Here is a 72,089-nt window from a genome sequence, read left to right on the forward strand (position 1 = left end):
CAACATGCCCCCTTGGTTAAACGTACCTCGTTCCTAAGCTACCAGATACCTAGAGTTTTATTAAAACTGTAATTGTAAAAAGATAACAGGTTAAACATTCTTCCCTCTATGGGGAGGCAATACACTTTTAACGTTACAAACTTCACAGAGTTTATTTAAGAATCACTGGGAATGCTACCGGTTGTAGTGGTAGCTGACAGCTCAGCCTACTCTGCTGCAGCTCCTTCCTGTGACAGTCCATTCCCATTGTGCCTTTTTCCCTTCAACCCACCACCCAAAAAACCTGAACCCTGGTGCCACCGCTAGCCATGGTGTCACACTACCCCGAGTTCCTTGCTGTGTCCTTGCTGACGGGGACTGAACCCCCAGTGGGTCAAGGGATGACTCTGGTAGGCACACGAGGTGCAACTATATACATATAGCACAAATTTGTGCTGGCTGCTGCCAGTCCTGCAGTCTTGGTCCATATTTAACTTTATATTCATCAGAAAATTAGGTGACTTTCTCGGTTAATTTATACTTTGCAACATTTCTAATTATTCAGATTTCAACATTTAAAAGAACATAACAGATAACATTTTTAATGAAATAGCTGGATTTCGCTACCATTCCTCTCTAAGGTAGTCGGGGCAGATGCAGGAGCTGGTATCACTCTTTCACCCTCCTTGACGTGCCTTCTCACCTCCAGGGTGTACCAGCCCCACTCCCCACAATGCCGGCAATAGGAGACCATGTCCCCGGCTTCAGGTTTCGATCGGGGTGTCCCTTTGGGAGGTGTTCTGCGACATCCCTCATGGAGACAAAAACCCCGTCAGCAAGGCCCGTGTCTGCTATGAACCCCCAACCTTTAACGGGGTCGAACCGCTCCACAAGGCCCCGATACCGTGGCCATCTGACCCGGAAGGTAGCCTTTCTCAGATGCTCCTTTTCTTTGTGCGTGCGGGCAGCAACCTCTGCCCGATGCCGCTCCCAAGTAGCCATTTCTGTGAGCAGCTGCTGGTGTTGCCTATCCCAGTAGGGGGCACTGACCTCGGCTTCCGCCTCCAGGGGAACCGTGTGTAGACGGAGTCCCGCGGCCCCAGCAGCTACCGGGAGGCCACGCTGCAGTGGAACCGGCATGTCGATGGGTTCCTCCTTTGCAGCTGCAACAAAAGATGCCGGTGGTTCCACAACTGGGGTTGCGTCAGCCGGTGGTGAGGCTGGAGGCGTTGCAGCCTAGTCTGGTCTTGCCGGTGGTGAGGCCAGGGGCACTGCGGCCTGGTCTGGACTGACCGACAGAGAGGCCGGAGGCATTGCGGTCTGCTCTTCTTCCGCAGGGGTTGGAGTTTCCACTGCCGGTATCGGGGTTAGTGGCTTGGCTGCAGCCACAGCCGAGGGTGTAGGAGGTGGCATGGCTATTGCAGTGGCCGGGGGCAGACCGGATTCCGCAGTCCTGTAGGCTGGATCAACCGGAACTGGGTTACTGCTTACCCACTCCACACGCAGGTCATCCGCTTCATGGGCCCGCACCGCCACGGCCACGCTCCTCATCTTGACTCTCCAGTCGTCCAGCATGAACAGGAACATCCGCATTTGCCTGCAGAGTTGCTCCGTTTCCTTCTCGATCCAGTGAGCCATCCCAGGAACAGCACTCTCAGGTGACCAGTCTCGTTGTTCCGACATCTTCTTGCTTCTCCTTCCAAGAGCTTTAATGCAGAGTCCTGGTGTCGCTGCGCCAAACTCTGCCTTCACATCCTGTTACACCCCCCCCCCTTGGTTCTCATCACCAATCTCTCTGGATGAGGGGCAGGGCTTCGTCTTTGTGCTCTTTTACTGGGCATGATGGCGCAGTTGTTGTTTTTGGAGCCAAAATATGGCGGGCAAGATGGCGGCAATGCAATTTTACAGTTACTTTTTAGATTTTGACAGTTCTGTAAGGCGCACATCACCCGGGTCAGCGGGCCTAGTTCTGTTTGTGATGCCAGAAATTTGAAGGTGTGTCGCCCCAGCAGCAGTTGAACTGCCCGGATACAGGGTTGCTGTGTCTCGAGGATCTCTGGACCGGGAGGCTTACGGCCACTTCAAATGTAAGGGGATATTTACAGGGGTTGAATGTTCATGACGCCACCTACGGGTTGCGGTAAAGGGGAGTACCGCCGCTGCCGATGGGAGTACCGGGGCAGATGGTGTGGGGCAGCCAGGTGTCAGTCCCTCCGCAGGTGGAGAAGGCCCCGGATAGAGGGGATTTGGTAAACGGTTAGCTTGCTTGGCCTTGGGAAGCAGGGTGCAGGGGTCAGATTACTCACCGCGGTAGTCGGGGTGTTGGATCAGGTGGATTAAGCAGACAGTCACACAGCTGGTAAACCAAAGTCTCCAGGCACCGCAGTCTCTATGGGGGGAGCCCGTCCAGGTCCCTCCCCCACCAGTGTCACTTGGTAAGTCCGGAGCCCTGCCTCCGTGCACAAATTGTTTTACTGTTGTGGCCCCTTGACTTGAAGCTTTTGAGGCCCCACTACCCGTGTGTATGGCAGCTGTGCTCTTGGTGGCTGGCACTTGGAATTTCAGTGGGTTGTGTATTTTGGAGAACCCTATCCTCCGCGTTGTGCTGATGCCTCCAATCTCTGAGCTCTTGGGGAAAGTTCATAAAGAGACTATCCTCCACAGGTTAATTATCAGGTTGCTTGAAGCCACTCTCCGATCTAGGGTCCTGTACCCTGCCGTGCTCGGTACCGGTAAGGTGGCTGGGCTTTCTGGTGCCAACAGTCCTCCTAGACTGCGTCTGTTCTGTTACACTCCTGTCCAGTGTGTTATGATCCGGAACCATGGAAGACCACCACAAATCATTGGCAAAAGGTGACAAGAGCATTGGCAACTAATCTGGCCGCCATCCCCTTACTAACCATCACAACTAGAAGTAGCCAAGGGGTGAACTAACATCCTGTGCACCGCGAACCCAGCTGGAGAACTAACTATCCTAAAGGTAGGAAAGATGAATAACTCTCTGCCTCAGAAAATAGACAAGAATAGCTAGCCCCCCACATTCAAAGACTGCGGTGATATAGGAAAAACACAATACACAGGTAGATGACAGGATTAGCAAAAGGTGAGGCCCCCGCTGACTAAAATAGGAAAGGACAGGAAAGGGACTGATGGTGGCCAGAGAAAAACCCTGCAAAATACCAACTTCCTGATAGTACAAAAAGGCCCTCAGATCGCACGATCTGAACTCCGTCCTATACCAGGTGCCCTTGTCATACCAATGAACAGAAGACAAGAATCATAACAAAGTCAACAAGCCACAAACACATGGACCCAAAGGAGCTATACTCCACACAGAACTGCAGGGAGTTCCTCAACAATCCACTAAGGGGGAAAATCCCTGCAAGCAAATAAACTGAAACCAACCACAGCAAATGACAAACCCAGATAAACAAAAGAACCAGACAATAAATAAAGAGCAAGCACTTATCTGGGGAAGATGTAGTGTAAAGCAGGATTAAGCAGGCTGGAGATACAAAGAACAACTGACATCTGGCAACAGCCTGCAATCAGACCAGGATTTAAATAAGCAGAGAGTTAGCAAAGGAAACACCCACTGCACAACACACCTGGTCCAAGTCCAAACCATTCCTGGCCACCAGAGGAAGCCTCCCAGCAGCCAAAACATAACTAACATTCACAACACCAGTGTTCCTAATACTGGTCCCCGACTCCTATGGTCCCGGACCAACGTTTTCAACCCAACCAGTCGCCTCTCGGGGAGCTCCAACTCCCTTGCTCCTCACTCTCTGAGGGCTACTACTTCACTAACTCTAAGCTGACTTCCTCCCACCAATCTGCCTGACCCTTAGGTGGGCGGCCATGCTCCAACTTGACCAACCCACTGGTATGTCTTTCCAGCCTTGGTGTGAGGTTTCGTTGGGATCTGTAGTGCGGATGTCAGTGACACTGTTGATGGGAACCTGGAACCACGGGGGGTAGGCCCTGCACCCTGGAGTACAGGATGCAGTTCTCTGTAGCACACTGATGCAGTCAAGGGCACTACACATGTAGTACAGGGGAAGAGGCAGTGGTGTCACCCTCAGACACCAATTGTGTACCCAGGCATCTTATCCACCTATTCAGGTGCTTTGATGACGTGCCTGAGCATGCTGGTGGTGGTCATGCTGATAGTGTTGAGTCCCCTGCTGATCTTTGTAAAACAGAGGTTGTAAAAGACCGTTCTTTTATTGGCCACATTTGAAAAAATGCAACATACTGGGGAACACCTAACCCTTGGCATCAAAACTTGCCTCGTGTGGATGCTCTTGGGAACAGTTGCCCACCTGCTTCCTCTAGCTACCTCACTGCCTCTGATGACCTTCTCAAAATTCTGAGAGGAATGACTGCTGGCCCTTTAAAAATTGATTGAGGGCCAGCTGCTGGCCCTCTAAAAATTGAGAGAGAGACACCTGCTGGCCCTCTAAAACTTGAGTAAGATATGTCTGCTGGCTCTTAGAAATTTATGAGTGAGGGCTGGTTGATGGCTCTCTAAAACTTAAAAGTGAAGGCCAGCTGCTGACCCTCTAAAAATCATAAGTGAGGACAGGCTGTTCATTATCACACCATCGGAGCTCCCAGCCAATGTCACCCCCCGCTCACCAGTCTGGTCCCCGGTCCCCATGCCTCCTCATTCCTGCTGGCAAGCTTGCTGACCCCTGCGCTGAAGTGCCGTCGGTCTGCCTGGCCACCTCCACCTCCATGCTTCCTGGTCTGACATCTGGTTCCCAAGGTCCTCACATGTGCACTAGGGTGCAGCCGCACTCGCTCCCCTATTCTTAAATGGCCAGCACTACCTGATGTCCCTCCTATGACCTTTGCAGGTACTGGGTAATTAAGGCATTCTCACCTATTAGAAGGTGCCTGTTCAACATGTCCCCTTAGCTAGTCTTCCCGTACTAGGTGTCAGGTCCCTGTGCTGTTATCTGAATACTGTACTGTCTTCATTCCGCCTAGTAGTGTCCGAGTAACTATCTATGAACATCCTGTACTCTCCAAACTCTGCAAGCTTCCTCCGCCTGCTTGTGACCTTCAGTATCAGCCTGTCCTAGACCACTCCAGTTTCGGTTTCCTCCACCCTGCCTCCTGGTCTCCATTTCATGGTGCCAGCTGTCGAGGTATTGGGAACCCCGAGGCTGCCTCCGTGGTGGTCACTTACCCATGTGTGTTCCTGCTTCCACCTTTGATGGTAGTAGTGAAGGCTTGGTGGCTGCTCAGGTCTGCTCCTCTGGATCGGTGAACCCACTTGCTACCCGTCCGGTACCCGGACGTGGCACTCATCCTCTAAAAATTATGAGTGAGGGCAGGCAGTGGACCTTCTAAAATTATGAGTGAGGGCTGCCTGCTGGTCCTCTAAAAATTATGAATGAGGTGCAGCTGTTGGCCCACTAAAAATTGAGTGTGGGCTGACTGCTATCAGCTATAAAATTATGAGTAAGGGCTGACTCTTGGCTTTCCAAAAATTATATGTGAGGGTCGGCTACTGGTCCTAAAATAACTGAGTGAGGTCCAACTGCTGGCCGACTAAAAATGAGTGAGTGCCGACTGCGAGCCCTTTAAAATTGAGTGGTAGCTGGATGAAGGCCCTATAAAAGTTATGAGTGAGGGCTGGCTCCAGGCTCTATAAAAAATTATGAGTGAGGGCTGGCTGCTGACCCACTAAAAATGAGTGAGTGCTTGCTGCGGGCCCTCTTAAAAGTTTGAGTGGGGGCCAGCTCCTAGCCCTCTAAAAATTGAGTAAGAGCAGGCTGCTGGCTCTTTAACAATTATGAGTGAGGGCCAGTTGCTTTCCCTCTAAAAATTGACTGAGGGCCGCCTACCGGTCTTCAAAGATTTATGAGTGAGTGTTAGCTGATGTCCCTCTAAAGATTATGAATGAGGGTGGATTACGGTCCCTCTAAAACTTGTCAGTGAAGGATGGCTGTTGGCCCTCTAAAAATTGAGTAAAATCTGGCTGCTGGCCCTCTAAAAATTATGAGTGAGGGCTGTCTGTTGATCCTATAAAGATAATGAATGAGGGTCAGTTGCTGACCTTCTAAAAATTATGAGTGAGGGTTAGAGCTGGATCCTGGCCCTCTAAAATTTATAAGTGAGGGCAAGCTGATGGCCCTCTAAAAATTGAATAAGGGCTGTTTGCTGGCCAAGTAAAAATTATGAGTGAGGGCTGGCTGCTGGCACTCTACAAATCATGATTGAGGGCTGGCTGGCTGCTGACCCTCTAAAAATTATCAGTGAGGGCCGGCTGCTGGACCTCTAAGAATTATAAGTGATGCAGGATGCTGGCCCCCTAAATATTATGAGTGAGTGCCGGCTGCTGGCCCTCTAAAAGTTATGAGTGGCGGCTGGCTGCTGGCATCATCTTCTGTGTCCTTTTTTATGGGTTGACATTTGTGGCACCCCTGAGGGTCCAGTCACCAAAGAGGTACTGCACCTCAGCCAGATGGGTGGTACTCCATTTCCTGGTAAGGAGGAGGGTACAGGACATTGCACACACACAATCTTAGTACAAACACACCATTTCGGGCCAGGGTTAGGACAAGATTGATCCTAAGGGAGAGAACAGTCCCAGAGCCAATTTGGAGGTGGGGTTAGTTAGTGAGTGGCACTAGTTAGAACTGAGTGAAGAACGAAGTAGGACACGGAGGAGAGAGGTCCTGAGGACTGGATCCAGAGGAGCTCATCCTAGGACCAGATGGAAGATCAGAAAAAAAAGGAAGAAGGGGTCTTAGAGCCACTGGGAGTGGGAAATCTACCTGTGGGCTCGCATCCACATCCAGCGCACCGGAGTGGAGGGACTAGGCCGCAAAGGGGAATCGGCTCCTAGACTAGTGGAGAACAACCAGGCTCAGCTAGCAAACCGGAGGCTGAGGTATCTTCATGTGCCGAAGCCATAACCACATGTGAATCCGCTGAAAAGGTGACCATAGAGGGTTAGGGGATAGGGCAGAAGATCCTCCAAGCAAGTCCCAGGGACACCAGCTCAGGACACTGTGTGTGAGGCTCAGGGCAGGAGGGCAAACCCAGCGCAGGAAGATGACCAGGAAAGGGATACAGAAAGGGACACTGGTTATGTGCCTCCGAATTACCTGAGGATTGGCTGGATCCCATCACCGCAGGACTCAGCACTCCAAGAGCAGCATTTGACCTACCAGCCGTGATAATCTGGAACTGACAACTGTAAGTAAAGAGCTAATGACTGCATCAAGCTGTGTCCTAGGTTCATTATCTGCGCCGCCAGCCCCGCCCTATCCAAAACACCTAAACTACTAAAAACTGCACATTCTGCCCTGGGGCCCAGCTCCACCTGTGGGGAGCTGTACCATCATTCCTGCATCACCATCTGCCCCAGCGGTCCCATCCAGCAGCATCAGCGATACATTGCCGAATACCACAGGTGGGGTCATGACTCATTATCCCCTGTAAATATTACCCCCTCGTCATTTACATTGACACCACCAGGGTCAAGGAGTCGGGCCCTGCCGCTGTGACCTCCCAGACAGAAACAGCCCGGTTCCGAGTGTCCCACCGTACGGCCCTGGTGGGCGTGTCAATTTCATTATACTATGTATAGTGTGAGCTTTACTCAGTGTTTTTGATGTCTCCATAAACCTTTTAAATGAACTTATCTGTTTTGCACTAGGCATTTTATGCAGAGTATTCATCCCCTGTATATCTATCTTATCTGCCTTTTTACATTATTGTCCTTGACCATGTGTACTAACACATGATAAAAAGGATTGATTGATTGATTGATTGATTATTTGATTGATTATATTAGGATAGTGATTGTGCTCATGACTTATACAATTTGCTATACATTTTGAATTTATTTTTCAGTATTTGATGATTATTGATATTTTACTGTAAGGTTTTCTCTACCATTTTTCATTGCAACGTTTCATCCCCAATTTTTGAATGTAATATTTTACTGTTATAATGTGAATGCATAAACTTTGGTTTTTAATAGTTGTGTTTATATTTTGTTCAGTAGGTCTTGTTTCCGCTTTGTTTCTTTCAGTGATTTCTACAGCTTAAAGAATGACAAAAAAATTTGGAAATTAGAGGCAGCAGGACAAAGTCGAAGCACTTCTATCTTGAGTATATCACTGATTAATCACACACAGTCCGCTGTTGTTGTCACCTCTCCTATTCAAAGACTACTGCTCACATATTCTATTTACAGTGCTGCAGTTGTACACCACACTCTCGAGTGCTTGTCTAACCTTTTCTCTCCCTATCTAAAATGTTGAGTTATGCACTCTGAGGTCCTCTCTGTAGTCTGTAACACCTTAAAATTGGCGCTATCTCCCTGACAGAGCTTTTACACTGCCTCTGATAGTCCCTCCTGATGATATATGATAGCTGCAATACATTATTGGTAAGCCCATGCGCCTGTGTTCAGTCGAGTTCTTTTGACTGATGTAAGCATTGGCAATGTATAAAATGGTGTAGGGCATTATTTGGGTGATTTGCGCACAACTAATAATTTGGATTTGCGGCACCTTTAAATTTAATTTCATTTAACAAGAAGTCGATTTGCATCTAATAATTTGCTAATCTCTGATATTAATATGGTTTCAATTTTAATATGTTGGCACAATGGAAACAAGGATTTTTTTTTTTAAAAAAAAAGTAAATTTTTGGTCCTTGAAATTCAAGGTTCATAATGTTTTCAATTCTACATCAAAGTAGCAGAATGATGGATTGTTTGTTGTTGGATGAGATAGATTTTATTGGTTTCTATTTGGGGAATGTAAAATAAACTGATTACAGGGATGTTCTTTTTCTATAAACCTTTGCTCATATGATTAGTTACATGAAAAAAAACAGACTGAGCATTACTTACCCTCCCTTGTCTGCCTTTCAGTCAATGTTCTGATCTCTGTTGTGTGACTGCAGCCAATCACTAAGCTCAGCAGCTTGTAATTTCAATATCAAGAAAGCTGCTGAGTTCAGTTGATTGGCTAGAGTGCTGCCGAACTGATGTGATGTCATGTCTATAGCGGATCAACAGAAATGGGAGCATTGGTTGGAGACAGCCCATGGACACATTTTGTTGAAAGACAAAAATCCATTTAACTTTCGGACATTTTTTCAATAGAAATGCCCAAACTCATCAATTCACATTATACAGTTAGGTCCAGAAATATTTGGACAGTGACACAATTTTCGTGAGTTGGGCTCTGCATGCCACCACATTGGATTTGAAATGAAACCTCTACAACAGAATTCAAGTGCAGATTGTAACGTTTAATTTGAAGGTTTGAACAAAAATATCTGATAGAAATTGTAGGAATTGTACACATTTCTTTACAAACACTCCACATTTTAGAAGGTCAAAAGTAATTGGACAAATAAACCAAACCCAAAAAAAATATTTTTATTTTCAATATTTTGTTGCAAATCCTTTGGAGGCAATCACTGCCTTAAGTCTGGAACCCATGGACATCACCAAACGCTGGGTTTCCTCCTTCTTAATGCTTTGCCAGGCCTTTACAGCCGCAGCCTTCAGGTCTTGCTTGTTTGTGGGTCTTTCCGTCTTAAGTCTGGATTTGAGCAAGTGAAATGCATGCTCAATTGGGTTAAGATCTGGTGATTGACTTGGCCATTGCAGAATGTTCCACTTTTTTGCACTCATGAACTCCTGGGTAGCTTTGGCTGTATGCTTGGGGTCATTGTCCATCTGTACTATGAAGCGCTGTCCGATCAACTTTGCGGCATTTGGCTGAATCTGGGCTGAAAGTATATCCCGGTACACTTCAGAATTCATCCGGCTACTCTTGTCTGCTGTTATGTCATCAATAAACACAAGTGACCCAGTGCCATTGAAAGCCATGCATGCCCATGCCATCACGTTGCCTCCACCATGTTTTACAGAGGATGTGGTGTGCCTTGGATCATGTGCCATTCCCTTTCTTCTCCAAACTTTTTTCTTCCCATCATTCTGGTACAGGTTGATCTTTGTCTCATCTGTCCATAGAATACTTTTCCAGAACTGAGCTGGCTTCATGAGGTGTTTTTCAGCAAATTTAACTCTGGCCTGTCTATTTTTGGAATTGATGAATGGTTTGCATCTAGATGTGAACCCTTTGTATTTACTTTCATGGAGTCTTCTCTTTACTGTTGACTTAGAGACAGATACACCTACTTCACTGAGAGTGTTCTGGACTTCAGTTGATGTTGTGAACGGGTTCTTCTTCACCAAAGAAAGTATGCGGCGATCATCCACCACTGTTGTCATCCGTGGACGCCCATGCCTTTTTGAGTTCCCAAGCTCACCAGTCAATTTCTTTTTTCTCAGAATGTACCCGACTGTTGATTTTGCTACTCCAAGCATGTCTGCTATCTCTCTGATGGATTTTTTCTTTTTTTTCAGCCTCAGGATGTTCTGCTTCACCTCAATTGAGAGTTCCTTAGACCGCATGTTGTCTGGTCACAGCAACAGCTTCCAAATGCAAAACCACACACCTGTAATCAACCCCAGACCTTTTAACTACTTCATTGATTACAGGTTAACGAGGGAGACGCCTTCAGAGTTAATTGCAGCCCTTAGAGTCCCTTGTCCAATTACTTTTGGTCCCTTGAAAAAGAGGAGGCTATGCATTACAGAGCTATGATTCCTAAACCCTTTCTCCGATTTGGATGTGAAAACTCTCATATTGCAGCTGGGAGTGTGCACTTTCAGCCCATATTATATATATAATTGTATTTCTGAACATGTTTTTGTAAACAGCTAAAATAACAAAACTTGTGTCACTGTCCAAATATTTCTGGACCTAACTGTATTTCTGGCCCTGACTGTATATACTACATTTTACATTCCCACTCCCACCTCCTAGAAATTAAACCAGCGATCAACTGATCAATTTTATAATGTTCAAGAATGAATAACATTCTAAAGCATTACAACCTGTTACTACATGTACTTGATGATTGTATAAAAATACCCACATGTGTGTATATAAATAGTTTAAGCACTCATTATACTGTACAGTGGTACAAGTGCATCCCAATAAATTTGAATATCCTCAAAAAGTTCATTTATTTCAGATCATTATGGCTTACTGCCAATGAAAACCCAAAAGTCATTATCTCAGAAAATTAGAATAATTATGACAAAACACCTGCAAATGCTTCCTAAGCATTTAAAATGGACCCTTAGCCTGGTTCAGTAGACTACACAATCATGGGGAAGACTGCTGACTTGACAAAAGTCCAGAAGGCAGTCATTGACACACTCCAAAAGGAGGGTAAGCCACAAAAGGTCATTGCTAAAGAACCTGACTTTTCACAGAGTGCTTTATCCAAGCATATTAATGGATAGTTGAGTGGAAGGAAAAAGTGTGGTAGAAAAAAGGTGCACAAGAAACCACAGCCTTGATATGATTGATAATAAAAGGCCATTGAAAAATTTGGGGGAGATTCACAAGCAGTGGATTGCTGCTGGAGTCAGTGCTTCAAGATCCACCACACACAGACATATCCAGGACATGGGCTGCAACTGTTGCATTCCTTGTGACAAGCAACTCATGACCAATAGACAACGCCAGAAGCATCCTGGGCCAAGGAGAAAAAGAACTGGGCTGTTGCTCATTGGTCCAAGGTGTTGTTTTCAGATGAAAGTAAATTTTTGCATTTCCTTTGTAAATCAAGGTCCTAGAGTCTGAAGGAAGAGTGGAGAGCAGTGGTGTACCGTCAATAGAGGCAGACCATGCCACTGCTATGGGGCCCGTGAGCTGGAGGGGCCCGGTGCCGGCTGTCCGCAGTGTGTGCATTTTTACTTTCACTTTCATGCCCCCAGGCGGTCACCAAGCAGCTGATTAAGGCCGCTGGGTGCCGACACTGATTGTATAGCTGCAAGCTGTCCGTAACACATAGATGCAGTCTCACCCACACTCATTGCACACTGTGCAGGCCTGTGCTGAAGTGGAGGGAGTGGCCAGGCATCTTCCTCTTTCAGTGAGAGAGCTGTGAGAGATGCCTGGAGAAGAACAGCCAATCAGGAGAGGGGGTGGAGCTTGTTCAGTACAGCACGGGAGAAACAAAGATGAACAGGAAAACAGAGTGGAGCAGAAGTAGAGACTATAGAAAAGAGAGAAAAGCAAACAGAGCAGAAAAAACAGTGAGAAGCAGAGAACAGAAGGAATTGAAAGAAAAAGTGGAGAAGAGGGGGAGACGCCAGGAGGACTGACAGGAAGTGCAGCAGTGAGGGCAGAGCCCTTGATGATCTCTCACATCACAGGAGCAAGTGAGTATTATAATGTACAAATGTCTGCCTGTAACACTACAGAAACTACCCCGTGCTGTGCCATCAAGGTGTGTATGTTTCCCCTGTGCTGTGCCATCACTGTGTGTGTTCATGTGTGTGTATGTGTGTGTGTGTGTGAGAGAGAGAGAGAGTGTGTGTGTGTGTGTGTGTGTGTTGCTCCTGGGCTGTGCCATCACTGTGTGTGTGTGTGTGTGTGTGTGTGTGTGTGTTTGTGTGTGTGTGCGTGTGTCTGTGTGTGTTGCACCTGTGCTGTACCATCACTGTTTGAGTGAGTGTGTGTGTGTGTGTGTGTATGTATGTGTTGCTCCTGGGCTGTGCCATCACTGTGTGTGTGTGGTGCTCCTGGGCTGTCCTATCACTGTGTGCGTGTGTGTGTGTTGTTCCTGGACTGTGCCATCATTGTGTGTGTATGTGTTGCTCCTGGACTGTGCCATGCCATCACTGTGTGTGTGTGTGTGTGTTGCCGCTGTGCTGTGCTATCACTGTGTGTGTGTGTGTGTGTGTGTGTGTGTGTCTGTTCGTGTGTTGCTCCTGGGCTGTGCCATAACTGTGTCTGTGTGCCGCCCCTGTGCTGTGCCATCACTGTGTGTGTGTGTGTGTGTATGTGTGTGTGTGTTGCTCTTGGGCGATGCCATAACTGTGTTGTGTGTGTGTTGCTCCTGTGCTGTGCCATAACTGTGTGTGTGCGTGTGTGTGTGGCCAAGTTCACATATTGCAGATTTCTTGGGGATTTGAGGTGCGAACCTACTGGTCTTGGTGTAGACATTAATGGCTGTGTGTTGAATTATTTAGTCGTCACACCAAATATACACTGTTATACAAGCTGTACACTGACTACTTTACATTGTATCAAAGTGTCATATCATCAGTGTTGTCCCATGAAAAGATATAATAAAATATTTACAAATATGTGAGGGGTGTACTTACTTTTGTGGTATACTCTAAATCTAAGTGACTTACAGGGTAAGGTCATAATACAACATAATATCCACCCAAGATGTCATGCAACGTCAATATTTAACTTTCATGTCCCTGTTGATGGTGGAAAATACCCACCACTGTGCTCCAAAAATCCAGGGGACCTTTCCTGTAAAGCCCGCTTTACACGCTACAATATATCTTACGGTGTGTCGGAGGGGTCACGTCGTAAGTGACGCACATCTGGCATCGTAAGGTACATTGTAGTGTGTGACAGGTACGTGCGATTGCAATTGAATGTTAAAACGTTCATCGCATACACGTCGTTGAATCCTGACGAATTGCACGTCAGGTTGTTCAATGTTCCCGAGGTAGCACACATCGTAGTGTGTGACACCCCGGGAACATTGAACAGATCTTACCTGCCTCCCACGGCTCCAGCCAGCAATGCGGAAGGAAGGAGGTGGGCGGGATGTTTACGTCCCACTCATCTCCGCCCCTCCGCTTCTATTGGCCGGCTGCCGCGTGATGTTGATGGGACGCCGAACGTCCCTCCTACTCCAGGAAGTGGACGTTCGCCACCCACATCGAGGTCGTATTTACGGGTAAGTACGTGTGACGGGGGTTAATCGTTTGTGCGGCACGTTCAACAAATTGAACGTGCCGCACATACGATGGGGGCGTTGCAAATCGCATACGATATCGTATGCGAAATTGCAACGTCTAAAGCAGGCTTAAGGCTGTTATAGCAGCAAATAAGATGACTCCATCACATGTCTTTGTTTTTGGAATGCAGCTTGTTACATGTCAGCATACTAATTACAATTACTATATTTTCTTGTGACACTTCGACTCACATCATTTACTTATTAGTCTCTCCTATTAGTGACCTTGTTAGACATTCTAAAACTATATTATTCATTCTATTTTTCTTTTTATTCCACCAAACCCAGTAAATATATACAATAAATACAAGTATTCAAAATGAAACACCCTTGCATGGTTGCTTGTGAATATTTGCACATTTTATGCAAGAACAACATAACCTTAGGCAATGCAAAACACATTAATATACACAACTGTCAGAGCTGTAGCAACATAAGGGAAAGTTCACACATGTAATTTGTAGTATAGGTCACAAACAATTTGCACTACAGAATCTTATGAATCATTGTGCTTCATGTCAAATGCAAATTGCTAAACATAATCTATATTTTTCATTGCGCATGTTAGCATTACAAATCCATGCCGGTCCTATCCAACATGTAAATTTATTACAGTATTAATTCTGTGATAGAATAAAATAATATGTGAATCAGATCAGACGTGTTAAGAGTTGCACTGATTTCATGGGCACATTATCTGCAACTCCCACTGTGCTGGGGACATTTGCTCTACACTGGTATGGAGTCGATCTATTAGATTTTTAATAATGTGATTATTATGACATATCTGGCTGTCGATGAATGTAGGTATGTAGTAACTAACCAAAAAACAATGCAAAAATGGCAAAGATCTGTCAAGAGATTGCACTACTTCACAACCATACCATTTAGAAAATTAAAGTAGGTAAATGCTAGGTTATGGGATGGATTTATAGCAATATTTGCCACTTACTGACTGATTCAACTTAAAGCCCCCATACACATTAGACTCATGTCACCTGAACCTGCTGAGTTTTATGGATTCGTCCAACAATGAGGAGCCCGAGACAATTTATTGTAGGAAGATTTAGCGATCCGGCATGTCCGATTTTGGACTGTTAATTGTATTGTCTCCCAGAGATAAGTCACTGACATGTTTGGCAGCAGTTTTTCTCTGTAACGTCCGGGTGGTGGAACCTCTGGGCCGTACACCGGTTTCCCTTGAGGAGGCAGCCAGGCAGGTCACCCCGCCAGAGGGTCTGGGTGCACGGTAGCCGAAGCACTGGTGGTAGTCAGACAGTCCGTAGGGGAGCAGGAAAGGTGGATGGAGTTCTGGACGGTGGTCCGGGTGACGAGGCTCAGAGTCCGAGGCTAGGTGGTAAGGTCAGGCGGGATCCGAGACTTGCTGAGCAAAGGAACAGGTCACCAAGCGGAGCCAGGGACTGGAGACTGGCGGAGCTGCAGAGGTGGTGGCACATCCGCCGAAGTCACCGTCAGGGTACGGGAATGAGCGTGGTTCGGAGCGGCTGGCGTGGCAGGACAGGCTCTACGAGACAGGACAGGGTTAATGCAGGCAAGGTACAAGACAAAGCAATAGGGGACCTGAACACTAGCTTACTAAACACGTAGAACAGGCCCCGCCCACCAGGAAAGTGATTCTTAATATACCCTGTACCTGTCTATGTAATTTCCTGTTTCTCGGTGCTGGCCCTTTAAGAGAGGGTCAATGACCGCGCGCGCGCCCTAATGCGCATGCGCGAGGCCCGGGTGCCAGAAGCCAGAGGAGGGAGCGGTGAGGAGGAAGCAGGAGAGCCGGGCTGAGGCAGAGATGCCGACGGGCGCCGGGAGCGGGGACCGGGCTGCCTGGGGACCGCAGGCGATGGGACAGGAAGGCTATGGAGCGGGGGACCGGGAAGCCTGGCACGGGAGTGGGTAAGCAAGGCAGAGGGACCGGGGAGCATGGCAGGAGAGCCGGGGAGCCTAGCAGGGGAGCCGGGGAGCGTGACAGTACCCCCTCCCCCACGCCCCCCTCCCCGCAAGCGGGACAGGAAGGCACGAATCAGAGGAGTGCCCACATTCTCCCGGGGCTCCCAGGACCTATCCTCGGGACCATACCCCGCCCAGTCCACCAGGAAATACTGCCGACCTCGTACGGTCTTCATGGCCACGATATCCCTTACCGCATAGATGTCATCGTCAGCGATGGGAGGAGGAGCAGTACCGGCATCAGCGGAGAAGGGACCAAGGACAACAGGCTTGAGCAAGGAGACATGGAAAGAGTTGGGTATCCGCATCGTGGCCGGGAGCTGCAGCTTGTAGGAGACTGCATTGATCTTGCTGATGACTTTAAACGGCCCGATGTAACGAGGACCCAACTTGTAGGATGGCAACTTCAATCTGACATACTTGGATGCAAGCCAGACCAGATCACAAGAAGAGAAACACGGGGGATCCAGGCGCCTTTTGTCCGCATGTCTCTTCATCCGCAAAGAAGCACGCTCAAGGGAGGTCTTGACAGAGCTCCATATGGCTGAGAAGTCCTGGACCAGAGCATCTGCTGCGGGGACATCGGAAGCCGAGGATACTGGCAATGGAACAGAAGGCTGAAGTCCGTAAACGACTCGGAATGGAGAGCTGGAGGTGGACTCGCTGATGTGATGGTTGTGGGAGAACTCAGCCCAAGGAAGAAGCGTGGACCAGTCATCGTGATGGGCATTAACGTAGTGGCGCAGGAAGGAGGTCAGGATTTGATTGACCCGCTCCACTTGCCCATTCGACTGAGGATGGTAGGCCGAAGAAAAGTCCAGAGATACTTCCAGATGTTTGCAGAGGGCCCTCCAGAAGCGCGAGGTAAACTGAGTTCCTCTGTCGGACACAATGTGTGCGGGAAAGCCATGCAATCGGAATATATGTTGGATGAAGAAGTCAGCTAGCTCCTGGGCAGAGGGCAGCCCGGCCATGGGAATGAAGTGAGCCATTTTGGAGAAACGGTCCACCACAACCCATATGACTGTGTGTCCAGAGGATAAAGGTAAGTCCGTAATGAAGTCCATTGCGATATGTTGCCACGGAACGGAAGGAATGGGCAGAGGCAGGAGACGTCCATATGGTAGGTGCTTGGGTGTCTTGTTCCGGGCACAGGACGGACAGGCCGAGACGAAGGTTGAGACGTCTTTACGGAGGGACGGCCACCAGTAGTGACGGACAATCGTGCTCCAAGTCTTCTTCTGACCAGCATGACCGGCGATCTTCGAGGCATGGCCCCAGTGCAGGACTCTCTGTCTGTCAGTATCTGGGACATAGGTTTTCCCAGGGGGTATCTGAGTTACCGTGACAGGATTCACCGGCATGATGTTGCTGGGGTTGATTATGGGCTGGAACGTCTCCTCCTCCAACTCCACGGGCACTAAGGACCTGGACAAAGCGTCTGCCCGCACGTTTTTGTCCGCAGGCCAAAAATGGAGTTGGAAATCAAATCGGGCAAAAAACAAGGACCAGCGGGCTTGTCGTGGGTTCAGTCTTTGGGCTGACGGCAGGTACTCCAGATTCTTGTGGTCTGTGTATATGATTACAGGGTATACTGCGCCCTCCAAGAGGTAGCGCCATTCCTCCAAGGCAAGCTTCACGGCCAGTAGCTCCCGATCCCCGATGGTGTAATTGCGTTCGGGTGCTGAGAAGCTCTTGGAGAAGAATCCACAAGTGACCAGCTTGCCGGAGGGGGAGTTCTGCATCAACACTGCTCCGGCTCCTGAGGAGGAGGCATCCACCTCCAAGGTGAACTGTCTGTTCAATTCAGGGCGATGGAGAACCGGGGAGGAAGCAAACGCCTGTTTCAAGGAGCAGAACGCGGCATCGGCCGCCGGGGGCCAGTCCTTAGGATTAGCTCCTTTCTTAGTCAAGGCAGAGAGAGGCGCAGTCAAGGCGGAGAAATGCGGGATGAATTGCCGATAATAGTTCGCAAAGCCGAGAAAGCGTTGGATAGCCTTCAGTCCGGAAGGAGGAGGCCAGTTGATGATGGCAGACACCTTCTCTGGGTCCATCTGCAGGCCAGTGTCCGAGATTAGATAACCCAGGAAGGGAAGAGATGACTTTTCAAAGAGGCATTTCTCGTACTTGGCGTACAGACGGTTTTCTCTAAGCCTCTGGAGAACTAGCTGCACGTTTTCTCTGTGGGTCTGTAGATCCAGAGAGAAGACCAGGATGTCATCCAGATATACCACGACACAGACATAGAGGAGATCTCTGAACACGTCGTTCACCAGTTCTTGGAAGACTGCCGGAGCATTACACAGACCAAAGGGCATGACACAATACTCATAGTGCCCATCCCGAGTGTTGAAGGCGGTTTTCCATTCGTCTCCAGAGCGAATGCGAACCAGGTTATAGGCCCCACGAAGGTCCAACTTGGTGAAGACCCGGGCTCCTCGGAGCCGATCGAATAGTTCGGGGATAAGCGGCAGAGGGTATTTGTTCTTTACGGTGATCTGGTTTAAACCCCGGTAGTCGATGCAAGGGCGCAGATCACCCTCCTTTTTCTTGACGAAGAAAAACCCTGCTCCGGCAGGGGATGAGGACCTCCGAATGAACCCCTTTGCCAGGCTCTCGGTAATATAGGCAGACATAGCTCGTGTCTCCGCAGGGGACAAGGGGTATATTCTTCCTCTAGGAGGCGTGGTTCCTGGCAGTAAATCGATGGCGCAGTCGTAGGGACGATGAGGCGGTAGTACCTCTGACTCCTTTTTATCAAAAACGTCCGAGAAGGACCAGTAGGCAGAAGGCAGTCCTGGTAGAGACTCTGGAACCGGAGGGCGTCGAACGGGCTGGATGGTTTTCAGACATCTCTCGTGGCACGAGGAGCCCCATCGGGTGATTTCACCTGTACTCCAGCTGACCGACGGTTCGTGTGTCCGTAACCATGGGAGTCCCAGCAGGATCTGATGAGACATACGCGGGAGGACGTAGAAGGTGATCTTCTCGGTGTGCAGAGCACCGATCCGTACTTCCACAGGCTTTGTGATCAGTGAGACGGTGTCAGAGAGGGGTCTCCCATCTACAGAGGCGATCACCAGCGGTTTTTCTAGTGGGAGGACAGGCACCTGGTAATTATCCACCGTGGCCTGCTGGATGAAGTTGCCTGCTGCTCCGGAGTCAAGATATGCCTCTGCCGTGAACCGGGTCTCTTCTGTGGTGACTTGAATAGTCCAGGTAACGGAGTCTGAGAGTGTCCCAGCACCTAGGGTGGCCTCTCCTACCAGGCCTAGGCTTTGGAGTTTCCCGGCTTCTCGGGACAAGAGCGTAGCAGGTGTGTGCCAGCTCCGCAGTAGAAGCAGAGACCTTTTGCTAGTCGTTCTGCTCTGCGTTGCTCAGACTGCCTCAGGCGGTCAATCTGCATGGGCTCGTAGGTAGAAGCGCCAGGTGACACCGACTGGGGAGCGATGGGCTTCAGTGGTGGGGAGTCGTGCCGCATCGGACGCCTCTCGCGGGACACCTCTTTGGATCGTTCCTGGAAACGAAGATCCACTCGAGTCGCTAGAGCAATCAGGGCATCCAAGGAGGACGGCATGTCCCGACCCGCCAGCTCATCTTTAATCCGACCCGAGAGTCCCTCCCAGAAGGCGGCGGTTAGGGCCTCATTGTTCCAGCCGAGTTCCAAGGCCAAGGTGCGAAACCGAATGGCGTATTGGCCCACCGTCAGAGTCCCCTGACGTAGCCGGAGGAGGGATGAGGCAGACGCGGAGGCGCGTCCGGGCTCGTCAAAGGTGGTACGAAATGCCTGCAGGAACTCCTGGATGTTGGTAGTTACCGGATCCTCCTTCTTCCACAAGGGGTTCATCCAGGCCAGTGCCTCTCCTTCCAGATGGGACATCATGAAGGCGACCTTGGCTTGGTCAGATGCAAAAAGGTGCGGCAGCTGCGTGAAATGGAGGGAGCACAGATTAATGAATCCCCTGCAGGTCTTGGGATCACCGACGTACCGGGGTGGTGAGGCCAAACGGAGTTTGGAAGCATCCGAGGAGACTGCCACGGGAGCTGCGGTCGTGGGTTGTGCAGTGGGAACCCGAGATGCCACAGGCGTGACCGCTGCTTGTAGCGCGTTCAGACGGGCATCCACAGAAGTCATGAAGTTCAGCATGCGGGTCTGGGTCTCGCGCTGTCGTGTGAGTTCCTGCTGCAGGGCCGCTAGTGCTTCGGCGGGATCCATGGCCTGTTCTAGCTGTAACGTCCGGGTGGTGGAACCTCTGGGCCGTACACCGGTTTCCCTTGAGGAGGCAGCCAGGCAGGTCACCCCGCCAGAGGGTCTGGGTGCATGGTAGCCGAAGCACTGGTGGTAGTCAGACAGTCCGTAGGGGAGCAGGAAAGGTGGATGGAGTTCTGGACGGTGGTCCGGGTGACGAGGCTCAGAGTCCGAGGCCAGGTGGTAAGGTCAGGCGGGATCCGAGACTTGCTGAGCGAAGGAACGGGTCACCAAGCGGAGCCAGGGACTGGAGACTGGCGGAGCTGCAGAGGTGGTGGCACATCCGCCGAAGTCACCGTCAGGGTACGGGAATGAGCGTGGTTCGGAGCGGCTGGCGTGGCAGGACAGGCTCTACGAGACAGGACAGGGTTAATGCAGGCAAGGTACAAGACAAAGCAATAGGGGACCTGAACACTAGCTTACTAAACACGTAGAACAGGCCCCACCCACCAGGAAAGTGATTCTTAATATACCCTGTACCTGTCTATGTAATTTCCTGTTTCTCGGTGCTGGCCCTTTAAGAGAGGGTCAATGACCGCGCGCGCCCTAATGCGCATGCGCGAGGCCCGGGTGCCAGAAGCCAGAGGAGGGAGCGGTGAGGAGGAAGCAGGAGAGCCGGGCTGAGGCAGAGATGCCGACGGGCGCCGGGAGCGGGGACCGGGCTGCCTGGGGACCGCAGGCGATGGGACAGGAAGGCTATGGAGCGGGGGACCGGGAAGCCTGGCACGGGAGCGGGTAAGCAAGGCAGAGGGACCGGGGAGCATGGCAGGAGAGCCAGGGAGCCTAGCAGGGGAGCCGGGGAGCGTGATATTCTCATAGAGAACACAGGAGGGCTCGGCCAAGATGGATGCTAGCTGAACACTCATCAGCAATCCAATGTATTTGGAGGACTTAAAGGGGTATTCTCATCTCCAATATCCTATCCCAATATGTAATAGCAAATACCTCCTAGAAATGTAGTAAAATTCTCCTGATTAGCTATGTCACTTACCTCATATGCAGGGCATTACAGGACCTTAGGAATCCATGGCTATGACCACTAGCAACTAACTAACTGTGATTATATGCATGTGTAGCGCCTCTGAATACATCAGAGTGATACAGGGAACTGCATCCTTTTCCCAGGCTGCAGGACCTACCCCCCATGGTTTCAAGTTCCCAGAGACCGGTGTCACCTGCATCAGCACCACAAATCCCAACCAACATCTCACATCATGACCTGTCAGACACACTAGTGGGTTGGTCTAGCTGGAACAGGGCCACCCACCTAGGGGTCAGGCAGACTGGTAGGAGGGGCGTAGTGAGTCGAGAGAGAGCCTTCAAAGTGAGAGGAGCTAGAGTGTTGGCTCCCAGGGAGCTAGAAAGACTGAGGTTGGGTCGCAGACAATGGTCCGAGACCAGAGGAGTCGGGTACCGGTAGCAGTGACATTGGACAAGGGTGTGACGGACATAGTCTTGGAGGACTGGCGGTACCAGAAAACTCAAAAGAACTGACCGGTACCGAGCACGATGGGGTTCAACGTCCTAACAATTGACCTTCAGAGGAATGGCACCTTTAGGGATCTTCCCAGAGAGCTCAGAGGCTGAGGGCATCAGCACACCGTGGGGGACAGGGTTTTCCAGATAAAGAAATCCACTGAAGTCCCAAGTGCTAGCCCTTAGGAGCAAGACTTCACTTAAAAACTGAAGAACGGAACCTTACAGCTTCAAGCTATAGGGACCCACACAGACACGAAGCAGGCTCTGGATTACTATGGGACACCGATGGGACCGGGTACTTGGATCTGCTCCCCGCAGTGGCAGCGGCACACAGAGACTTTGGTTTACCTACAGCGTGTGAGTCTCCTTTATAAACCTCATCCAGCACCACGACTACCCACAGTGAGTCCCCTGGTCCCTTGCAGCCTGCTCGTCCAAATAACTACCAACACCCTGAGCCTGGGGCCTTCCTAACTCCATCTGCCCCGGTACACCGTACAGAAGCGGCGGTACTCCCATTACCACAACCCACAGGTGGTGACACGAACTTATCCACTGTAAATACCAATCAAAGTGTCCGCCAAACCGGGTCCGGACGACCCCCTTGAGCTACGATCCCGGATCCGACCAACCCGACTAACACTGGGGCGGCGCACATGGTCATAACCACGGAGGCCTAAGATCCTGCAATGCCCTGCACATGAGGTAAGAGACATAGTAGATCAGAAGAACTATACTACATTTGTAATTGGAGGTATTTGCTAATATCATTATTATTACACCTACTACATATTAGGATAGGTTCTTGGAAATGGGAATAACCCGTTAACTATCCAGTATGGGAAGCACTATATCAATAAAAGATAAGAATGCTTTAGTATTTTAAAGCAGTTTAAAATGGTTGATTAAATTGTTTCTTAATTTATCATAAAAATGTTCTTTTATTATCTTTGACTGGCTCTCTGTAAATATGAATGACTTTGGACTGCCCATTGACTATATACACTCTAGGCAGTCCACACATTACTCTGCCCTACCATCAAAAACATCAATCCAGAACAAGCAACTTGAACAAGATCATGAGTGAAGCTGATTGGGTGGGGAGCAAGCTGTGAGACACAGCAAGACTCCCTACAGAGAAGATAAATGTGAATTATTCCCATTTTTACATTTTCCTTTTATTTATACACATCTTTGGTGTATACAGATTAGAGAGCACTGACAGTGCTTCCTCCTCTGGACCCAGAAGTCATGTGCTCACCAGGTGTAGGAAAGGAGCAGGGGTTGCTGAGTCCAAGGAGATCCAGTCAGTTCTGCTATTTAGGCATAGGGCTGTAATTCCCATGTAACTGGGTCTTATATACCAGCAATTTAAAAAAAAAAATGCCCACACTCACCACACAGGTCTTTTAAGGCCTTTTCGTAGGCAAAGTGTGTAGAATAAATGAACAAAATACATTAACTCCTTCACGACTGGGCCAATTTTTGTATTTGTGTTTTCGCTTTACCTACCCTTTTTCCCAGAGCTAAAACTTTTTTTATTTTTATGCCCACATAGACATACAAGGTGTCATGGTTTTGCCTCCCCTGCCACCAGGTTAGAGGGTGGAGCTTTCTCCTAGGTCTCATTTCCGGAGCCTGGACGTTTTAAATGGGGTCATCTCTGGTGAACCGACGCTGGCTATAAGCTAAGCTCTGTTCTGCTGTGATTGCTGGTCCCTGTGTTTGATCTTGATCCATCTCCCTTGTGCTCTCGCCCTTTGACTGGGTTCCATCCCTTTGTTCTCTGTCTGCTTCCCCGGATATTCCTTCAGTCCTTCTCTGCCCTCTTCTTGTCCTCTCCCTCTCCTACCTCCCCTCCTCGGTTTGCTTCCCCCCAGTACTGACCTCGGCCTGACCCCGACCATTCTCCTGCTTGTCCCTCCGGTCTTCATCTGCTCCTCACGGCATCTGACCCGGCCTGTATTACCATCATCCGCACACCTCCTGGCATCTGCTACCCCTGCTTGTGCTGTAAGGTATTGCACCAGCACACTCTGTGCTCCTCGGCTGGTTCCGCACAGTACAGTCACTATCCATCAGGACTCCAGCTCCCTCTGCTGGTGTCTTGACACAAGGGCTTGTTTTTTTGCACCATTCATTTTACAATATGAGTGGGAGAATGAAAAATAAAATCCACGCTGCCGCAGAAGAACCACTGATCCATGGATGGTGAATTGGTGATTTTTTTTTTTATTTGTCAACATATTTCTGAGAATCAATTTCCTTCATTAGGACAAATATAAATCACAAAAAAACACAATTCTGACAGTTTTTTTGGGAATTGTTTCTACAGTGTACATTTTGTGAAAAAATGACAATGCAGTGTGATTCTCCTCATCAGGACAATTACAGTGATACCAAACATGTCTGTTTTTTTATTAGTTTAGTGGTAAAAAAAAATTGTGGACTTGTGTCACCATTTTTCAAGACCTATGGCGTTTCCATTTTTTGGTCAATGAAGGTGTTGATTGGCATATTTTTTGCAGGGTAAAACAACGTACTTATTGATACTATTTAGAAACAGATCGGATAGTTTGATCACTTGTTACAGTATTTTTTGTGCTGTTGCCGCAACCAAAAAAACGTAATTTGGACGTTCTTGAATTTGTTTTGTTTACAGTGTTTATCGATTGTCTTAATGATTTTCTGAACAGGTTGATACCACATGTATATTTTTTAGCCTTTTATTTTATTTTTAATTGGGCAAAAGAGGGTTGATTTGAACTTAGGGTTGTAACTACAGCCGGGGCACTGCCCCGGGGCCCCAACCACCCAAGGGGCCCCAAACTGATGGTAAAAAGTTGTATTTTAATACTTTAATTTCTCATAAAATACCCAGCTCCTATATTATTCGAGTTTAAAGTTAATAAAAATAACGAAAAGATCCATGAAAGTGCAAGCATAAATGTTTTTTGTTCGTTTACTTTAAATGGGGAAACGCTATTTCGCTTAGTAACAGGAGCTCTAAGGCAGACAGTAGGCTGTTAGCTGATCGCGTGGTGTCGCGCCAGGCAGTGACTAAGCCAATAGTTCAGGCAGCGGTCGCCACGCGACGTGCACTGACACTGAGGTCTTGTTTTGAGACAGACAGTCTCAGCAGACACAAATATCTCTGTGACAAACTGTGAGAAGCCCCTGCCCCTCTCCAGTCTACAGGTCTATACTGCTGCGAGGGGGGGGCGAGAGGGGAAGTCTCCATAATCACACATTCCTCCCAGCTCCGGGTCATGCAGTATGTATCTTCTCAGTCATCTGCCTCTTGTTTTCAATAATCAGAACTGTGTACAACCCCCACTCTCCTCACAACCGGGAGGGAGCAATAGTGACTGCTGCTGTACCTATGGTCGGGGGTTGTATTTGATGTCTGGTACCTGCAGGGGGAGGCAGAAATGTCAGCTCCAGTCTCTCTCCTCCTGGAGAGAGCGGCTGGACACAGTGCACATATCCTGGGCAGCCGCACTGTCTCATTGCCAGGAGGTGGCATGTATGGTGTATGCTTAAGTAATGTTATGTTTAAGTGAACAAAGTTTAATTATATACTGTTTAAAAATACTTAATATTTAATAAACATATACAGTTATTTGAAAATTGTGCAATATTTGGAATTATTCACCTTATTAATTTTCCAAACATATTCACTGAATATTTAACTTTTAAAACTTGCATCATAAACAAAATCTATTAAAGGTCTTGCAGAACGTGGTGAAGCCTGTGTGTTGTATACAACAGTGCATAGCAGGCTTCACCACAACCTCTAATAATTGAAATGTTGAGGGGCTCCACTATGAAGTTTTGCCCCGAGATCCCGAAGCTTATAGTTACGGCACTGTTTGAACTTTTATTTTTTTTACTTTTTTCATATTTTTTAAACCTTTATTTTATTTTCCACTGTTCTTATAATTTACTTAGTGGACTATAACTTGTGATCGTCTGATCGCTTGTGCTGTATAAAACATTGCTGCGTTTAGCGAAAATCACAGTCTCCTTTGAATCCCAGCCACAGGTTTCAAAGGAGCGCTTCTATGACAAGCCAGGAAAGTCTACAGCAGGACCTTTGCTATAATAGCAAACCATTGGCAGCCCATGATCTCGTCATGGGTATGCCGATGGGAGCTTAAAATGGAGCACTCCCATGCAAGTGAGTGTTCAATCTCACAGTCAAGAGTTTGACAGCAGGATTTAACAGTTTAACATTTGCTAGCATTAGGTTCTGGCTGCAACACACAGCCATTAGCTGCCGGATATAGACCGAGCTCACCCTGTGAGTCCACTCTATACACCAGCTTCCAACATGTGCAGTTCATGTACAGTGGATGTCATGAAGGGGTTAAAAAGGTGTTAATAAACAAAGTAAATAAAAAAAGACAGTGCCAGTCTGAATCACTGATTTTATCCCTACTACCACTGCAAAAAACATCTGTCATATATAGAAAAAGAAAATTCTACGAAAAGTACAAACAAATTTAAAATGTTGTTAGTGATCCTTTGTGAATTTTAAAATAAAGAAAAGGGAAAAATAGACTTGTATTTCCTTTTATTCTTTAGAAATTTCCTTCGATGACAGCAACAAAAATAGGAATATAAAAATGAAGTCATATATATTGTGAAAAAAGCGGCACATAATTATCTGAATATCCAAATGAGACATTTTTTTACAGTAGTTAAAAAGTGCATGTATAAGAAAACCTGCAAATGTGCCCGGTGACAAAGGAGGGGAGAATAACCTAGCCCTGTACTGGATACAAAGAAAAGCTTCACAGACTTGCTCCCAAATTTAATTAATAACTCACAGTCTCCGATGGTGCCACTGATTCATCTTTACACTTCTGGATTTGATGTATGACTTAAGGCTGCTTCACACGCAACCACATCGCTAACGAGATATCGTTGGGGTCATGGAATTCGTCTCATCTGGCCTCGTTTTGCGACGTTGTTGCGTGTAACACCTACGAGCATCTGCTAACGATCAAAAATACTCACCTAATCGTTGATCGTTCATTTCCCAAATATCATTGCTGGTGCTGGACGCAGGTTGTTCGTCGTTCCTGAGGCAGCACACATCGCTACATGTGACACGCCGGGAATGACGAACAACAACGTACCTGAGTCCTGCCAGCAACGAGGTGGGCGTGTTGTTCATGTGGCTGGTCTCTGCCCATCTGCTTTTATTGGCAGGCCGCTGTGTGACGTCGCTGTGATGGTGCACGAAGCTCCCCCTCAAAAAAGAGGTTGTTCGCCACCCACAGCGACGTCACTAGGAAGGTTAGTATGTGTGACGCGTCCTATCGATATTGTTTGCCACGGGCAGCAATTTGCCCATGACGCACAAACGATGGGGGCGGGTGCTTTCGCTAGTGACATCGCTAGCAATGTCACTGCGTGTAAAGCGCCCTTTAGTCTCTCGACGTACAATGAAGAACTTCAAGTCCCAGAATCGTTCTGCCCACTTTATTCTGCCTCTGGGCCAAGTTGCTTGATCTTCTAAGCTGATTACGTGACTGTGAGGGGCTGTCATTAATGCTCTGTTCTGCCCCCTGAAGGGACATGAATGCTGAAGATATGACCCAAGTCATGTCATCAATATAGGAATTTATACTCATAAGCTTTCTCGACGTCTGAGTTGCCAACCCTCCAGAAATTCCAGGACCGTCTGTAAAAATAGGGCCCTTTTTTGCTTTGTTTATAAACATAAATTAAGGCAGCTGTGATTTTTTTGAAGCTGTAGGAACTTACAAAGATTGTTTTGACTGTAATTATCATTTTACAGTTTACAGTAAATGCAGCCTATCAAAACTATGGTTGTAGACAGGTATCACTTATAACCATAAGAATTATTTGGTTTTCCAATGCGTCCTTAAAAAATATTGTCAGTCCATGATTTTTTGATGAGCTGTCCAGAAAAAGTAAAAAAAGAAGTTAGAAACCGTGTGTGTCACATGAATCTGAACTGTAGTGGTGCAAAGAGGCAGATTAGGTCGGTCATTACACAAAAAACCCATAGCCTAATATGATACAGTGGCAACATTCAATCCTTCAGATGTTCAGACACCTTAATGTTCAAAAAAAATCTTATTTGACTGTCAGCTATCTCTTCTGACTACTCCATACCCAAGCATGCTCAGTTTCAGCGTTCATGTTTTCAATACTTATCTCCAAGGAAACCAATTGATCAGGCCTTATAATTTAATATGCCTGATCCTTTATTCTCCTGAGTCCTGACATCATCTCTTGGCCAAGAGATCAAAGAGTGCCATACGCATAAAGGCCCTGTCACACACAGAGATAAATCTGCGGCAGATCTGTGGTTGCAGTGAAATTGTGGACAATCAGTGCCAGGTTTGTGGCTGTGTACAAATGGAACAATATATCCATGATTTCACTGCAACCACAGATCTGCCAAAGATTTATCTCTGTGTGTGATGGGGCCTTTAGGCTGAGTTCACATGTCCTGTAATCATCCGTTAGGACAGATCCTGCAGAGATCCGTTAGCAAAATGATTTCTGCCGGATCGGGGTTTTTTAACATTGGAATCTATGGAGAACTGACCGGTAACAGATTGCTATTTATCTTTCATTTGAAACAGATCCGTTACAAATGCAAGAACAATTTATAATTAAATAGTAATCTGTTAACGGATCCGTTCTCCATAGACTCAAATGTTTAAAAAAAAACGGATCTGGCATAAATCAGTTATTTAACTACAGACAAAAAAGTTGTGTCTGCAGAACTTTTTCCCAATGGATCTCTGCAGGATCCGTTCGAACGGATGATTACAGGACATGTGAACTCAGCCTTAGCGTATAGGTGTTCCCCTTGGACTACCTATAAACATGTACCCCTTCTTTCCTCAGGCATGGAAGCTTCTAGCAGCAGTTTATTTCCCAAGTCATGAGCTCCAGGAACCCCCTTACATGTTGCATATGGCAGCACCATACAACAAATGAATGTTCATAGGCAGATTGAGATATGTTCCCTTTGACTTACCTATAAACATGTACCCCTTCTTTGATCAGGCATGGAAACTCCAAGTAGCAATTTGGCTTCCAAATCTTGACCTTGAGGAGCCCCCTTACATGTTGCATATGGCAGCATCATACAACAAATGAATGTTCATAGGCAGATTGAGGCATGTTCCCCTTGACCTACCTATAAACATGTACCCCTTCTTTGCTCAGGCATGGAAGCATCTGGCAGCAGTTTGGCTTCCAAATCTTGACCTGAAGGAGCCCCCTTACATGTTGCATATGGAAGCACCATACAACAAATTAATGTTCATAAGCAGATTGAGGAATGTTCCCCTTGGCCTACCTATAAACATGTACCCCTTCTTTGCTCAGGCATGGAAGCATCTAGCAGCAGTTCGGCTTCCAAATCTTGACCTCCAGGAGCCCCCTTACATGTTGCATATGGAAGCATCATACTATAATTAATATTCATGAGCAGATTTAGGTATGTTATTCGACAAACGTCCGATGCCAAGCTAGGCTTAACCACGAGCATTTTTAGAAAACTAAACCTTAGTTTTACCCAATTATAATGACTATCCTTTAAGTAAATGATAATGGCAATATTATTGTATGAAACAAAGAAATGTGCAATAGGTATGAAAACACACTATAGTCAGAAACTCCTTTGGGAAAATGAAAGGAACAAAAAAAAAACCTGTCTATGACACTTAATGTAGATTGTTCCAATATAATGAAGCGTGATTGGAATAATAATATTCAGAGAACACTTTTTTCATCAATCCGGAAAATATCTCAGTACTTTTAAAGAAAGTATAATTAATGGAATAAACCTGTTATAATAATAACTCCTTCTTCTTGTACAGTGGGTATGTGTTTAATAGATTTGCAGTATATTAGCATAATGTGGTGCTTTTACTTTCTGCAGCTAATCTTTAAGAAACACACATTAATATACTGTACTGTATTCTTCCTGAGATAATATTACTTATACTCAGTTGATGTTAATAAGATTTAGGTTGCTAACACTTTCATGCCGAGATGCAAATAAGGCTTTTTCTTTACTGATTATAAAAACAGCAGAACAGCATACAATTATTATGGTTTTCTGTCTCGTCAAAGTGCTCTTTTCTGTTTCTGCCTATCAAGAATGCCAGCTCGGGATGTCTTTTTGTTATATTTTTTGTTGATTTTTTTCCTGTATGTTTGTTTCTGTTGTTTGTGTCCTTTTTTTGGGTGGGGGGGAGGAGGGGAGGACATTTAATAGCTGGCACATTTCAGAACTGACACATTCAGATATGTCCAGTACATGGGCAGGAAGAGTATGGAATTGATGAAATTCCTTTTTCATCTTATAAAAGACCTTTGAAAGTTCTTTATTGTTTGAGACAGAGGCATTTCTTTGTAAATAGAATTCCTTAGAGCTTTGTATGGGTGGTGTGCAGTATCTTTGGACCACATGCCCAAACTACATCCAAGCCTGGTAAAGAATTGAAAACAATCCCTTGTTGATGTCAAATTACATTAGTTTGTTTGGAAGTGCACTTTAATATTATATTCTGACTGACTAATGGGCTTAAAAATATAATCAATGTAAGGCTCGATTCACACTACGCTGGATACTTACATTCACCGTATGTAACTTTTTGCCTTTAGAGGTGCAAACGTCTCCTATTGAGTGCTATTAAAAATAAAAGAAAATGTAAAAAAAAGCATATTATATAGTATATGTTTCATATTACAGCTACAGAATATTGTTTACTGGCCAAATAAATAAATTAATACATGTTTTTCATATTATGAATCCATCAAAGTCTATTGGCGTATTGCGGCACAGTCTGTCAAGAAGTTTCTAAGGGGTACTTTGCACACTACGACATCGCAGGTGCGATGTCGGTGGGGTCAAATCGAACGTGACACACATCTGGCGTCGTTGTCGACATCGGAGTATGTGAATCCTTTTTACTACGATTAATGAGCGCAAAAGTGTCGAAATTGTATGATCGGTGTAATGTCGGGCATTTCCATAATGTCGCTGCAGTGACAGGTACGATGTTGTTCCTCGTTCCTGCGGCAGCACACATCACTGTGTATGAAGCCGCAGGAGCGAGGAACATCTCCTTACCTGCGTCCCAGCTGCAATGAGGAAGGAAGGAGGTGGGCGGGATGTTTACGTCCTGCTCATCTCCGCCCCTCTGCTTCTATTGGCCGCCTGCCGTGTGATGTCGCTGTGACGCCGCACGACCCGCCCCCTTAGAAAGGAGGCGGTTCGCCGGCCAGAGCGACGTCACAGGGCAGGTAAGTGCATGTGACGCTGCCGTAGCGATAATTTTCGCTACGGCAGCTATCACAAGATATCGCATGTGCAACGAGGGAGGGGACTATCGCGCTCGGCATCTCTACAATCGGCATGCGATGTTGTAGTGTGCAAAGTACCTCTTAGTATATAATCTCGCCATGCACCACATAGTGTGAACTTACTCTTAGGCTACATTCACACATTCATTTCTATTGATCATCTCTTTTGCCTACTTTTTGCATCCGTGTCCAAGGGTCGATTAAGGGTAGCTGGGTTTGTGGGCCCCCAGCACCCAATGTATCATATGGCATCTCACATGATATATTTGGAAGGTCATGTAACAGAACAGGTGATGAACCGCTGTTGGCGGCACGTGCACATTGCTATTGTGACGTTGTCTTCATTAAAATGGCGCATGCATGTACTGCAATCTCTTGCTTCAATTTACTAAGGACACTGTGGAGATGACTAGGAGTAATGGTGGTGCATGCACTGATGAAAAAAATTCAATCTGGGCATGCGCAGCTGCCACTTTTATTCGACTCCCCAGTGTCTTCAATAAAATGGCACCGGAGATAGCGATATGTACATGAGCCGATTCCAGCAGTAATTTATTGCTAGACAATGTTACAATTGCAATGCGCACCTGCCGCCAACAGAAGTAATAGCGGAGGCACAAAATGTAAATGAAGAAAAGGAAGCAAGGCAGAAGGAGGAATGATAACAGATGATCTGACACGCAAAGTCCCGCCCCAGTGCTCAAGCCTGTAAACAAATTGCGTCATTTTGGAAACTTTGGATGAAGATTGCTCTGAAATAAAGCATCAGATTTCTTATCTAAAGGTATCATTTTAATCACCATCACCATTATGGTACTGCCTCTAGTTTCTAGGGCAAAAACCTGGTGGATGGTTCCCTTTAATTACATATCCTCCCCCAATTCAATATAATTAAATGTCGTCTCCCCAATTCATTCTAATTAGATGTTGTCTCTAAATTCATTATAATTACATACCCTCAATTCATTATGCATTGTTCTCTTCCCTTACCCCACTCCTAAATCATTATAATGTAATGTCTTCTTTCTTAATCCCACCTCACTTTATTATGCAATGTCCTCTTTAACACCCCCCACACCCAATTCATTACAATATACTGTGCTCTCTACCACCCCCCACAAACAATTAATTCAAATTAAAGAACAAAAGAAAGACTATTTAACCTTTCCTGAAGATCATCTGCAGTTCTGCTTCCTTCCTCTTCTTGCCGGCCCATACATACTAAACGACGCAGCCGATGTGATGATGTCATTGTTCTGGCTGATTCATTGAGAAGGCAACAGGCTGCTACTAAACTCTGTCTCTTTATTGCTGTCAGTGGAGTAAAAGAAACGCTCCCTGTTGGCGATACGTGCTGTTGATGGTGACAGAAAATATTATGATGAAGGCAATCTGGCCATGGGCCCCTGCAGCCTTAGGGGCACTTTGCACGCTGCAACATCACAAGCCGATGCTGCGATGCCGAGCGCGATAGTCCCTGCCCCCGTCGCAGCGGCGATATCCTTGTGATAACTGCTGTAGCGAACATTATCGCTACGGCAGCTTCACATGGACTCACCTGTCCTGCGACCGTCACTCTGGCCGGCGACCCGCCTCCTTATTAAGGGGGTGGGTCGTATGGCGTCACTGCGACGTCACACGGCAGGCGACCAATAGGAGCGGAGGGGCGGAGATGAGCGGGATGTAAACATCCCGCCCACCTCCTTCCTTCCGCATATCCTACGGAAGCCGCAGTGACGCCGGTAGGAGATGTTCCTCGCTCCTGTGGCTGCAGGAACGAGGAACAACATCGGACCGTCGCGTCAGCGTAATCATGGATTACGCCGACGCTGCACCGATGATACGATTATGACGCTTTTGCGCTCGTTAATCGTATCATCGAGCCTTTACACACTACAATGTCGCATGCGATGCCGGAAGTACGTCATTTTCAATTTGACCCCACCGACATCGCACCTGCGATGTCGTGGTGTGCAAAGCCCGCCTTAGTCTCCGGTTAGTAGGCCAGATTGCCCTCATTATCATCTGCCTGTGTTTTTGTCGCATTGGTTTTTATCTCATTCTTTTTTAAAAACCTATGGAAGTAAAGTGTCTCAGCGTTTAACAATGGATCATGAAAAATAGATGAATTACGGATGGAACACTGAAGCAAAAAGTATATCTTCATTCTTTCATCCGTATTTATTGAATTCCTATAGACTTTAATAGCCAAGTCTGCTATGCAAAATTAATGAGAACAGGACATGTTCTGAATCTCATGGCTCAGACAATGGATGTCTGTATGGATCAATAAAACTTTATTGATCAGTTTTCTGTATGATAAAAAAAAACATGCAGCACACAAAGCGGTACAATGGATGTGTGAATGTCGCCTTACTATAATGGAAATATATTCACAATTACTTTCTGAAGTTGAGATCCAAGACCCAACATGAATATATGCATAAACAGACCTGATGTGAAGCCATTTTCCCCAGAAGATGTTAACGCAGAGTATTCCAAGTTAAAAATGCTCCAGAAATATGCCGTTGGTGGTTTTCTGAAGCTTCTTTTGAGTCATTTTTGCCATGACTCCGCTGCCGGCATTTTTGCTCTATACTTTCAACAATTTAGAGAGAGCAGCTTCCAAACATAGTTGGCAAAAAAATAATTTTAAGGTTTCTGATCCCTGAAGAGGATAAAAGAAGTAACGTAACAGGGAACATGTGCACAACAATGTCGTTTTGACATTGCTGTGGATTAAGTTTTTTGTTTTGTTTTGTTTTTTACAGTGCCCTTATATATTTTTAGGTGGATTCCAATTGTTTTTTTTAATTATTTATTTATTTATTTTACTGCACAGTATAGACACGCCCACCGGCTGCTGTGATTGGGTGCAGTGAGACACCTGTCACTCAGCGTGGGGGGCGTGTCTGACTGCAACCAATCACAGGCGTCTGTGGGTGGGGAAAGCAGGGAATACGAGATTGATTAATGAGCGGCCGGCATATTCAAAGTAATTGTTGCCGCGTATTCTCTGCACAGCTGTTCCTCGCCGCGCTGGTGATCGGGGAGCGGTATGAGCCAGGGGAAGAAAAAAACCGAGCGCCAATGTAAGTATGACTGAGAACAGCAGAAAAAAGGTAAGTATACTGAATTTTATTTAAAAAAATAATAAAATAAGATCACTAGTGTAAAAACACACACGCACGAAACGTGCTGAACACGGACATACTCCGTGTGCGGTCCGTGCAGGCATGGACCCATAGACTTTAGCGGGTCCGTGCCTGCGTGCTGCCGTCCAGAAACGGACATGTCGTCCGTGCAGAAAAGCGCACACACGTACTTATCACACGGACACGTTCCGTGTGATTTTACGTGTGTGTGCCATCTACCATTGAATAACATGGGTCTCCGTGTGTACATGTCTCCAGTACGTGCAAATACGTACCGCACACGTACAAAAAAAACGGATGTGTGTTGCGGGTCTAAGACTGGTTTCCACTACTGCTCTAGTCTCTGTGCATTGGCCGCAGTGGTGACATCATGACTACAAAACATATTACCATTGCAGCCAATGACTAAGCTGAGTGGCTCTTGTTGTCTATATTAGTGCTCAGTGATTGACTGCAGCAGTGATGTGCTTTGTAGTCATCATAACATTGTTCATGCAGCCAAAACACAGAGATTGGAGCAGCAGCAGAGACATTCAAATAAAAAAGTTAGATCCATGTGCTCCCTTATATTTCTAGTGGAGTTTTCTCATCTTAGCTGCAGTAAGGCAAAGTTCCCACAATGAGTATTTGGTGCATTTTTGATGCTGCAGATTTTCTGCAGTATTTCTGCACTTAGTAACTAAATTAGGTTTCTTGCGGATTTTCATTGAGTTTTTAAGTGCATTTTTTGCATATGTTTTTATCACTTTTTGTCATGTTTTTAAAAGTTTCGACCTAAATATGAAAATGTTGATCATTAGCGCTTGTTTGGTATATTTAGTTACTTAGTAACTTACTTAATCCTACAAAATCCTTGACTTCACGGAAGTGTACGGAGAAGATGTGATGCTTTTTTGAAGGCAAGGGGTGATCACATGAAATATTGATTTGTTTTCAATTTCTCTTTTGTTCACTCACTTTGAATTTTGTTAGTTAAAAAAAACCTATTAACACTTCTATTATTTTTTTTAAAGTATGTTTTCTTTGCATTATTTTTCCATATCGGCATAAAACAGTTCCACAGTACTGTATATACAACACCTACTGCATATAGACATGTTCACTGATTTTCTGCTGTGCAGTAGGTAGATTTTGATTGTCTTAAGTGTCAATAATATTCCAAGTTGTGCCTCTTGCTCCACGTATAATATCAGTTTATACAACTATGCAGAATTGGGCAATGTTTCATTTCGGCTCGGACCAAGCACCATCATGTCAAGAACATGAGATCTATGTGACTTTGACCATAGAAGGATGACAGATGGGGTGATTTGTGATCAATTGGAGGCAGATGGGGTAATTTGATCATTTATCCCTTGGGAAATTGACATACAAAAGTACCAGCACTGGTGAACAAAGCCAGTTCTGGGAATAAAATATCTTTTTCAATAAGAAAGGTCAGTATATTTTGAGCCGACTAGGACATGCACACAAATGTATGCTGTAAGCATTTTGTATCCTGTCGTAATATCTCCATAACATGCCGTATGTATGGTAATCGTCTCTTCTAGAAAAAATGCTTCTAGGCTGGTATGCCTTCCTGCACATAGCATTGGATGAAGCAAAACACATTCTGTTTTGCACAGTCTGGGGTGAAGGTTTGTATGTGTGCGTGTGTGTCTGTGTGTTCTGTGTGCTATCCGTGTGCTATCTATGTGACATCCGGATCGCACACCGACAGCATGAGCTGATATACTTGCCTGTCCCGGGCGCTGACATCTCCTGTGCTGCTGTTGCTTCCGGGCTCATGGTCAATGCAGTGAATATACAATGAGCATAATGAGCAGGCCCGGAAGCAACAGTAGAGGCAGAGACAGCAGCGTCGGACACAGGTAAGTATATAAATTCTTTATTTTCATGTGACCTGTGTTTTCTCCGGAACATGTCACATGGATTATATCTTGGTGCAGTCGTGTAACACCCATACTGCTGGCAGAAAATGGACATGTTGCCCAGTGGCACACGTGGACACGCGTGTGTTTCACACAGACACATGGTCCGTGGGAAAACACTGATGTGTGACCAAGCCCATTGACTTTAATGGGTCTACGTAAGTCCGTGTCTCCGATACTTGTTAAAACGGATGTCACATATATATTCTCTGGCCCAGATGTCACATCTCTGCTGTCCAGAATCCCGAAGTGTCTATCTGCTATATCCTCCTTTTTCTCCTCTCGCTTCCTAAAGCTCAATGTGGCCAAAACTGAACTAATCATCTTTCCTCCATCTCACCTACACTCTCCTGATCTATCTATTACATTAAAGAACACCATGCTCTCGCCAGTACCCAAATTTCGCTGCCTCGGAGTGACCTTTGACTCTGCCTTGTCCTTCATACCACACATCCAATCCCTCACCACCTCCTGCCGTCTTCAACTCAAAAATATTTCCAGAATCTGTCCTTTCCTCAATTCGCAATCTACAAAAATGCTAGTGCATGCCCTCATAATCTCCCGCCTCGATTACTGTAACATCCTCCTCTGTGGCCTCCCTGCTAACACGCTCGCCCCTCTCCAGTCCATCCTTAACTCTGCTGCCCGACTGATCCACCTCAATCCTCAATACCACCCCGCTTCTCTTCTCTGCATGTCCCTCCATTTGCTCTCAATCTTCCACCGTATGCAATTCAAACTACTAACACTGACCTACAAAGCTGTGCATAATCTGTCTCCTCCGTATATGTCTGAACTAATCTGCCACTACACTCCAACAAGTCACCTCCGGGGTCCTCCCAAGATCTCCTTTTCTCCTCCTCTCTCATACGCTCCTCACGCAACCGACTCCAAGACTTCTCCGGAGCATCCCCAGTCTCTTGGAACTCGCTGCCTCAACACGTCAGACTATCTGCTACACTCACAAGCTTCAAACGGAACCTGAAAACTCATCTGTTCAGAAATGCCTATAATCTACAATGACCTCACTGCTTCACCACCGTGCGGAGCTGCCGTCCAACCACTGTGTGGAGCTGCTGGCCGACCACCGTGCGGAGCTGCCGCCAAATCTACACCCCACCTACTGTCTCCTCCCCATAATCCTATAGAATGTAAGCCCGCAAGGGCAGGGCCCTCTTCCCTCTCTACTAGTCTGTCTACTGTAACTTGTATATGTATTCTGAATGTAACCCCTTCTCATGTACAGCACCATGGAATCAATGGTGCTCTAGAAATAAATAATAATAATATACAGGAGACACAAATGTGTGAAGGAGGCCTAAAACTCAAAACGTTGTACAATCATAATTAAGACATGCCGGTGGGCTAATGCTGACACAAATTGCACCAATATAAGTGTAATCATGTTAATTTTGCTACAGAGTTGAAAGGTTTGGAAATCATTTTTATTTGTCTTTTCTCAGTGCAATTACAATACTGATTTTTTTATGATAAATTAACAGGGAGACATTAACCTCTTTGCCCCAATGCCCTGTTTTCATCTTCCTGACTAGGCCAATTTTTTAAATTCAGTGTCTCTTTATCAGGTAACAACTCTGGAAAACGTCAATGGATCCTTGTGATTCTGCGATTGTTTCTTGACTTATTGTAATTTATGTTAGTGATACATTTAGGACAATATTTGACTCTTGGACTACAAATTTTCATACAATAGTTTGTGGACTCCATATGCAGAGCCCTTAAGTGCCAGAAGAGCAGAATCACCCCTCAAATGACCCCATTTTGGAAATTACACCCCTCTAGGAATTTATCTACATATGTAGTGGCAATTTTCCATTATTATTTGTGGGGGGGTTTTCAAAATCATTTGAATGAGTGAAAAACAATGCATACATACTGAAAGAATTAATATGTTGCAGTTTAAGAAAAATGTAACGCAGCTCAAAAAACACAAGGAGAAAAATTGCACCATGTGAGTGAGGATTTAGAAATACCATTTAGTTAGTTGCTACTGTAAAAAATGCATTTCAGCACAGAAAAAACGCAGCAAAAGTGTCAAAATACCCAAAGAGTATATTCAAACAATAAACTTTTTGTGAGTTTTTGATGTTGTAGAATATCTTGAGCCGTTCTGCACCTATTGTGTGTATTAGGTTACTTGCATTTTTTTTCTGTGCATTTTAGTGCATTTTAGTGCATTTATGTATTTTTGTTACATTTTTTATGTTGCATTTTTTTGTTAGTCCTTGCTATGCTAGATTTCAAACAAAGCTGCTTTGTTTTTGATACTTCCTGGTATTTGGCATTGACAAAACTTACTGTTAAGGCCGCTTTACACGCTATGACATCGCTAATGCGATGTCGTTGGGGTCACGGAATTTGTGACGCACATCCAGCCGCATTTGCGATGTCGTTGCGTGTGACACCTATGAGCGATTTTGAATCGTCGCAAAAACGCTCAAAATCGCTCATCGGTGACATGGGGGTCCATTCTCAAATATTGCTGCTGCAGCGTGTACGATGTAGTTTGTCGTTCCTGCGGCAGACAACATCGCTCCGTGTGACGCCATAGGAACGAGGAACATCACATTACCTGCCGCCGCCCGCAATGCGGAAGGAAGGAGGTGGGCGGGATGTTACGTCCCGCTCATCTCCGCCCCTCCGCTTTGATTGGGCGGCCGCTTAGTGACGACGCTGTGACGCCGCATGGACTTCCCCCTTAGAAAGGAGGCGGTTCGCCGGTCACAGAGACGTCGCAGGGCAGGTAAGTAGTGAGACGGGTTTGGGCGATGTTGTGCGCCACGGGCAGCGATTTGCCCGTGTCGCACAACCGATGGGGGCGGGTACCCACGCTAGCGATATCGGGACCGATATCGCAGCGTGTAAAGTGGCCTTTACACTGAAGTGCGTATTACATGTGTTTTTGATGCGTTGCTTCACCAGAAAAGACCTAAAATGCATGTGCGTTATATACCTGTTGATTATCTGCATCTAATGAAATTCTATGGATAAAGGCTTCACATCAAACTCAGCGTACCTTCAATAGAATTTGACATATTACCGATTTCAAATTTTTCTATAACGGTCTTTACGGGTTTTTCCCACAAACAAATTAAATTTTAATAAATAGATCCTGGCCCAATAATAAGTTCCACAATTGGATGTGTTTAAAATAAAAAGGTTCCTGTGCTGAGATAATCTTGCATGTATTCGGCACATTAAGTTTTGTCAAAGCCAAAAACGAGGAAATATCAAAAACAAAGCAGCTTCATTGACAACATGACATACCAAGAAGAGAAAAAACTGCAATGTCAAAAATACGATAAAAACGCATTATAAAAGGCAAGTAACCTACAGTGCTGGCCAAAAGTATTGGCACCCCTGCAATTCTGTCAGATAATACTTAGTTTCTTCTTGAAAATGATTGCAATCACAAATTCTTTGGTATTAATTATCTTCATTTATTTTGCTTGCAATGAAAAAAGCACAAAAGAGAATGAAACAAAAATCAAATCATTGATCATTTCACACAAAACTCCAAAAATGGGCCAGACAAAAGTATTGGCACCCTTAGCCTAATACTTGGTTGCACAACCTTTAGCCAAAATAACTGCGAACAACCGCTTCCGGTAACCATCAATGAGTTTCTTACAATGCTCTCCTGGAATTTTAGACCATTCTTCTTTGGCAAACTGCTCCAGGTCCCTGAGATTTGAAGGGTGCCTTCTCCAAACTGCCATTTTGAGATCTCTCCACAGGTGTTCTATGGGATTCAGATCTGGAGTTACTGCTTGCCACTTTAGTAGTGTCGAGTGTTTTCTACCAAACCATTTTCTAGTGCTTTTTGAAGTGTGTTTTGTGTCATTGTCCTGCTTGAAGACCCATGACCTCTGAGGAAGACACAGCTTTCTCACACTGGGCCCTACATTATGCTTCAAAATTTGTTAGTAGTCTTCAGACTTCATAATGCCATGCACATGGTCAAGCAGTCCAGTGCCAGAGGCAGCAAAGCAACCCCAAAACATCAGGGAACCTCCGCCATGTTTGACTGTAGGGACCGTGTTATTTTCTTTGAATGCGTCTTTTTTTTCCTGTAAACTCTATGTTGATGGCTTTTCCCAAAAAGCTCTACTTTTGACTTATCTGACCAGAGAACATTCTCAGGTAAGTTTTGGCAAACTCCAGCCTGGCTTTTTTATGTCTCAGGGTAAGAAGTGGGATCTTCCTGGGTATCCTACCATACAGTCCCTTTTCAGTCAGACGCCGACGGATAATACGGGTTGACACTGTTGTACCCTCGGACTGCAGGGCAGCTTGAACTTGTTTGGATGTTAGTCGAGGTTCTATATCCACCATCCGCACAATCTTGTGTTGAAATCTCTTGCCAATTTTTCTTTTCCTTCCACATATAGGGAGGTTAGCCACAGTGCCATGGGCTTTAAACTTCTTGATGACACTGCGCACTGTAGACACAGGAACTTTCAGGTCTTTGGAGATGGACTTGTAGCCTTGAGATTGCTCATGCTTCCTCACAATTTGGATTCTCAAGTCCTCAGACAGTTCTTTGGTTTTCTTTCTTTTCTCCATGCTCAATGTGGTACACACAAGGACACAGGACAGAGGTAGAGTCAACTTTAATCCATGTCAACTGGCTGCAAGTGTGATTTAGTTATTGCCAACACCTGTTAGGTGCCACAGGTAAGTTACAGGTGCTGTTAACCCCTTCACGTCCATGGATGGATCTATCCATCATGGAGCGTGTCCCGTTAAGCCCCGCCCCCTGCCGCGGGCAGGCGGCGGCAATCGGTGCACAAATCAGCTGTTTTCAACAGCTGACATGTGTGCCTGCATGTTACGAGTGGAATCGCATTCCACCCGTAACATTAACCCCTTACATCTCGCTGAGAAAGTCTGGCAGCGAGATGCATATACGAGCGGATTTTCACTTACCGCCGTCCCCACCAGAAGTGATCACGTGACTTTCGGTGTTTGCCATGGTAGCACAGGGTCATGTGATGACGCCTGCAGCTATGATGTTTCACTCTCGTTTTCACCCGGCTCGGAGGCCAGGGAAGCAGGAAGTGACTGTATCTGCTGTTTACAGCTGTATTGCTGTGATCAGCAGATAGATCAGAGCGATCGGATTGGTGATCACTATAGCCCCCTAGGGGAACTAGTAAAATAAAAAAAGTTTTAAAAAATAAAAAAAAAATAAAAAAACCTAAAAGTTCAAATCACCCCCCCTTTCGCCCCATTGAAAATTAAAGGTGAAAAAAAAAAAAATATACACATATTTGGTATCACCGCATTCAGAAATGCCCGATCTATCAAAATATAAAATCAATTAATCTGATTGGTAAATGGCGTAGTGGCAAGAAAAATCCAAACGCCAAAATTACGTTTTTTGGTCGCCGCAAGATTTATGCAAAATGCAATAACAGGCGATCAAAACGTAGCATCTGCGCAAAAATGGTACCATTAGAAACGCCAGCTCGAGACACAAAAAATAAGATGTCACGAGCCATAGATCCCAAAAAATGAGAACTCTACGGGTTTCGGAAAATGGCGCAAAACGTACGTGTCACGCTCCCCGGGTCCTCTGCTCCGCTCCCCGGCTCACCTGCCACGCTCCCCGCTCTCCAGCCTCCATTAGCCGCGCTTCCCAGGCCTCCTGGTCCCCGCTCCTGGCGCCCGTCGGCTTCCCAGCCCCTGGCCGGCTCTGCTGCTTCCTCCTCTCAGCTTCCTGCCCTGGCTTCTGGCACCCGGGCCGCGCGCATGCGCATTAGGGCGCGCGCGCGGTCACTGACCCTTTCTTAAAGGGCCAGTGTCCACTGACAGGAAATGATGCACACAGGTACAGGGTATAAAGGGGATTAATGTCCAAGGGGGCGATCCTGCATTGCCATCCGGTCCTGCTGTATCTCAAACCCCGAACGCTGCCTATCTACCATCCTGACAGTCCGTACCATCCCGGTTCCCTGCGGTGACCCGCCATCTCGCTCCAACGGTTCCGGACCCCGCCTGACATCATCCCGGCTTCCGAACCTGAGCTCCGTCACCCGGACCACCATCAGTGACCCCGTGGTCCCAGGGACTTCTCCATTGTGTTCTAAGTGCACGGACTGTTCTGCTACCTAAAGTGCTCCGGCTACCGGACTCCGTTCCCTCTTCGGGGAGTTCGGTCCAGAGGATCCACCTCCCGGGTCTGCCCATCCATCTGGCCCTAACAGTACGCCACTTTTATTGGACAAGCTTGTGAATTTTTTTTAACCCCTTAGATACAAGTAAACCTATACATGTTTAGTGTCTACAATCTCGCACCGACCTCAGGCATCATACTCACACATCAGTTTTACCATATAGTGAACACCGTGAATAAAACATCCCAAAAACTATTGTGCCATCACACTTTTTTTGCAGTTTTTCCACACTTTGAATTTTTTTGCTGTTTTCCAGTACACCATATGGTAAAACCTATGCTTTCATTTAAAAGTACAACTTGTCCTGCAAAAAACAAGCCCTCATATGGCAAGATTAACGGAAAAATAAAAAAGTTACGGCTCTCGGAAGAAGGGGAGCAAAAAACAAAAACGCAAAAACGGAAAGTGCCCCGGGACTGAAGGGGTTAATTACACAAATTAGAGAAGCATCACATGATTTTTAAAACAGTGCCAATACTTTTGTCCACCCCCTTTTTTATGTTTGGTGTGAAATTATATCCAATTTGGCTTTATGACAATTTTTTTTTTTTTTTTATTGAAGACAAATTAAATGAAGATAATAATGCCAAACAATTTGTGATTGCAATCATTTTCAAGAAGAAACGGAGTATTATCTGATAGAATTGCAGGGGTGCCAATACTTTTGGCCAGCACTGTAATTTACCTAATATGTGCAGAAATTCTGAAAAAATTCTGCAACATGAAAATCTTACCAAAGACTCATTATGGGAACTCTGACTAATACACAGCTCTGTTTAAAACATGACATACCAACAGGAGGCAAGAAATATAACATCAAAAATTACATAAAAACGCATGTAAAAAAAACACAAGTAACCTCATTTACATTATAGACGCAAAAGTGCTGTAGAAATTCTGCAACATCAACAACTCACCAAAAGCTTATCCTCTTATGGCCAAGTCCAGGAAAGTCAGTTGTATTCCCATAGACATTAAACTTCTGAATAATATGTGTATCTGTAGTAAGAGGAACATTAAGCTGTTTGGAGATGGTCTTATAGCCTTAACCCTTGATTTGCTTGGCTACAATTTTCTTTCTAATCTCCTGAAACAACTCTTTCCTTAGTGTGGTACACACCATGATATTAAACAGCACAGTGACTACTTTTTACTCTTTCAATAGACAGACAGACGTTACAATTTTATGATGCTAATTACAGGACACGCAATAGTTTAATATGACCCTATGGTAAAATTATTTTTAATCTTTTCTAAGAGTACCATCATTTTTGTCCAGACCATTTCCATTAGTTTGTTTTTGAAAAGCTTTCTGTTGAACCACAATTCAAAAGAAAGTTCTGATTTTCATTAGTTGCTGTGTTCAGTAAACTTAAAGTGAAAATTACTTTTGTCAGTTTCAAGTTATTTCAGTGATCACTGTGGATTATTATTTCTTTAGCAGAAGGATGCCGACAATATTGTCTACATACATGTGTAATTGTTCCCATGACATCTTGTTTTAATTGTCTTTTTTGTGATATATGTTTTTATTGCTATTATTGTACAATACTTACAGCAAAGATGTATATTGCCCTGGCCAAAAGACATTGAACAGTGCTCTATGCAAGCCATCAGTATGCAGTTTTACCATCCAGCAATCACCTCCTCCATGTTTGGAAGTGTGTGTGATTTGATCCTCCTGCACCTGTGATGCCTCCACTTAGTGGGGGTTTAGCTGTATCCTGCTGGAGTAATAGTAGTCTTTTGGCCTGGGCAATATACAGCTGCAGTTCCATATTTGCTGTAAGTAATGATATTGATTCCTCTGTTTTGCTTTTTTATATTATTGTACAATAAAATATTTATCTTCAACATAATATAAATTCTTTGATATTTAGCATCTTGACATTACCAGATAATTTTTTTGGGTGTCCACAAGACCTCAAAGAGACTGATTTCAAAGGTCATCAATACTGGTTCAAATCGAGGAGCAGCCATGAAGAAGGTTTCCAAAGAAAAGAGAAGCAGCTATCACGTGGGTGACAACGTAAAGTATGGCGAAGGACACAACACTCAGCAACACAAGGGGTACATCAAGGGCACTTTACCAATGGTCGGCCCTAGTGCTAGTGAGGGGGAAGATGGAACACTTTCTTCACTCACCTGCAGCTGTACCCTACACTCATAGCCAGACCCTATACAGGTTCTGCACTTGTCGCCAAACAGGATACCTGAGACGCTGGCAGACCCTATAATTGCCCTGGCTAGTGAGCTGGCAATTGAGGGATGCTGCACTAATATAACACCAGGGGAAGGAAAGACAGACAGGGGGAACCCCAACAACAGACTTCTGCAGTCAGCACCAAGATTGCAGCCTACACAGCAACTTGCAGAGAGGGCTTCACATTCAAGTTTACAATCATTCTGTGCAACTTAAAGTGCAGTCAAAACAGGCTATTAAACGACTGCCTATCGGCTTCATATAGTCATTGACCGCCGTGTATAGCCCATGACTATCCAGTGCATCATTAGATATTTTTTTTTTAAATTCTTTATTTATAAACAGATCACATCAAACCAAAGGCTGACAAACGAATGCCCCATACACATTTACACTATATGCTGCCCCTCTGTGCACTTATACTACACAATGCCCCTCTACTGTGCTCTCACACAAAATAATTCCCCCCTTTACTGTGCCCTCACACTATATACTGCCCCACATACTGTGCCCTTACATTATATACTGCTCCCCATATTGTACCCTCACAATACATACTGCCCCCATACTGTAATCTCACTCTATATCCTGACCGCTCAACACTCCCAGCTTTGCCTGACATGAGAAACAAAAGTTGGAAGTTAAGTTTTTGGGATCTGGTACCAAGTAAGAAACAAGGACATCAGTGGAGCTTTGGAAACAAAAGTAAATTATACACTTATAAATAATAACAAATAAAAAACATAAAAAAATAAATAATAAAAATGTTTTGCAGACTTTAGTCCAGTGGCCATGTTGGTAGTCCAATGCTGCCAGGCCCATAGCCTTGTGAGTCTCTTCCTACTTGCCAGAATAACCAACACCTCTTCTGATTAGTAGGTCTAACGCAAGGCCATTGTTGTGACACAACATAAGAATGTTGTTGAATCAGTTCTATTAATCAAATGAGGTTCTATAGATGCCGACAAATAGGAGAAGGTTCACACTGGTCTAGCCCAGTGGCCACAGACTAATGACATGGTCACTAGGCCAGAAATCAGTGAATCTTTATCATCATCTTTAATCTAAATATATTTTTGGACAAGCTCTTTGCAAGTGCAAAGTCAGTAAGTAAGTGAAAAAAACAAACCTGCAAAACTACAATGCCTTTACCTCCTATGGCTGTATAAAACCACACTTCTGTAAGGAAATTACTTATTTAAATGCATTTTCTATTATTGCTTCTATAGTGCAATAATCTCTCAATATCCAGAACATTAGTGCAACATTTTCTAGGGTTCTATCTAGTTGCATTCCTCAATGTCATTAGTGCAATTGATAGTTCTTATATTGCCTTAAGCCGAAATCATACTTTAAGTGATCCATGATGAAAATTGTATTTGACTGATTTAGTTGCAATGCATCCAACAGCATTAGCCTGTGATTAAATTATTAAGTGAAATACTGCTAGGAAAATCGAGCCAAAGCAGATAAACTCTCTATAGAAGGGCTTACTGCCTTACATAGGATAAATGATTATTAGGACAAATTCATGCAATGTTATTCTCTAAAATTTAGAATACTTTAGGTGGTTTTAAACAAGTAATGAATACAAGTTTAGAGATGGGAACTACATAAAAATAATCTGTTTCCTCTTTTAACATGTATGTTTTATGAAATATTTATAATTCCCTCAAAAAGTAATTGTTGGGAAATCTTATTTTACATTTCTATGTTTTGCCATTCTCCTAGAGCTTGTTTCAACACACTGTCCTATCAGTCGGACTGGCAAAACACAATAACAAAGGATTTTCCAGTAGGACAAGCCTCTGATACAGTAATAGGCACCTAATACTACAGGACCCCAAAAATCAATCATTAGACAACCAATGAGCCTCTAAAGTCTACTTATGAGGTAATTACACTATTAATTAATAGTAGTTACTATTGGTCTTTTTAATGTCATGTCCTGCATTTGCAAAGATAATGTCATGCCTTGGATTTGATCCGGCAGTGTCCTGTGCTGTGGTCCACTGAGCCACAATCAGGTTCAGTCACTGTCCTAGTTCTGAACACTTTGTTTTATGTTCATTGGTTCATTGCCTTTCTGTCAACAAGTGTTTCCAATGCTGTAATTCAGTCTGCCTTATCACTGGGTATAACTATTAAAGGTTCTCGTGTTTCCATTTCCCGGCTGGTGATATTTCTGATGGACTCTACTTGGAATTTTAGCCTGTCTGCCAAGTGTTTTTCTTGGCAGATTGTTACTTTTGGTTTACCTTATGTGTACTCTGCACCTTCCCCCAGATTCTTAGGGAGGTACCTGAAACCCTCAATGGCCGCTTAGGAAGCAAAAGTCTAAGTGGTCATCTGAGTCATCCAGTTAGGTTTGTTTCAGTCTGCGCAGGAGACCTTTAAGGGCTGAGCATCTCTGACCTCTAGTCTGTACAAGGAATGTGCAGGTTAGGTGTAGTAGTTTTGAGTTAGACCCTATTTTACATTATTGTTCATCTGTGCACTTTACTTCACATAACAGATAAATTGAATGGTGCAATTAAAAGTGAACTTGTACAGGTGATGGATGAACTCAAAATGATTTCTCCTGGTGAGACTCAAAAAACGGTGTCTCTAAGCAATATGTATGTAGTAAAGTGTGGATGTGTTCAAATATTTACGAACTTCTGTTGTCTCGTGTTCCCAGCTCTGTTCTAATCCTGCTCTGCACACAATGTAGATAACACAGCATCTTCTGAGTGGACTGGAAGTTGTCTTCTCAATATATCTATAACAGTAATCAAGGTTCCTACAGACCTAAGCTGGTGTCACACATAGCGACAACGACAACGACGTCGCTGCTACGTCACCATTTTCTGTGACGTTGCAGCGACGTCCCGTCGCTGTCGCTGTGTGTGACATCCAGCAACGACCTGGCCCCTGCTGTGAGGTCGCAGGTCGTTGCTGAATGTCCAGCTTCATTTTTTGGTCGTCACTCTCCCGCTGTGACACACACATCGCTGTGTGTGACAGCGAGAGAGCGACGAAATGAAGCGAGCAGGAGCCGGCGTCTGGCAGCTGCGAAGCTGTAACCAGCGTAAACATCGGGTAACCAAGGGAAGCCCTTTCCCTGGTTACCCGGTGTTTACGCTGGTTACCAGCCTCCGCTCTTGCTGCCAGCGCCGGCTCCTGCTCTGTGCCCATGTGGCTGCAGTACACATCGGGTAATTAACCCGATGTGTACTGTAGCAAGGAGAGGAGGAAGCCAGCGCTAAGCAGTGCGCGCGGCTCCCTGCTCTCTGCAGTGTGACATGTAGCTGCAGCACACATCGGGTAATTAACCCGATGTGTACTGTACCTAGGAGAGCAAGGAGCCAGCGCTAAGCGCGGCTCCCTGCTCTCTACACATGTAGCACAGCGACGTTATGATCGCTGCTTCTGCTGTGTTTGACAGCTAAGCAGCGATCATAACAGCGACTTACAAGGTCGCTGTTACGTCACAGAAAATGGTGACGTAACAGCGACGTCGTTGTCGCTGTCGCTTAGTGTGACCCCAGCCTTAGGCCCCTTTCACACGTCAGTGATTCTGGTACGTTTGTGCTTTTTTTAAAACGTACCAGAATAACTGACATACGCAGACCCATTATAATCAATGGATCTGCTCACACATCAGTGATTTTTCACTGCACGTGTCTCCGTGCACCGTGCACCCTTAGCCGTGATTCTGCATGGAGACATGTCAGTTTTTGTCTGGCATCACTGATGACCCACGGACCACACTATGGTGTGATCCGTGTGTGATCAGTGAAACACGTGCCAGAAAATCACGGACATGTTAAATATTTTCAACTTACTTTGCCTGCGATTCGCTGTGCAGCCTCCGCTCTCTGCAGCTCCTGCCTGGCTCATGAATATTCATGACAGCAGGAATAGCCGACCAGAAAATAGGTGCTGAGAGCGGTGGGCGGATGCTGCAGAGCTGAGGACTTCAGCACCATGGACAGCAGCAGTGAAGGCAGATGAGTAATGTCCATATGCAATCACGGGATCACGGAACACGGAGGGACATGTGCGTGTTTTACACGTCAGTGAAGAACGTCAGTGTTTTTCACTGATGTGTGAAACAGGTCTTACATTGTGAAAATTAATTCTGATCTATACAGCAAATCCTGTGAAAGTCAGGTCATCTGAGTCATGTGGTGCAAAAAAGAACTAGAATTGGGACCACTGGGAATGGCAGAAGAAGTTAAGGATGGTGTAAGCATTACTGTAAGATAAGACATTATTGACGTTTCTGTAGTCGCTTATCATCGAGACATCCAGGTCTCCCTGGGAGCTACAGATACAAGAATATTTGTGAAGATATTTTGTTTTTTATGTTATACACATTGGAATTCTAAAATAAAATGTGATGTAAAAGTACATTCCACAAAGAAGATCAAAGTTTTATCTTTTGGTCTCTCTTTTCCCTATTGAAGTGAATGGATACATCACAACGCATAATGTTAAGCAGAGAATATTAACTAGAGTTGAGCGCGGTTCGTGGTTCGTGGTTCTCCAGTTCGCGGCTCGAGTGATTTTGGGGGCTGTTCTAGATCGAACTAGAACTCGAGCTTTTTTGCAAAAGCTCGATAGTTCTAGATACGTTCGAGAACGGTTCTAGCAGCAAAAAGCAGGGCTTTTTACAGCTACAGTGTGCAGGAGCCATCGCTGGCAGCCTGCCAGAAGCTGGTAACTAAGATAAACATCGGGTACCCAACCAAAGCGCTTTGGTTAGTAACCCGATGTTTATCCTAGTTACGTGCAGGAAGGCCACACTTCCCCGCTCAGCTCGCTCCGCCCCCTCCTGCCCGCGGCATGTACACACACACACACACACACACACACTCTGCACACATTGCCCCGCTCGGCTTACCTGCGGTGATGAAGTCCCGCCATCCCGACCTCAGCGCTGTCACTGTCCTCCATGGCCGCCGCTTGTCACATCACCTTCTCTCGCTTCCGACCCGAGACTGACTAGCGGTGACGTCACGGGCCTCTCGCGATACTTGGCTGTAAAAACGGCGGTCATTGAACTCAGTGACAGGGACTGGCAGTGCTGGAGATCAGCGCAGGTAATACACCTCGCTTACAGCAGCACTTGTCATCCCCTGCAGTGACCTGGGCTGACCCATTGATGTTAGCTCAGGTCACTGCATTGCTCTCCCAGCCAATGGGGAACATCCTGCTCTTCATTGACTGGGACAGTGTGGATCGTCATGGCAACCCCTTGGATTACACCAGACCTGGATTTGTTTTTCTTTCTAATAAATTGGTTAAAGAGGGAATGTTTTGGGGAGTGTTTTTTCAAATAAAAATGTGTTTGTCGTCTATTTTTTTTTATTACTGACTGGGTTGGTGATGTCGGGTATCTGATAGACGCCTGACCTCACCAACCCCAGGGCTTGATGCCAGGTGACATTACACATCTGGTATTAACCCCATATATTACCCCGTTTGCCACCGCACCAGGGCGCAGGATGAGCTGGGGCGAAGCACCAGGATTGGCGCATCTAATGGATGCGCCACTTCTGGGGCGGCTGCGGCCTGCTATTTTTAGGCTGGGGAGAGTCCAATAACCATGGACCTCCCTAGTCTGAGAATATCAGACCCCAGCTGTCTGCTTTACCTTGGCTGGTGATCCAATTTTGGGGGGACCCCTACGTGTTTTTTTTTTTTAATTATTTATTTAATTTAAAATAACAGCGTGGGGTGCCCTCAGTTTTGGATTACCAGCCAAGGTGAGCTTGACAGCTGTGGTCTGCAGGCTGCAGCCGTCTGCTTTACCCTAGCTGGCTACAAAACTAGGGGGAACCCTATGTCATTTTTTTTTTCATTTTTTTTGCTAAATACAAAGTTAAGCACCCCTTAGTGCCACATGAAAGGCACCAAAGGGTGCAAAATTACAAAATGCAGGAGAGTGGGACATTATGTGTCTTTCTGCCATTATAATGACAGAAAAGACTGATATGAAGTGCACAAGCACAGGAAAATCACCAGAGCGCTCTACGCTGTGAAAAGCAGTAGAAAATGGCACTGGAGTGAACATGTGACCGCCTCATGTAGGATGAAGCTATGGATCCTGGGTAAATTTATGCATTTACCCTCCTTCAGTTTTCTTGCAGTACACAAAAAAAATGGAAGGCACACGGATGACAAACAGATGACATACGGACCGTCTACGGAACGGAAACGGATGTCACACGGATGCACCCGTGAAAAAAAATGGACTGTTTCTTGCAGACCGCAAAAATAGATCGGTCGTGTTAATGTAGTCTTATTCTGATCTGCCGTTTATAAACAGCAGGCAGAAATAAGTGAATAATGCCCCCCAGCGTCAGAAAATCTCCGGGGTTTCAAGGCTAGCTGAGACCCTGGAGATCATGATTAAGAACGGTTTTTCCGTTCCCCGCTCACGTGATCACAGGTATACACCGTACACCGATGATCACGTTACAGTAAATGACAGCGCCGGTAAAAAATTATTTATCTCCCATCTGGCATGAACAAACACTTCTTCTCCACTTTTTCTCCACTTTTTCTCCATTTTTTCTCCACTTTTTCTCCACTTTTTCTCCACTTTTTCTCCACCTTTTCTTCATTTTTTCTCCACTTTTTCTCCACCTTTTCTTCATTTTTTCTCCACTTTTTCTCCACTTCTTCTCCACTTCTTCACTTTTTCTCCACTTTTTCTCCATTTTTTCTCCACTTTTTCTCCACTTTTTCTACATTTTTTTCTCCACTTTTTCTACATTTTTTCTCCACTTTTTCTCCACTTCTTCTCAACTTCTTCTCCACCTCTTCACTTTTTCTCCACTTTTTCTACATTTTTTCTCCACTTTTTCTCCACTTCTTCTCAACTTCTTCTCCACCTCTTCACTTTTTCTCCACTTTTTCTTCATTTTTTCTCCACTTTTTCTCCACTTTTTCTCCACTTCTTCTCCACTTCTTCACTTTTTCTCCACTTTTTCTCCACTTTTTCTCCACTTTTTCTCCATTTTTTCTCCACTTTTTCTCCACTTCTTCTCCACTTCTTCTCCACTTATTCTCCACTTCTTCTCCACTTCTTCTCCATTTTTTCTCCACTTTTTCTCCACTTCTTCTCCACTTCTTCTCCACTTCTTCACTTTTTCTCCACTTTTTCTCCACTTTTTCTCCACTTCTTCTCCACTTCTCCACTTCTTCACTTTTTCTCCACTTTTTCTCCACTTTTTCTTCATTTTTTCTCCACTTTTTCTCCACTTTTTCTCCACTTCTTCTGCACTTCTTCACTTTTTCTCCACTTTTTCTCCACTTTTTCTCCATTTTTTCTCCACTTTTTCTCCATTTTTTCTCCACTTTTTCTCCACTTTTTCTCCACTTTTTCTCCACTTTTTCTCCACTTTTTCTCCACTTCTTCTCCACTTTTTCTCCATTTTTTCTCCACTTTTTCTCCATTTTTTCTCCACTTTTTCTCCACTTTTTCTCCACTTTTTCTCCACTTCTTCTCCACTTCTTCTCCACTTTTTCTCCATTTTTTCTCCACTTTTTCTCCACTTTTTCTCCACTTCTTCTCCACTTCTTCACTTTTTCTCCACTTTTTCTCCACCTTTTCTTCATTTTTTCTCCACTTTTTCTCCACTTTTTCTCCACTTTTTCTCCACTTTTTCTCCACTTTTTCTCCACTTCTTCTCCACTTTTTCTCCTTTTTTTCTCCACTTTTTCTCCATTTTTTCTCCACTTTTTCTCCACTTCTTCTCCACTTCTTCACTTTTTCTCCACTTTTTCTCCCCCTTTTCTTCATTTTTTGAGACAAAAAGAGAAACTTTCAGCTCACCCATTCCATGTGCTCAGATTTCCTTCTGCTGCTCGGGCTGCAGGTGCTGTTACCTGTGTATAATGAAGAGGAAAAAGTTCTGCCCAGCGCAAGAAGGAGAATACGTCAGTAAATTTCCAGGTGCTTTATTCTGCTTGGTTTCCAATAAAAACGGTCATATAAACATATGAACAGTTAAGACATGATCCTCCATGGATATTGACACAACAGCGACGCGTTTCGGCTACTGGAGTGTAGCCTTTGTCAAGTGGCTTTATTATGTGAACTGAGTCCTCTTTATACCCATACATGAAAAAGTCCTCCAAACAAACAGGTGCACGTTCTTGCTGAAATCCTCAGAGTTAACCCATGATGGATCCACTGGCTCAAGATGTATCACAACACATTACAGGTACATGGGTTCAAATAGAATATAAGAACAAAAAATATAGGCACATTATATGACCGTTCTCTCATATCAAAAGACACTGCTTGAATGTTACAATATAATATTCTTATAAATAAAAGTTTACATGAAAAATACATAGATGTATAACAATCAGAGTGACGTAAACTATTACCAAAGAGAGTATGTCACAATATAGATGCATTGTCATAATTGCCCTGTTCCTTAGAAATGACAGAATGACATATGTAGGAAATATTCCATACCCAACGATCAAATGCATAAATGCAATTGAATCCAGAAAAAAAAAAAAAAAAAAAAAAGAAGGAAGTTTAGATGGGTTTATATACCTTTTCTATGTCGCCAGAGCTGAAACTACTATTGTATATCTGTTCTCTCGTATCAACAGACACTGCTTGAATGCTACATTATAATATTCACATGATTAGAATTCCATGGAAAATATAACAATCAGAGTGATGTGAACTATTACCAAAGAGAGTATGTTACAATATAGATGCATTGTCATAATTGCCCTGTTCCTAGATATGATAGAGTAACATATGTAATAGATATTCCATACCCAACAATCAATGCACAAGTACAATGAAAAAAAAATAAAAAAATTTATTTATGAAAAAATACCTATGTGGTTTCTCTTAAAGTCCCACCAAACCGCAATTCCACTGAATTCAATTAACAATAGTATTGACAAATCTCCGCTGTAGGGGGAGGAGGGGGGGAAAAGGGGGGGGAAAGAGGGGAGGGGGGGGGAGGGGGGAGGGAAAGGGGGTGGGGAAGGAGAGGGGAGGGGGGGAAGTATATGTATGTTTCCTTATTCATTTATTATATATCTTTAACAATTATATATGTATTACATCCTACGGAGACATGTCAATCAGTTGTATTGCAATATCAGATCTTTGCGAATATTTAAACCATTTGGCTGCCTAGTTCCCAATTTAAAAATCCAAAAAGACTCACGATTTAAGATTTTACGTCTATAACATCCCCCTCTGATAGGTTTCTGGACCCTTTCTATGCCACAAAAACTGAAACTACTGTTGTCACCTCCGTGTACTTCTGAAAAATGTTTTGATACCATTGAAGTACCAATTTTATTCGTTCCCAAGGCATCGGATAAGTGTCGCCTTATTCGTTTCTTAAGGGGACCAATAGTGCACCCTACATACTGGATTTGACATAGGGTGCATGTTATTAAAAAAATTACTCCGGTGGTGTTACAGTTAATGAATCCATTAATGTCATAAGTATTGCCATTAACTATAGAAGTAAATGTTTTCGTCCTACCAGCATGGGAGCAAGAGATACAAATATTGTGATGGCATTTAAAGAAACCCTTAAGGTCCAACCATGTAGAGCCCTTTTGCGGGGTAGATTTTAAAATCTTCTCCACTTCTTCACTTTTTCTCCACTTTTTCTCCACTTTTTCTTCATTTTTTCTCCACTTTTTCTCCACTTTTTCTCCACTTCTTCTCCACTTCTTCACTTTTTCTCCACTTTTTCTCCACTTTTTCTCCACTATTTCTCCACTTTTTCTCCACTTCTTCTCCACTTCTTCTCCACTTCTTCTCCACTTTTTCTCCACTTTTTCTCCATTTTTTCTCCACTTTTTCTCCACTTTTTCTCCATTTCTTCTCCACTTATTCTCCACTTATTCTCCACTTTTTCTCCACTTTTTCTCCACTTTTTCTCCACTTTTTCTCCACTTCTTCTCCACTTCTTCTCCACTTTTTCTCCACTTTTTCTCCATTTTTTCTCCACTTTTTCTCCACTTTTTCTCCACTTCTTCTCCACTTATTCTCCACTTATTCTCCACTTCTTCTCCACTTCTTCTCCATTTTTTCTCCACTTTTTCTCCACTTTTTCTCCACTTTTTCTCCATTTTTTCTCCACTTTTTCTCCATTTTTTCTCCACTTTTTCTCCACTTCTTCTCCACTTCTTCTCAACTTTTTCTCCATTTTTTCTCCACTTTTTCTCCACTTTTTCTCCACTTTTTCTCCACTTTTTCTCGACTTCTTCTCAACTTTTTCTCCATTTTTTCTCCACTTTTTCTCCACTTTTTCTCCACTTTTTCTCCACTTTTTCTCCACTTCTTCTCAACTTTTTCTCCATTTTTTCTCCACTTTTTCTCCACTTTTTCTCCACTTTTTCTCCACTTTTTCTCCGTTCTTTTTCTATGGTCGGTCTACCCATTAGCTCTGCCATTCATAGTGTAGCTCTACACCTACTGCACATGTTACTTTATGATTGACATCTCTTTCGTACCAGAGCTGTCTAAGCCTACTCTGACCCCATATTTGTCATTACTATATTATCCTTGTACTGTATTATGACATTTGTATCATGTGTTTCATTTCTTGCTGTGTTGCAATTTTTTTGCTGCATCCCAATTGTACCTCTACATTGTTCGAGTTTATGTTATTGTTCTCTCACTCTTATGTGATACTGATTATTGTCATTTTTCATGATTACATGCAGATAAGTCCAATCTGACGAAGGCTCAGGCCGAAACGTCATTTGTAACTTGTTTTGGACAAAAACATATATGTTTATGAAAAAAATTTTTTTCTTAATACGGACCAATAAAGCGTGATTTTGCATTACTATCCATTGTGACTTACTGACTTAATCTGGGAGATTTAGAGTGCTGAGGTTACTCACTAATTTTATCTATTATTACCTCTGAGCACCTATATACCAGTGAGCAGAGCTTCCTCTACAGTAGTTCTCCTGATTAGGCATGCCCTTACCTCATGAGCAGGGCATTGCAGCTTTGGTAGCAACCATTACGACATGGACTCCCACTCCTCACATGAAGGGTCCGCACTCCTAGAAAATGGGGGATACGTTCCCTGAGTGTCTCCCCCCCATATTCTAGACGGTCCAGAGTCGTCGTGGGACCCCTTTATTTTTTTTCTTACAATAAATTGGTGAAAGAGGAAATGTTTTGGGGACTGTTTTTTCAAATAAATTTCTTTTGTCGATTTTTTTTTTGTTAGTACTGACAGTTTATGATGTTGGGTATCTAATAGATGCCATGACATCACAAACTGCTGGGCTTGATCTCAGGTGACTTTACAGCTAGTATCAACCCGATTTATTACCCCGTTTGCCACTGCACAAGGGCACGGGATGAGCTGGGGTGAAGCGCCAGGATTGGCGCATCTAGTGGATGCGCCACGTCTGGGGTGCCTGTTGCCTGCTATTTTTAGGCTGTGAAGGCCCAATAACTATGGACCTTCCCACCCTGAGAATACCAGACCACAGCTGTCCGCTTTACCTTGGCTGGTGATCCAATTTGGGGGGACCCTACTTTTTTTGTGTAATTATTATTTATAAAATAATTATAAAAAAAGAGCCTGGGGGGACCTCCACATTGGATCCCCAAGCACGGTAAAGCTGCCAGCTGTGGTTTTCAGGCTACAGCCGTCTGCTTTACCCTAGCTGGCTATCAAATATGTGGGGACCCAACGTCATTTTTTTTTTAACTATTTTTTAAATAGAAAAAATTAATGGGCTTCCCTGTATTTTGATTGCCAACCAAGGTAACGGCAGGCAGATGTGGGTGGCAACCCATAGCTGTCTGCTTTATCTGCGCTGAGAATCAAAAATACCGCGGAGCGCTACGTCATTTTTTTTAAAGATTTATTTTTACAGCACTGTGATGTCCAGCAATCAAAATACAGGGAAGCCCATTTTGTTTTTAGTTATTTAAATAAATAATTTAAAAAAATATATATGGGCTCCCGCTGCATTATTTGTATTGCTAGCTAAGGGTAATCCAAGCAGCTACTGGCTGCTAACCCCCACTGCTTGGTGTTACCTTCACTGGCAATGGAAAATCCAGGGAAGCATTTTTTTTTTTTTTGCCAAAAAAACTACAAAAAAAGGACGTGAGCTTCGCCATATTTTTGTATGCTAGCCAGGTATAGCAGGCAGGTGCTGGAAGAGTTGGATACAGCGCCAGAAGATGGCGCTTCTATGAAAGTGCCATTTTCTGAGGCGGCTGCAGACTGCAATTCGCAGCAGTGGGGCCCAGAAAGCTCAGGCCAACCTGTGCTGCGGATTCCAATCCCCAGCTGCCTAGTTGTACCTGGCTGGACACAAAAATGGGGCGAAGCCTACGTCATTTGTTTTCTAATTATTTCATGAAATTCATGAAATAATAAAAAAAGGGCTTCCCTTTATTTTTGGTTCCCAGCCGGGTACAAATAGGCAACTAGGGGTTGGGGGCAGCCGTACCTGCCTGCTTTACCTGGCTAGCATACAAAAATATGGCAAAGCCCACATAATTTTTTCAGGGGGCAGAAAACTTCTGCATACAGTCCTGGATGGAGTATGCTGAGCCTTGTAGTTTTGCAGCTGCTGTCTGTCTGTATGGAGAAGAGCAGACAGCAGCTGCAGAACTACAAGGCTCAGCATACTCCATCCAGGACTGTATGCAGAAGTTTTTTGCCCACCAAAAAAATGACGTGGGCTTCGCCATATTTTTGTATGCTAGCCAGGTACAGCAGGCAGCCACGGCCTGCCTCCAACCCCCAGTTGCCTATTTGTACCCGGCTGGGAACCAAAAATATAGGGAAGCCCGTTTTTTTTAAATATTTCACTTATTTCATGAAATAATTAAAAAACAAATGACGTGGGCTTCGCCCCATTTTTGTGTCCAGCCGGGTACAACTAGGCAGCTGGGGATTGGAATCCGCAGCACAGGTTAGCCCGAGGTTTCTGGGCGCCTCTGCTGCGAATTGCAGTCCGCAGCCACTCCAGAAAATGGCGCTCTCATAGAAGCGCCATCATCTGGCGCTGTATCCAACTCTTCCAACAGCCCTGGAGCCGGGTGGCTTGTTGGGTAATCATGAGTTAATACTGGCTTTGTTTTACTAGCCAGTATTAAGCCAGAGATTCTTAATGTCAGGCACGTTTGACCCGGCCAATAAGAATCTCCAATAAAGGGTTAAAAAAAAGACACCACACAGAGAAAAAATACTTTAATAGAAATAAATACATAGACACATTAGAGACTCCATCTTTATTACCCCCTGTCAGCCCAATAAATCCCCAATAAACCAGCGCTGATAAGAGGTTTTTTTATTAATATTTTATACTTTTTATTGCTATCCTTGTTTTAGACACAAATTTTTATTCAAAACAATTCACACAATAGAACAAGGAAAAAGAAAGAAGAATAAACCACATATGGTAGAAATAAAAATAAAAGTAAAAATAAAGAATAAGTAATTGATAGTGCAGCAAACAGATACCAGGTGTCTGGTTTCAGTACCCCGGCCGGTAGTAGAGCAATTATTAAATCTAGTATAGTATATTAAGTGATACTTCAAGGCATATGATATTTAATGCCAATTGAAACTATCACTGCAATATGATTTTTCAGATACCTGGAGAGTTTTTTTCAATCCATAAGCAAAAAGGTTTTTAATAGAGGCTTAAATTATAAGCAGCAATTTCAGCGTTCCAAGTGCCTTTAAATGAATTTGAAGAAACTGCACTTCAGGATTGTAGTGAGGATTGTAGTGAGGATGAGGTGCCCCAGCTCATCACTTGATGATCACTAATTGCATGTCGCCGGTACACGGCGATACACATATGTGCACCGTGTACCGGAGAGTGCAATGACAGGTCCTACATGACGCATCATAGTCATGTGACCAGTCTGTAGCCAATGATATAATAGCCACGTGACTGGTCACATGGCTATTTTGACGTCACGATAGGTCCTGCATCACTGCTGGCAGTGCTGGTCACCGGAAGGATTCAGCGGTCATCTTATGATATAGCTGCAGGAGACAGAGTGCAGGAGGGATCGCGGGGATCGGTAAGTGTTATGGCAATGTTTATTAACTGTTTGTGTACATTTATCATGCATTTTTATGTGTTTGTGATTGCCTCCCATTTTAGCCTATTGGTTCGAGTTCGGTTCGTCAAACGTTCGACGACCTGAACCGAACGAGACCTCCGTTCAGCGAACCGACCTCGAGCCGAACCGCGACCAGTTCGCTCATCTCTAATATTAACACAATATGTACCCAGAATTCGTTCTGCTTCATGTATCCAAGTCTTATGATCCATGGATCCAATTAATCAAGACCATCATTGTTCATGCCGGTCTTGATGTTGGAGTCAGATGCTGCTGAGTCATTAAGAGGCTCATGTTTCCTAATGAATCTGGCACATCTAAAAAGTGAAATGTGCCTCCATGCACCTCTCCACAAATCTTAGTCCAGTTAGAGACTGGTGTAAGGTTTCTTGGTTAAAGTACACCACAGCTTGTAATGAATTAGACAAGCTATGGCATCACACTCACCTTCCACCACTGTCCCATCCCAGCTCTGCTCATTTTGGTGGAGCTGGCTTGAAACTGGCCAAAAGTCACAAAAGTTGCAAGTTGTTTGCAAAAACTGAGTTGTGCAAAAATTTAGCAACTTATCAAAGTGTTTTACTCTAGAATTCTGGTGGAAACGCTTTGATGAATCAGGGCCAATGTACATATCTTGATTTATTTATTTTTTTAAAGCAATGTGTTATTTTGTAATGAGAAGCTAAGGACAAGTATGAAGAAAAGAACCAGTCATGATTTCATGTGTTTCACTTAACACTTTTGATCTTTAGTAAGAATAGCAGTGGTCTAGCTTCATTGCTGTGTTTAGTTATATGGTTATTTATTCTTAACAATTGAATCTAAAAACACCTAATTAAGTTGAAGAGCTGTGACAGCAGGGAGATCTGGAATAATTGTGTTATTTACACTTGCTTAAAAAATGACTGTGTTTGTGATATGCCGGGAATGTAAAATAGAATGTTTTAGAAAATTGTTCCTTCCATGTCTGATTTTACAAAGAGTCTTGACCTTAAAATATTTAAATTACAAGATTAGAAGCACTAATTGCAGTTTAAATTAAAGAAATAGTTAAAAATACCTGTGTCATAAAACTGCCATAGAATTCACAAGTACAGTAACTGTCAAAAAAAGCAACATATAAGCAATTCACTACATAAAGATTAGATCTATACAAATATTAAAGCGTGGTAGTCAGAAATATGTTTACAGTACTTATTTTCAATTGCATATATATGTTAAAATATATTATACACAATCTCATTTATCGATCTCAAATATACACAAATGAGATAGGCATCAATTAACAATCACTAGAGATGAGTAAATCAATTTGGTGCTAATTACATTTGTCTTGAATTTTTATTAAATTGCTGAACGCAGTGAATTCAAACAATTTGTGATTAAAATCCCATGAAGAGCCTAAAATGGCCGCCACCATATTTCACCTTGCAGAAGATTGCATGAGACCGAGAAAGCTCACATTACCTTGGGCATGGCTTGACAGGCTTCCACATAATACCTTGGATAGTTGATCAGGGGGGGCTATCACAGGCTGTATAAAAGCAGAACCCATTTTGTGGTGAATCTGAATAGTAAGAGGATGTCACAGCTCACAGCTTAGCCTTAGACTGTAGAAAAAGACATGGAGCACACAGACAAAAATGATACAGTAATCTAATGCCACTAAGCAAAAATTTACAAAACTGAGCAAGAGGTTCTTAGTTTAACATTCTGATTAGACAGAATGAGGCCAACAACCAAGTCATAGTGAACATCTGACTGTGTCCCTAACCTAAAAGGCTTGGTACCATGTGCCGATCACCGACGCATAGGGGGAGTGACCCAGAGCCCCAAAGCACCCATGCTGTAAAGCATATTCCCCATGGCTCCAGACCACCCCACCCCACAGGCAAAGCATCATAGCAGCAATGGATGCCACACATCACCAAAACCATATGAAAGGAGCTGAAGAGGTTGACTTTATCCCTCTGTAAGCTCTTGGCTACCGAAATGCTGCCTTTCCGCCTGGTGGACACACAGGATTTTAGAGACCTTATGTCTGTCGCTGTGCCCCAGTACCAGATGCCCAGTCACCACTACTTCTCTAAGAAAGGTGTGCCTGTGCTACACCAGCATGTCGCACACAACATCACTGCTTCCTTGAGAAACACTGTGTGAGAACGGGTGCATTTCACCACCGATACTTGGACCAGTAAGCATGGACAGGGACGTTACATGTCGCTGACTGGGCACTGGGTAACTATGGTGATAGATGGTGAAGGGTCTGCTGCACAAGTCTTGCCGTCCCCACGACTTGTGTGTCAATCCTCTGTCTGTCTAAGTTCCTCCACTGCTTCTGCCTCCTCAACCTCGTCTGGGTCCTCCACCTCCGCCCCAAGCCTGCCTGGTCAGGCCACCAGCGTTGTAACTGCGCAGAAGGAATCACGCACCCCTCATTACTATGCTGGCAGCAGAGCGCAATGGCATCAGGCGGTCTTTATCTTGAAATGTCTTGGAAATAAGAGTCACACAGCGGCTGAGTTGTGGGCAGCTCTGGAGACTGAGTTTGGTAAATGGTTGTCTCCACTCAACCTGCAGCCTGGTAAGGCCGTGAGCGACAATGCTGCAAACCTGGGTGTGGCCCTTCGCCTGGGCAAGGTGACACACGTGCCTTGTATGGCTCACGTGTTGAACGTTATTGTCCAGCAATTTTTAACACACTATCCCGGCCTAGATGGCCTTCTGAACAGGGCACGAAAACTGTCTGCTCACTTCCGCCGTTCAACCGCCGCAGCTGAGCGACTTGCATTGCTCCAGAAGTCTTTCGGCCTGCTGGTTCATCGCCTAAAATGCGATGTGCCGACACGCTGGAATTCGACTCTCCACATGTTACAGCGACTGTGGCAGCACCACCGAGCCCTGGGCCAACGAGATGCAGAGGTGGGGCAGATCACCCTGATGGAGTGATCTCAGATCAAGGACCTATGCACCCTTGTGCACAGTTTCGACATGGCAACGAATATGTTTAGCGCTGACAATGCCATTATCAGCATGACAATTCCAGTCATTTACATGCTGCAGCACACGTTAAACACTATTCCGAGTCAGTGGGTGGGACAATAGGAAGGGGAAGAAATACAGGAGGATTCATCTGCGCAAGGGACAACAACATCACCAAGGTCCAAACGTTCATCATCACCAAGGCGGCAGGCATGGGACCATGGGGGACAGGGATCAACAAGGGCGCATGGTAGCAGGCGAAATGTTGAGGAAGGTGCAGGAGAACATAAAGAAATGGAGGACGAACTGTCCATGGACATGGAAGACTCAGCGGATGAGGGAGAACTTGTTCAAAATTTCAGTTGAAAGAGGTTGGGGGAGATGTCAGAGAAAGAAAGAACAGTTAGCACCTCTAGGCCACAAACACAGCGTGGACTTGGTCCGCATGGCTGCGCAAGACACATGAGCGCCTTCTTGCTGCACTACCTCCAACATGACCCTCGTATTGTCAAAATTAGAAGTGATGATGAGTACTGGCTTGCCAAACTATTAGATCCCCGGTACAAGTCCAAATTTTGTGACATAATTCCAGCCATAGAAAGGGACGCACATATGCAGGAGTATCAGCAAAAGCTGTTACCCGATCTTAGCTCGGCTTTTCCACCAAACAACCATGGTGCACGGAGTGAATCTTCCAGTTGTAACTTGACAAACATGGGACGGTCTCGTCATCTTCAACAGTCTACCCGTACCAGCATCACCGTATCTGGTGCTGGTAACAGCAATTTTATTGAATCTTTTCATAATTTTTTTAGACCATCCTTTGCAAGGCCACCAGAGACAACAAGTCTGACACATAGTCAATGGCTGGAGAGGATGATACAGGAGTATCTCCAAATGAACATCGATGCCATGACTTTGCAAATGGATCCTTGCTCATTTTGGGTTTCAAATCTTGAAAAATGGCCAGAGCTCTCCACTTACGCCTTGGAGATCTTGTCGTGTCCAGCTGCCAGCGTTGTCTCTGAACGTGTCTTCAGTGCTGCTGGGTGTATGCTGACAGATAAGCGCACGCGTCTGTCCAGTGACAATGGGGACAGACTAACGTTCATCAAAATAAACAAGTCATGGATCCACAAGGAATTTACTACCCCGGTGTCATCCTGGGGAGAGTAAATGCTTGTGTATTTTGATTGTGCTTGATGCAAATCTACCTATGAAGTGTACAACTGGGACACAAGTGCTGCCACTAAAGGGGTTTCTGTGTGGCCCAATTTTTGGAAAAAAGGGAGACTCCGCTTGGAGTAACCCTTGCTTGCAGTGTTTCTAAAAATGATCCAAGATGAACAAGTCATGGTTCAGCAAAGACTTTGCTACCTACCCCGGTGTCATCCTGGGGACAGTTAAGGATGGCGTATTTTTGAATGTGCTTGATGCAAATCTACCTGTGAAGTGTACAACTGGGGCACAAGTGCTGCCACTGAAGGGGTGTCTGTGTGGCCAAATTTTTGGAAAAAAGGGAGACTCCGCTTGGAGTAACCCTTGCTTGCAGTGTTTCTAAAAATGATCCAAGATGAACAAGTCATGGTTCAGCAAAGCCTTTGCTACCTACCCCGGTGTGATCCTGGGGACAGTTAAGAATTACGTATTTTTGAATGTGCTTGATGCAAATCTACCTGTGAAGTGTACAACTGGGGCACAAGTGCAGCCATTGAAAAGGTGTCTATGTGGCCCAATTTTTGGAAAAAAGGGAGACTCCGCTTGTAGTCACCTTGCGGTGTTTTACATCATTTTAGAAGGGTATGCCATGCCTATATCTGTGTCTCCTCCTCTTTTTCCTTGTACAGCTCTTCTGTTTTTGCATGAGTATTTGTCCTTATCACTTTCCCATGTGTTTGTGTTGTGTTGTGAGTTGTTTGTCACCTTTTGGACACCTTTGAGGGTGTTTTCTAGGTGTTTTTATGTGTTTGTGATTGCCTTCCATTGTTTCCTATGGGTTCGAGTGGTTTGCCGAACCGGTTCGCCGAACCGAACTCGAACTAGACCTCCGTTCGACGAACCAAGCTCGAGCCGAACCGCGACCGGTTCGCTCATCTCTAGTGATTACCCCTTCATGATTTAGCACATACCGATACGTCCTCGGTCATGACGGGTTTAATGTAGGTTTTGACAAAACATAGCCGGGCTCGCATGTTTTTATGTGTAAGAAAGGGTTTCCACGCTGTCACACTAACACACAGGCCAGACATAAGAAAAATAAAGGAGAATGTTGTCACATCCAGTACACAACCAGTATTTGCTATAATTCCTTCAGCTTCTTTAATGTTGCTATGGGCCTCTTAGCAGCCTCCCAGACTAATTTTGTTCTTGTCTTTTCATCAATTTTTGAGACATGTCCAGTTCCAAGCAATGCCTCTGTTGTTACAAATTTAAGCCACTTCTTGATGACTGTCTTCACAGTGTTTCATGGTATATCTAGTGCCTTGGAATAAAAATAAATAATCCTTCTCCTGATTGATAACTTTCAACAAGATCCCTTTGCTGTATTGCAAGTAGTTTACGGAGCCTGGGTTTTGCTATAAAAGGCAACTAAAAAATGTCAGAAAAATCCTACTAGAACGTTATATGGGGTCAATCAGAATCACTATAAATTATGGCAGCTGTGTAATAATTCCTATAAATCATGGGTTTAAGGGTACGCTCACACGACCGTATGACTCGCAAGAGTGCATGCGAGAAAATCTCGCATTGCACTCGGGCCAATGTTAGACAATGAGGCAGAGCAGATGATCAGCTTTTTTCTCATCCAGATTCTGGATGAGTGAAAAGTTGCAACATGCTGCGATTTGTTGCCAAAATCGTTCAAGTCTCGCCAATATAAGTCAATGAGTGTGTTAAAAAAACGGATGTTACATGGTCCATCCGTGTGCTGTCTGTGTGCTGTCCGCTTTCCTTGCACAAAGAAAGAACAAAAAAACTGGAAACTGCATCATGCCAACCATTTTTAAAAAAAAATAAATCTCAAATGGCAAACACTAGAAAACAAGGAAGTTACGCCTCCACGGAGACAACCAACATGACCAGGCACATCACTGTCGAGCTTCTGCTTGTACTTGTCCAGGCAAGGCCTGAACTGTGGGACACCAGGCACCCTGGATATGTTGACTGCTTCCAGTGTGATGCATCATGGCTGTATATTTGTCGGCAGTTGTTTCCAACATATAATGACAGCCTCATAGAGACCGAACGTGAGATGAGTGGGTTTTTTTTTATTTAAACTTATGTTTATTTGTGAGCATGTATGTAGACATAATACTCCATAATGGCTGTGTCCAAGTTTACTATGATCCATAAAGGCAGAGAAAGTGGCACTTCACGATGGAGTTTTTGCAATTATTTAATGTGCAGTTGTAAGCACATTACAGCATAGGTACATGCCGTATCTGCACTCCCCCCTCCCCACCTATGCTGTAATCTGCTTACAACTGCAAATTAAATAATTGCAAAAACTCCATCGTGAATTGTCGCCTTCTCTGCCTTTGTGGATCTATTGGACCTCTTTTCCTATGCCGGCTGAGCACCACTGGAGATTGCTGCAAGTCCACTATCAAGTATAACCACTATCTGTGAGTACTCACCTGTGGCTGTCTCTACTTACTCAAGTTTACTATGACCATTTTGGTTTTTGACAGTAGCCAAAGTCACCAGCCGATGGCATAGCTGCCGGCATCAGTATCTGTTGCGGGCGGAGGAGGGGACGCCGCGCTCTCCCACTGCTGCTCGGGTCCGGCTGCCGCTGCTGCTGCGGCCTGCTGCTGCTCGGTGGCTCAAGCGGTGGGCCGGATCTCGGGGACTCTAGCGGCGCTCCTCGCCCGTGAGTGAAAGGGGGTTGTTGGGTGTGGGGATGGTTTATTGTCCGTGACGCCACCCACGGTTGTGGTGATTTGTAGCACCACCGCTGCTCAATATGGGGATCCCGGGAGTGGTGATGCGGAGCAGCCAGGTGTTGTGTTGCCCCTCCGTGGGTAGGGGTTGGTGATCCCGGGCCAAGTGATGGAGTGGAAGGTGCAGGGCCTGGTGGGCGCAGGGACGCGGGGGCAGCGCTGTGCCTTGCGGCACCGTGGTACTCACTCAGCCTGAGACGTTGACACAGTTTTACGGTAAACCACACGGCTGGAAAGACGGTTCCCACGGACGGATGCACTTGCTCTCCCAGTAGGTAACGGTGATGTCCCTTTGACCTGCACCTAGTGTTTCTGTGTTGGTAGCGATGGGTTCCCACCAGTAACCCGCTCCCCGGCTTGGATATGGGCCGGAGGAGCCCTGCTTTGCCCGCAGACGCTGGCCCCGAGGAACTGGTGCCCTGGCGGTGGCGGTGTTCCTCCTTAATGGTTGGACTTTTGCCTTCAGTCGGGACTTGGTTGTTGGGGGATCGACGTCCCCTTCACTGACGGATTCGGCTATTATGGCGACTCCTAGCCTTGCCGGGGTCCGAGAGGCCCCTGCCCTGGTGCTGACTGTCCTTCGTATACTGCTCCAGACCGCCGGGCCACTACCCATCCGCGGTCCTTCCAGCAACCTCCGAGCAGTCCCCCTCCAGACGATCACCGCTGTTGCTGACCTTGCTGACACTGTCCTGCACTTAGCTGGACTAACTTCAGGTCTTTCTACGTTCACTTTTACTCTCTTCTTCTTTGCTCCACTACTACTTCACTTTCACTTAGCTCCTCTACCACTTCCTTCTACCTTCACTTCCCTCACTTAACTGACTGGTTCTTCCCGCCTCCAGAGCTGTGTACTCCTCGGTGGGCGGAGCCAACCGCCTGGCCCACCCCCTGGTGTGAACATCAGCCCCTGGAGGAAGGCAACAAGGATTTTAGTAGCTTTGATGTTCCTAACTGGGATGTAGGGTGTGGTGGTGTGATGACCTGTGACCCCTGGCTTGCCCAGGGCATCACATTCCCCCTTAGCAAAATGCAGACCGTCCGCGGGCTGCCCGTCCAACACCGGTTTTATTTTCTGTAAAGTATAAAAAGTAAACATATGAATCATAACATCATCCCACAACGGGAGGCACATTTCTTAAACGTTACTAAACGGTTTTACGGGTACGGTTTCCGCTCTCTCCCACCCAAGCAACCTGGCCCTGATGCTGCCCCTAAAACCCAGGCAGCACCCCTTGACCCACAGTCCAGCACAAGTTACCCGAGCGGGATCTGTCCTTCCCCTCCAGAGGGTAGCCACCGGTTCCTTTGGTGGCTGGGCCCCAGCCTGCTCTAATGAGGGCCCTCCCTCCAACCTGCCTCTCCGGAGGCGGCAACTGCGGAAAACGGTACGGTAAAACAACATATTTACAAGCCACTTAACGTTTGTGGTTGCCCTGCAAGTTCACGGGCTTGTCCATGGATAGTTCCCATGCTAACTTTTTTAAACGGTCCCCACGGGGACAACGGTGTCGGCTCCGGACGGTTCAATCACTGTCAATCAGGTTAAACTTCGGTTATTATCTTGCTTATCATTTTCAAAACTTTCAAACTTTTTCAACAAACACAAAGGTGGTCCCAACGGGGACGGTGCAGCGGGCATCCGCTGCCCTACTCCGGTTCTTCGGCTTCATCCGAGGGAGGGGGTGCAGGACTCACTCTGCTCTCCTGGCTGCCCCTCAGTTTGGCATCTAGGGCAAACCACCCCCTCTCTCCGCAATGTCGGGTGTACTGCACAATATCCCCCGGCATCAGATTGCGGCCGGGGTGCTCCTCAGGCAGGTGGGCATTCACATCCCGCCGGGCTACAAACACTTCGGCCTCCAGGCCCGGCTCATAGATAAACCCGTAGCCCCGGCGGACATCAAACCGCCTCACTTGCCCCTCGTACAGCGGTCCCCGAACACGGAATGTTGCTTGTCGGAGGTTTTCTTTTTCTCTAATGGCTCTGGCCACCAACTCGGCCTTCTTTCTCTCCCGTTCACCGATCTCCAGGCCCAACGGTACCGGCTCCCTATCCCAATATGGCACTGCTGCGAGCTCCGGCGCACGGGTCGGGCCCCGCGGGACATTCTGGACGTTGCCCACTGTCAGGAATCTGGGCGGCGTGTCCCGCGGTGTCTTGGCCTTGGGCGCTGCCTTACAGCAACAACCCGGCGCTACCTCAGCCGAGGTGTGGGGGATGAGCATAGGGGCTTTCCGCTGCTGGGCCTTTGGCTCGAAGCGGGTCATCAGCTCCGGCTCGGGGAACTTCTCAGGGGCTGCCTCCGGTGCAGACTTCGGGGCCTTCCACGGCAACACCTCCGGCTTGCTACGGGCTCTGGCTACAGGTCGGCCCGCCGGGGCGGGCATGCTGGGTATCGCTACTGGTTGCAGTGGCAGCGGGCCTAGTGGTGGGGTCATGGCCTCCGAGACTGGTGGCGAAGGAGGCAGCGGAGGGAGAGGGCTTGGACCGCGTCCCTCAGCCGCAGCGACCGGTCCCTCGGGGACATAGGGGCGTGGGTCACTCACCCTCCCTTCCTCCACCTCCTCCTCGCGTCTCTGCACGGTGGCTATAACGTCCGCCATGTCAGTCTCCCACTCCTCCATGAGGAGCTGCATCTTGACCTGCAGCCTCAGGTAGAGCTGCGCGGTACGGATTTCCACCCACGCCGCGGTTCCCGGCGCGGGGGCTACGGCGCTTCGGGACGGCATCCACATTCTGCTGGCAACTCCTTCCAGGAACAGGGTGACTGCAGAGTCCTGGCGTCCCTGCTTTTATAGCTGCGCTCACATGCAGCCAGCCGCCATCGCGTCCCCCTTAGCTTCTTTCCGGCCACTCCTCTATTGGGGCGGAGTTTTGGCCTTCGCGCCTCTGTTACTTGAGAAGACGCTCGAGCGGGAACTTTTCGCGCCAAAGATGGCGACTTCTGAAATTTTTCAGCCGGATACCTCCGGCGGTCACAAGGCACACCTCTACCCAACGGCAGAGCGGTAAGATCCTGTTCGTGACGCCAAGTTGTCGCGGGCGGAGGATGGGACGCCGCGCTCTCCCACTGCTGCTCGGGTCCGGCTGCCGCGGCTGCTGCGGCCTGCTGCTGCTCGGTGGCTCGAGCGGTGGGCCGGATCCCGGGGACTCTAGCGGCGCTCCTCGCCCGTGAGTGAAAGGGGGTTGTTGGGTGTGGGGATGGTTTATTGTCCATGACGCCACCCACGGTTGTGGTGATTTGTAGCACCACCGCTGCTCAATATGGGGATCCCGGGAGTGGTGATGCGGAGTAGCCAGGTGTTGTGTTGCCCCTCCGTGGGTAGGGGTTGGTGATCCCGGGGCCCAGTGATGGAGTGGAAGGTGCAGGGCCTGGTGGGTGCAGGGACGCGGGGGCAGCGCTGTGCCTTGCGGCACTGTGGTACTCACTCAGCCTGAGACGTTGACACAGTTTTACGGTAAACCACACGGCTGGAAAGACGATTCCCATGGACGGCTGCACTTGCTCTCCCAGTAGGTAACGGTGATGTCCCTTTGACCTGCACCTAGTGTTTCTGTGTTGGTAGCGATGGGTTCCCACCGGTAACCCGCTCCCCAGCTTGGATATGGGCCGGAGGAGCCCTGCTTTGCCCGCAGACGCTGGCCCCAAGGAACTGGTGCCCTGGTGGTGTCAGTGTTCCTCCTTAATGGTTGGACTTTTGCCTTCAGTCGGGACTTGGTTGTTGGGGGATCGATGTCCCCTTCACTGACGGATTCGGCAATTATGGCGACTCCTAGCCTTGCCGGGGTCCGAGAGGCCCCTGCCCTGGTGCTGACTGTCCTTCATATACTGCTCCAGACCGCCGGGCCACTACCCGTCCGCGGTCCTTCCAGCAACCTCCAAGCAGTCCCCCTCCAGACGATCACCGCTGTTGCTGACCTTGCTGACACTGTCCTGCACTTAGCTGGACTAACTTCAGGTCTTTCTACGTTCACTTTTACTCTCTTCTTCTTTGCTCCACTACTACTTCACTTTCACTTAGCTCCTCTACCACTTCCTTCTACCTTCACTTCCCTCACTTAACTGACTGGTTCTTCCCGCCTCCAGAGCTGTGTACTCCTCGGTGGGCGGAGCCAACCGCCTGGCCCACCCCCTGGTGTGAACATCAGCCCCTGGAGGAAGGCAACAAGGATTTTAGTAGCTTTGATGTTCCTAACTGGGATGTAGGGTGTGGTGGTGTGATGACCTGTGACCCCTGGCTTGCCCAGGGCGTCACATATCGGCATGAGAGACAGCAGCAAGGCAATAATGGCTCGGAGGCCACCTAAAAAAGGAAATATATTTATTTTGAGCAGCTTAATTTCCTTTCACCTATTATGGCTTTACGTCCATAAGTTTATGTATTAATATTAATTTCTTAAATATATTGTATATTTGTTCAAATCATCCTGAAAAGGTTATTTTGGTATTTAAAAAAAGACAGAATGTAACCTCAGAAACTGGTCAGCCTCCGAAACAGAGGCGGACGTGAAACAACCTGAAGAGTCGGCAGAGGAAGGATCTTCTGCAACCTTTGCCGCTCCAGAACCCGTGACAATCGCAGCTCTATGCCTGGGGCCGGCATCAGCAGGACTTTACTACAATTGAATCATTTATGGTGCCGCGCAGAGGAGCTGTCCGCGTTATACCAATTGCTGCTGCCCGCCAATCAGATGTGTTAGGACCAGGAGGACGGGTAGGCCCAGGAGGTGGATCCACTGGGCTGAACACCTCACCGAGGGCAAGGTGCCCAGTAGTCGGAGCACTACGGGTAGCAGGACAGTCCGTACAGAGGAGTGGAGTGAAGAAGTCCCTGGGACCACGGAGTCTCTGAGGGTAGTCCGGGTGACGGAGCTCAGGTTCAGAGGCCGAGATGATGTCAGGCAGAATCCGGAACCAACGGAGCGAGGAGGTGGGTCACCACACGGATCCAGGGATCGGAGATGGTAGAGACTGACGAGATGGCGGACAGTCACCGTTCGGGGTTCTGGAATCGTCAGGACCGGTTGGCGAGACAGGAGCGACTCTACAAGAGAGATAGGTAAGTACGGAACAAGGCACAGGGAGACCTGACTCCTAGCTTAGCAAACACGAAGAACAGGCCCCGCCCACTTGGAAAGGAACCCCCTATATACCCTGTACCTGCATCTTCAATATCCTGTTGGAGGACGCTGGCCCTTTAAGAAAAGGTCAATGACCGCGCGCGCGTCATAATGCGCATGCGCGAGGCCCGGGTGCCAGAAGCCAGAGCAGGATGCGGTGTACAGGAGGCAGGAGTGCCGGGCCGGCTCAGGACAGCAGACGGGCGCCGGGACCAGGGACCGGGTTGCCTGGAGGACGCAGGTGAGGGAGCATGGAGGCTGAAAAGCGGGGGACCGGGGAGCGTGGCACGGGAGCGGGGATGCGAGGTCCGGGAGCGAGGGAGCATGGCAGAGGAGCCGGGGAGCGTGGCAGAGGAGCCGGGGAGCGTGGCAGGGGAGTCGGGGAGCGTGGCAGGGGAACCGGGGAGCGTGGCACGGGCACCGGGGAGCATGGCACGGGCACCGGGGAGCATGACAAGATGCAAGGAAGTGACGTCGCTGTATGGCGTCACCTCATTGCATCTGATTGGCGGGCAGCAGCCATCTCATCTGCGTGGCACCGCAAATTATTCAATTGTAGTAAAGTCCTGCCGGCGCCGACCCCGGGCATAGAGCTGCGATCGTCATGGGCCACAACAAGCAGGTACGTGCTCACGATCAGGACCCACTGCGTCCTGGATGCGGTAGGCCCTGACCTGCGGGGCCGCATGTCTCCTCCACAAGAGATCATATCTGCGAGTGCCCGCGATCAGGTTTCGGAGCGTTGCAGTCTCCTCGCTGTCTGTGTGTATATGTGTGTGTGTGTGTGTGTGTGTGTTTGTGTGTGTGTACAATACTACTGGGTACAATACTACAAGGATGGGCACAAAACTACTGGCCACACTACTACAAGAATGGGCACCAAGGTACTGGGCACAATATTACAAGGATGAGCACAATACTACTGGGCACAATACTACAAGGATGACCGCAATACTACTGGGCACAATACTACAGGGCACAAGGATGGGCACAATATTACAGAGCACAATACCATGAGGATGGGCACAATACTACTGGACACAATACCATAAAGATAAGCACAATACTACAAGGATGAGCACAATACTACAAGGCACAAGGATGAGCATAATATTACAAGGATGAGCACAATCCTACTGGGCACAATACTACTGGGCACAATACTACAGGGCACAAAAATGGGCACAATACTATAGGGCACGAGGATGGACACAATACTACTGGGCACAATACCGCAAGGATGAACACAATACTACTGGGCACAATACTTCAAGGATGGGCACAATACCTCAAGGATGGGCACAAAACTACTGGGCACAATACTACATGGATGGGCGCAATACTACTGGGCACAATACTACTAGGCACAATATTACAGGGCACTAGGATGAGCACAATACTACTGGGCACAATACCACAAGGATGAGTATAATACTACAGGGCACAATACTACAGGGCACAAAGATGGGCACAATACTACAGGGCACAAGGATGGGGGACATTACGGC

This window comes from Anomaloglossus baeobatrachus, chromosome 6, assembly GCF_048569485.1.
Source record: "Anomaloglossus baeobatrachus isolate aAnoBae1 chromosome 6, aAnoBae1.hap1, whole genome shotgun sequence".
Taxonomy (NCBI): Eukaryota; Metazoa; Chordata; class Amphibia; order Anura; family Aromobatidae; genus Anomaloglossus; species Anomaloglossus baeobatrachus.